Below are 72089 nucleotides of genomic sequence, written 5' to 3' on the forward strand. Positions count from 1 at the left end.
AGCTTCTCCCTCAGCCGAGAGGTGGGTCACCCACTCACTAAAGGACATCATGTGGCTCAGGTGCAACCTGCCTTTGCTAAACAAATGCTGGCTGGGCCTGATCCCTCAGCTGTCTTCTCTGGGCCCTGTGATCCCCCTCACAATGATCTGCTCCAGAACCTTGCCGGGCCCTGAGGTCAGGCTGACAGGCCTGCAGTTCCCTGCATCCTCCCTGCAGCCCTTCTTGGGCATGGGTGTCACACTGCCACCTCCAGTCATCTGGGACCTCCATGACTGGCCAGGCCTGACAATAAAAGGCAGAGAGCTGCTTATCAAGCTCTTCTGACAGTTCCCTGAGCACCCCTGGTAGAACTCCTGACCAGCCCCATAGACTTGTTAGTGTCTTGGTGGCTGTGCAAGTGAGTTACTACTTCTTCCTGGATTGCAGGAGCTCTAGTCTGCTCCCTGTCTCTGCCTGCTAGCTCAGGGGGCTGCGTGTCCTCTGCATAACTGGTCTGACTATTGAAGACTGGTGCAAAGAAGGCATTCAGTTCCTCAGCCTTTTCCTCATTGTTTGAGATCATAATCAACCCTGAATCCGGTAAAGAATGGAGACTGTCCTTGCCATTCCTTTGTTATTAATCTTCTTAAACAAACAATATTTAGTGACTTTTACAGAAGTGGCCAGATGAAGTTCTGAGGGATCTTTTGTCTTCCTGAGTCTCTTTCTACATGAGGTGGGAGCCAAGGGGTGGGACACATGGTGGGCTGGATGGGAAAAGAAGTTTGTCAGGGCACAGGGCTTCTTTGGGTATGTTTAGGGGAGGAACACATGATGGGACAAGGGAGAGATGTGGGCCATTGGGAGAGGAACAAGCGTAGGCAAAGTCAAGGGTCAAAGGTCAAAAAAAAGGGCCTTTGTGACCCACAGTTGTATCATGCCCAGAGGCCATTGTGACACGATCTCGTGCGGTGACACGGAGGGCTCTTGTAGGGCCAAACCCCTCGTGTTGTCACTCTCAGGAGAGCAGCTCTCAGAGGAGGCAGCAGCTCTGTCACGAGGCAGCAGCTCCTCAGGAGGAAGCAGCTCTCCCGGGTGATCTTGGCCAGTGTCCGTCAGAGCACTGCCAAGATGTCCAAAAGACATGAGGCAAATGCCAACAGGCAGGCTTGTGAGGGGCAGCCGCTGCTGTCCAAGCGGCGACAGGTGAGGGACAGGAATAGAGGGAAAGGCTGCAGTGGCAGCAGAGGAGGGCTGGGGGCAGACACTGCCAGCCAACCCCGGCTCCAGGCCTTGCTCTGGGGAGGAGCCGGTGCCAGGACGGCCTGGGTGAGGGAATACCCAGAGACAGCGAGTGCAGGTGGGAGCCCAACCCAGCCTGGCTGCTGTGGCCAGCACCTGCCTTGGGGCCAGAGCTGGGCTCACCAACATGAGGGGGGACAGTGTGCCCATACAGCTGCCTCCATCTCTCGCCTATCCCTGCTTCCCTCAGGTGCCCCAGAGGCGGCCGCTGCAGGCAGCATCGGAGGTCACATTGGTGACTATCACGCCCCTCCATGGGGACAGACCAGTTCCCACACTGGTCACCTCATTAAAACCCACTGGACTCAGACCTCAGGAGGACAGCCTGGAGGGTGGGCACACACTGCCCTGCAGCGGCACAGTCACACGGCCACGAAGATTGTCTGTGTCAGACTTGCCGCCTCTCCACGGCCCTCCATTGACAGTGACACCTCCGTGGCAGCTCAGCCCTGAAATGCCAAGAGCAGCCTCGGCAAGGGTCAAGTTGCCCCCTCTGCCAGCAGCCCCAGAAGCCTCTGGGAGAAGACCCAGAGCATGGTCTGGGGGCCCTGTGGCCAGCCGCTACCGAGAGCTTGTGCCACCTTCTCCATGGGGCACTATGGCTGCTGACAGGGCCAGGGAAACACCTCCCCCAGACAGCTCAGCTGAAAGGCTCTGGCGAGGGTCAGCGGCAAGGCAGGGCCATCGTCTGCCACCCCTGCGACGTGCGGTTGGTGTGCCACTCCGCACAGGGACCCAGCCTGCCTGGGAGCACTGGAGGCACGACATGATGGAGGAGCTCACTGAGGTGCAGGACGTGCATGGTGGCAATTCACCCGGAGACCTGTTTAGAGGCTTTGTCCCCTGCCTCCGTGAAGACACTTCCATCAAGTCCACCTGCACCGAGGAGCAGTCAAGTCTCTGCCAAGAGGCAGATGCAGATACCCAGGTGCTTCCTGGTGCTGCCAGCTTGACCGCAGGCTCCACAGGAGAAACAGGAAATTCCTCTGACCTCCTGTCTCCTGGCCTGATTGCAGAGCTGCGCTCTGGCTCTGAAAACTCATGGCTGGGGGACACTTCTCTAAAGGAGCCAGAGGAGAAGTGGGAGGAGGAAGACTTCCCAAACACTGAGTCTGCAGGAGATGGGGTCAGCGACCCATGGAGCATGTCGCTTGCCCCATTGAAAAAGTCTGAGGCAGCAGTTTCTTCTTTGGCTGGCAATCCCTGGGACGATGGGCCCAGTGAGCTTTTCCCCACCTCAGAGCCTGAGGAAACCTCAGGCTTCTCCACTTTGTCATCATCTGGAGGCACCTGTGAGGAGAGGGAAACCTGTTGGCCAGCAGAGCAAAGTGCCCAGGGCAAACTGCTGTGCACGGAGACTGCAGATGCTTCGAAGGTCCTTCTGCACATCAAGGAAGAGGAGCTGGAGGAGTTGGAGGAAGACATTCTCTCCTCCCTTCATGAAGAAAGTACCTTGGTGCCATACAGCCTTTGCACCTTGACAAAAGGCTGCTCAGGAGAGACCGAAAACTGCTCACAGCTTGTGCCTCCTGACCTGTTTGAAGAGCTGCAGTCTCTCTTTAACAACAAGGACATACCATTCTGGGACACTCGTGTAGACGAGTTACTGGAAAAGTGGGACGAAGAGGAGCTCCTCAACAGAGATGCTGCAGGAGAGGGGGACAGCGAGCCAGAGTGTGCATTGTCTCCCCTTCTGCAAGAGAAAGAAACAGAGCCAGCAGCTTCTTCCCTGGACAGTGATCCTTGTGGTGAGGGGCACAATGAGCCTCTCCCCATGGCATTGCCCAAAGACCCAAAGATGTCATCTTGCACCTTGCCTGCCAAGCCCACGGAGGAGCCTGATGCAGCATGCATTGAAGCTGGCTGTTCCCAGGCCACCCTTGCCCAGGAAAATCCCAGCGGGCCTGCAGTGCCGGCAGGGGCCTGCCCAGTGCCTGCCCAGCCCCTAGCATGCTGTGTTCCTTCCCCCACCAACAACATGACCACCGTCCTGCAGCCCCCGGCCCCACGACGATGGCGCTCCATCATCAAGACGGCCCGGCAGGCACTGAGGCGGCTTTTCTCCTTCAGCTGCCTCAGGGGACAGCCAGAGGAGTGAGACCAGGGCCAGAAGGAAGCGAATCCCCAGAGATGGCCACTCACCCTCAGGCCATGCAGCTCCCAGAGGCAATGGTACAGGGAGGCTTGTAGTGGGTGCACTGATGGATGGACAGATTGATGGTCAGCTGCCTGGATGGATAGAGCCGAAGGCAGCCAATTGCCACAGGTAGGTCCTGCTGCTGATCCCTGCCCACCACTCCCCAAGCCAACCACAAGGCAGCCTGGTCAAGGACAGCTGGCTAAGGAAGGGCGGCAGCGCTGCCTTGTTGAATCCCAGAGAAGCTGGCTTTAGGCCCTGGCTGCAGTGTGGGGGCACATTCCCACCCTGTGCCCAGGCCACATTAGGAGCTGAGAAATGTTCCTTGGACCTCAGCATTTCAGGGCAAGGAAGGCACGCCTGTCCTCCATTCATATAGCACAGAGGAGAACGCCTCTCTGGATCCCCACAACATGGACTGGAGAAAAGGGCTAAACCTGGAAGACTGATTCGGGGCCCCCACCTCCACCTCCATAGGACCCCCTGGGACCTGTCACCACTGAGAAGCCCAGGGTGAGGAACAACCAACGGGACGCTGCATGAGCCAAGCGTGGTGTCTGTCTTTTTCTTGATGTCTCCATTTCTGCCCCCTTCTTTCCTCTCTATTCCTTTCTTTCTCTCTACTTCACATTTATTGTTAAATAAAATCTCTGTAGTTGACTTTGGTACATGGCCTTGTTGGCACCTTAATTCACACAGAGGCATCTCTCACTAATGACCTCTTAACTGAGGGACACATTTCTGCACCCAGCACTGGAGGTTTGGCCCCCCCAGTGCCCAGCACAGAGGGACAATCACTGCCCTGGTCCTGCTGGCCACACTATTGCTGACAGAGATGGCCAGGATGCCACTGGCCTTCTTCGCATGTGGGCATATGCTGGCTCCTGTTTGTTTTTCCACCACTCTGCCCCCAGCCTTTAGCACCACAGGGGTTTTTCATAATCCTTTTTCTTATTGAACCTCATTCCACTGACCTTACACCATGAATCCAGCCTTTCCATACCCCTCTGCAGAGCCCTCCTACTCTCCAGCACATTGACATTCCCTCTCAACTTGGTGCAAACTGTGAACTTGCTGCACGTGCCCTCAGTCACCTCATCTGGATAAAGAAAGATATTATTCAGGATTGGACCTAATACTGAGCCCTGAGCCCCAGTAGTGATAGTTTGCTATTTGGATTTAACTCCATTCACCACCTCTCTTTGTCCCAGCCATCAAGTAATTTGATGAATTGACATCAATTTGAATCAAGACAGATTCTCCCAGAGAATGCTGTGGGAAATGATGTCAAAGGCTTTACTAAAGTGCAGTTTAGTTTACTAAACATCAGTTAGATACATCCACAACCTTTGCCTCATCCAGTTAAGCAGGTCACCTTGTAAAAGGAAGAGATTTAGTTTTGTCAGGCAGGACCTGCCTTTCATGTACCCATTCTGGCTGATACCCTGGTTGTACTGTATGTGCTGCAAGATCACACTCAGGGTGATCTGCTCCATGACCTTCCCTAACACTGAGGTCTGGCTGACAGGTCTGGAGCTCTCCAGAGCTGCCTTCCAGCCAAGGCACAGTGTGACACACAAACCTGTGGGAACCAAGGATTAAGTACTTGGGACTATGTCTATGCCAGCAAATTATATGGAGTCAGGAACTGTCCTTTGTCACTGAAACTGAGTTGCATACCTTGTTAGATTGTTGGCATTTTTCCCAACCAGCACTGCCCCAAATTGTTCCTTATCACAGCTCAATAATTAGCACAGGCAAGCAACCATTCCAAATAAGCAGTTTCCATGCAGCTACACTTTACTGGAGGGTAAGAGAGTGAGCTGGTTTGGAGGTGTTAGAGTAGTCCTTTCCATGCCAAGGTGTCCCAGTGATAGAGAACCATTCTAAACAAGCATAATTTGTTAGTATAAATTAAATTTATGCATCCTGATTCCTACATGTTTACCCTAAGCAAAAAATCATCTGAATGTTCTGTTCCAAGCTTTGCTACTGCTATCCCAAAACATCTCAGGAAGGCTAGATCTTAGACAAGAAGGAGTTAAGTGATGAGATGAACCCTGATTTTGAAAGCAGGACCTTTGTCTGCAAAAACAAAGTGCAAACTCATCACTGGTAAGAACATGCTGATGACTTACTGACTGTTCTTTCATCAATGAAGCTTTATTTTCTCCATTTTTAAATTACTATTTTTTGCATTGTTTCAAAAGGAAGGTGCTGGTCATGTTACAGTTCTGCCCTGGTACTAACAGCTGGCTACCTTCGGTTGATTGAGCTGTGCCACTTCAAAATGCCAGCAAAGTAGCAATGGATGGAGCCTCTGCAGCTGGGGTGATGTGATTCTGCCATGGAGCAGCTGTAAACTTCGTACCAGCAGTTGTGCCACCAGCCTGTGCTGGTGGTTTGTACTGGGCAGCCATGCCAAGGATTGTAATGTGGGAAAACCAGCAGCATAATGGAACCACAGATGTGTCATTCTTATCTGATTGTTGTTTGTTCTGCTCTGGTGCACTGGCTCAGAGCTCAAAATTAATCTCTCACTCTTGATGTGAGTTCATGATATTAGTTTGCTGTGTAGATGTGCAGCATGTATGGAAGAATGAGGAAAATGAACTGTTAACCTTATCCTGGTCTAGGTATCAATAGGGTCCTTTGAAAACCCTTATACTTTGAGGGTATTTTTGCTAGGTGATGCCTCCAAGTATGTTTCCAGTACAGAATTATTGTCTTCAATTTTTTCACAAACCCTGAAGCACTGAAAGACATCAAGTCTCTCTGATCCTTCCGAGTCTTCTTCAGAATAATGCATGTCCTCCTTTGCAGGGCTTATGTGTTGTCCCAGCAGTTTTATTTCCTAGTGAGGTTTTTTCTTAGATGTCTGATATCCATAGAAGTATTTGAAATCATTAAACTCGGAGACTGAATTACTTGTATGAGTGGAGCATTCAGAAACTGCAGATGTCCCTTCTGAATTAACTTAGGTGGGGACAAATTTTACTGTTTCCTTTCTCTACCTGCCCTTTCTCCACCTGCTCAGTAAGTCCACATTCACAGACTTGCTTGGAACATGTTCTGCTTAAATGTCACAGCCAATAATAAATCAAAATGAAAATATTATATAAATAGGCCAGAATAAAGCTAGCTTTGCATGCTGCCAGCCTACCTGAGGGAGGTCTAGTTGTCCTTAACAATAACATTAATTTTAACTTATAATAATTTAACAAGCTTACATGTTAAGAAGAGAGATATACAAGTATGCTAACTTCAAAAGAGGTTAGAAAAAGCTTGAGGTTAGAAAAAGCTTGATGATGACTTTTTCTGTCAGAACATACTGCAACTTGAAATGCTTTGCAGATCGGGTTTTTCAGGTTCTTTCTCAGGAATTCTCTTTTAGAAGAAAACCCAGGAGAAAATTTCTGACCTTTTGACTTTTTTTTAGAATCAAATATTTAAATTTTGCTATCAATGCATTATTTTGATGTGTATTCGCAGCAGAGTGGGAGCTGTGGTGTTAACCTTCATCATAGCATTGACCTATTGCATCTTCTGACCACAGAGTCTCAGTGAAGGACAGTCTGAGAAACAAACTTGGTGCTTCTCCAGGGAGTGAAGAAGTGTTTCACAGAGGTGAAAGGTAAGTTACAGGCCTCTGTGATGATTACCAAAGTTCAGTGAGCAGGATCTTTCATTTCATCAATGTAGAGATCTGGCAGCAGGTGGCTTATCCAGCCATAAAACCCACTGCAAGGTCAGCTGAGTACCTTGACAGTCCTTCACATTTCCTGCACTTGGTCAAAGACACAGCTCCATTACCTCTATTACCTCCCATTTTTGGTGGATCAATGTAGACATACCTTCGTCTCTGATGATGGACTAAGGGCCCTTGCTGTTCCCAGTGGAGCATTAAGGGGAACTCAAATAATACCCCAGGAAGGTTAGGCTGGAAGCCTGCTAGTTAGATGATTCATCTGACCTAACATTAGGTGTCTGCCACTTGCCTGGGCTTTTATTATAGTCAGTGGTGACCTGATCAGTATAGTCCATGGAGATTAGAGCATGATTCATCCTAACAAATATGCAGCTATCTCACTGAGAGTGAGATGAATCATGCTGCAAACTATAGTAGTTCTACTAATTCTTTGCTGGCTGCAAAGGCATCCCAGTGGCTTCCTTAGAAATAAAAGCCTAACTCTATAAATACTCTCATTTAGCTAAACAAATTCCACTTCATACATCTTAAGGGCTCTCAACATTTCTGAAATAACTTTGACACCTGCACTTGAACACCTGAATTAGAAATGTCCATGTTTGAGTAACCATATTTGAGAATCCTGCTAAAATCATGGTGTCCCTACTGATGCTAAATTACATTGATAGGAGGACAGTAAGTCGTAGCTCTTCCTGGTGCCCTGCACTGAGGTGTATTGTAATACTTTCCAAGGGATATGAGAGGTTTTTGTCTTAAGGAAGCATCAAAGGTATTATGGAAATTATTTAAATGATTCAGCTTGAATACACAAAGCAGATAAGCAAGTCTAGGTGATTCACTTACATCCCCTCTGGTGTGTTCTAAGCACCTGGGAGTGACAAACTTAGTTGGTTGAGATATTTTTCGTGGAGGAGAACAAAGGAGTTCAGGCAACTTCATCTTGTCTCCTGCTGCACTGTTCTGTGGAATTGACACCATCTTTCTGACAAACTCAGAGGGAGTTGACTTCAGTAAAGCCCAGATTTTCCCCCAGAAGGCTAAAGCTGAAAAACTTACACAGCTTTGATTTGTGATTACAAAATCCATAATATTAGCACTTGGAGTTTTCAGTTGGGGTCTAATTTTTGGGATCAAATTAAACTACATATAATTCATATTCTTCTAAAAACAAATGGAGAATAATCTGTCCAGATGTATAATAATACTTCCCACATATTCCCTTTTTTAAACTGCAGTAAGGAGCATCAATACAGTTTCCCACAGAGTTAATCATGCCTTGGGCATAATATTATTCAAGACTGTGGATGGAATAAATTTTTACTAAAGCTAAATACTTATTTAAAGCATAATAATACCAGTAGAAGTTATCAGGGCATTGTCAATAAAGGAATAACTAGAGTTTGAAAGCAAAATAAAATTCAAATAAATTAAAATTCTTTCTTGAATAAGAAAGACTCTGGAAAAACATGGAATCATAGAATCATTTGGGTTGAAAGGAACCTTCAAGATCATCTAGTTCCAAGCCTCTGCCATGAGCAGAGATACCTTCACTAGACTCAGAGCCCCATTCAATCTGGCCTTGACACCTCCAGGGCTGGAGAGTTTTTAATAATGCCTGAAATCATTAACAATGTCTCGGAGTAAGGAAAGCCATCTCCCTTGTTTATGTTCTGGATGTGGCCTCTAGATGTTACTGAAAGCAGAACAAGATGAAATTTTAAGAAGGTCCTTATGTCAGGGCTTGAAAGAGTACTGTGGAGACACAGTATTGCGTCATAGCTCCCCTTTCTGATACGTCTAAAAGAAACATCTGCAATGCCCCCTGGCACTGCAGATTTAATGCCAACACAGTACAATTTAATCATGTGCTGTAGCAGGTGTTTAGCAGACTACTCAGGACATTAGCAGAGAATAAGACCAGAGCTGTTGTCTGGGGGAATGAGCAAAGTGATGTGAGAAGCCGTTCCGTTGCTCCCAGCAATGGTATCAATTCCTTGGTACCCTTCACACTTGCACACAGTGCTACAAGAATACAATGAGCCATTCTGTGCTGGAAGGACACATCTGGGAGTCCCTGAAGAAACCTAAAAGGGTTTCTTTTGCCTTTGCAATGTCCTGTCCTCTCACAGTGACCTAGAAAAAGTGTTCTAGGACACATGAGTCTCCACTATCATTGTTGCTTTACCTTTCCTTATTTTCCTTTTTGGAAAGTAACCTATTATCTTGCACATAAAAATATTCCAGAAAGGTTTTATGAGAAATTAACCCTAATTATACTTTTCATTCTCTTTCAGGGAATAACCCAGAAGCTTGAAGGCCATTTCATTATATAGTTGTAAATGAGCCACTCTAGGCTGTAAAGAGGTCATGCATATATTATATCTATCTATCTACTATCTATCTATCTATCTATCTATTTATCTATCTATCTATCTATCTATCTATCTATCTATCTATCTTTCTATCTATGTACCTATACTTGAATTGCTTTTGTTTATTAAATATTCCTATTGTAATGAAAGGAAGTGCATTTTTTTTAATCCATAGTGTGGATTTTCTAGGGAAAGGAGAATGCTGCCAGAATATGGTACAGTAAATATATGCCAGAATACATCTTTCATAGAAATCAGTACTAGCAAAGAGTAATCCAAAAAGGAAGAAGTAATTCCATGTTTATAACTGAAAGAGACTGAGCATTTTTTAAACCTTTCCTTTTATTAATTATCATCTATGAAAATAAGGCTAGAGATTTTGTTTGCAGTATTTTACAGTCTATATTTCACCCAGATGGAACCATTTGTGGAGCTATTAACTGCACATGGAGACAGCCAAACCCTTTATTCCTGTTTAGACCTTCCCTAATGGATGCATTTTCTGCTACAGATGCCTGGAAGACTCAATGAGATAACTACAATTAGGTGTACTGAGTCTTATTCACAGTTCTTTGCTGGTGAATACCTAATTTTTACGCATAGGATGGGACATTTCTGTAACACATCAAAAATAAAGTTGCTCCACTGAGAGGAGCAAAGAAGTTGTTTTTCTGATTAGCATAAAGTCATCTTATTAGAAGTGGAAATACAGGTTCAGAACATTGGTCTAAATTTGTCAGAGCATGATTTTGCATTTGAGCTTAGTTTAATAAACCTATTTTGTGGGGAAAAATATTTTCTGAAATAGAAATAAATCTGGATACCACAGGAATGTTTCATATTAAACCATCTCTCAAGGTAATCATGCAAGAAATGGAGGACAGGTTTAAAATGTGAGCAAAACTGCTCTCAGAAGCAACATACATCCAACATAGAGGAATTTGAGAAGAATTTTCACATTGTGAAAAAATGTCTGTCCTAAAAAATGCTTACTGTCCTAAAAAATAAGGGACCGTTGTGCAACACTGGGATCTTTAATTTCAGGAAAGCTTTTTCCCCATTTCTTTAGACCCCATTCCCTTAGTCCCTATTCCTTTAAGACTCATTATGATTTTGTTGAACCTGGACCTTGCAAGATATGTTTTCTCCCTGAACAAATAGCAAAGCAACTTTTTTTTTTTTTTCCTGCTCATCCAGCAGTTTTGAAGAACTTCTCACAATGGAGAATACATGTTTTAAACTAAAGGATTGGTGATTTCTCTCAGTTCTTCCTATGAATTGTTATTAAGGTGCTGTGAAGTGCTCTGAAGGAGGAGCAGAAGCAGCTCCTGTCCAGCCCTTGTTTGACAGGTAACTGCAGTTGCTCTGTGATTTATAGACTTAGTAAGGATGATCTTAGCAGTCCCAGAATTAGGATAAGACAGATTGCTGCATCTGAAAATATAATGTATGATGTTGCATTAAAGCTGTTACCAACAGCATGTTAAACTTGGTATAATTTCTATAGACATGTGTAGCTGCTTACTGAAGGCAAGTAAGTCATTAACATGCAAAAACATTTATTTCGTGAATATTTGCTTCTGAACACAATGTGGAGCACAGAACCTTTGGATGAGCTCCAAGTTGTGAGTAGTAGAGTTGAGTGAATGTTTCAGATCAAGCAATGTGACTGATGAGCTTTTCTTTCTGCTTAAAAAGTGTCTTCAGACACATTAGTATGTCTTGAGACTGATTTGTCTCCAATCAGCTTGTGGATGGGGAGGAAAAAAAAACACAGAACAAAAAAAAATCCTTAAGTCTATAGCTTGATCTAGAGAAATGTCTTTGGGAATACACAGAGACTCCACTCCCAGAGACTAGTGCAAAAGAAGAATATTTTACTTGAAGAAAACAAAAACTAGATGTTTCATCTAAACAGGAAGCTGCTCTGGGGAGAACTGGTGGTGTTTATAAGGGTGTATGAAAGAAAATACTCTATTGGGTCTGTCTTTACTTGTTAAGAGATGTTGGGTCAAAATCTGTGTAGGAAGGTGATGTGAGCACTCCTGATGAAAAATTACATTTCTAGATTTCTTTTGGGGGTATTCTTTCCTCTGTCTGCAGTGATGGGGCAGTTACCACTTTGAAGAAGATCATTGAGACTGGTGAAACAGCAAGGTTCTGTGGAGATCCACACTGAGAGACCTCTACGTATTTGGATCCTTTGATCTTTGGTCATTGGCACTTGGTTTAGTGTGACCATGGTGGTGCTGGGCTAATGGTTGGACTCAATGGCCTTAGAGATCTTTTCCAACATAAACAATTCTATGGTTCTATCCATAAAATACCAGATCAGGGAGACAAAATGAAAGAGTTTGGCAAAGGATACTCTGAGATGGTTGAGTTTGGGTACAACTCATCTGGGAAACCAGAGATATTCAGATGAACCCCTCAAGAGTCAGATCATATTTCCTAATATGTTCTACTTAAATCTGGGAAGTTTCTCACCATTTCTCACTAGCTATGGTGAGGACAGAACTAGTCCCCATACAAATATAACCTCCCCTGCACTCAGTGCTTTCCTGTCACTGGATTGCTGGAAAAAGGCATAATAAATGACCTTGGTGATGGGTGGTAATGCAGTCAGTGGGATTTACCAGCAAGTTCCCTGAAGATTTGCTGTCTCTTTATGCTTTCCTGATCTACTTTTCCCTTTCTCCTCTCACTTCTTGTCAGTTCAGATTGCAAACTGGCTGAAGGAGGGCTTAGCTCTGTGCATGCAAGATTCCTCCTGAAATTAATATTCTGGATTCCCACAAGGCCTTCAAGTGTTTGCACCCCAGCAGTAATACAGGCATAAAGTCAGCTGAGCTATCTCCATACTACTGTCCATGGATTTCTGCCAGATTTGTGGCTCATTATTCAATGCCTCATGTACTGGCTCAAAAATAGAAGGAATGTTTTGGGTTATAGGAGTGATCTATAGTGGCTTGTGAAATCCCTTTTCCTTAAGAGCCCAAGGAAAAAACAACTCTGGAAACACAAAATGAATTTCTTTTTAATGGTAAAAGCACTGCTGTCCCCATGCTGAAGGAAGAACTAATCTCTTACTAAGCTGTTTTTTTCCCCTCATCAATTCGTGTTTAGTTAACAGTGTTTAAACTGCATCATTATAATCCTTTCCTCTAATAAATGCTTCAGCCTTTCAACTACAGCAAGGTGGTTTATGTGTGTGTACACTGCAGAGCCAATCTGCAGTGCCTCGTGGCAGTGTTTGCAGAGGATGTAGTAGGAGTTTAGTGCCATCTCTGGGGAGTTGGACTGCTTTTATTTACAGCCACGTGAGTGTAAGTCCTTGCATATAATTTCTGAAATGTCACCCTGATACAGTACATATCAAAGTGTGAAATTCTGTGCATGTTTGTGCCACCAGATTTTAGCATGAATTTGGAATTTGAAGAGCAGAAACTGGTCCCACTAAATAATATGAACCTTGTGGAATCATGCCAGCTGCTTCCTGCTAATGTGACCTTTTCTTCCATGTTTCTCTTTCCCTGTCTGGCTGATGGATAGGATGATTTTAAGAGACTTTAGTACATGATAGGGCTGCCATGTTTGGATCCACATCCAATTATTTCCAAAGGTCAGAGGCACTTGCACTGGGCATTCTTGTTTGCATTCCTTCTCTAAATTTCTAGGAATACTGGTGACAAAAATAAGGTAGAGCATAATTCTACTGAATAGCTGAACCCTTGGCTAGATATCATTGCTATCTTTCTTATTGTAACATATATTTTAAAAGAAACAATTTATTCCTTACCTGCCTGGTCCTACGTCTTTTTGTACCTTCATATTCCAGCACTGAGCTTCCCTGGAGACAGAACTGAATAAGAGAGATTGCTGGATGGATTCAGTCTGGCAGCTCCTGTGTTAATATTGGTATTAACTTCATAAGTTGTCACACAATAAATAAATGAATGTAAAACCAAAACGTGCCGGTTTTTGGGTGTTTTTTGACATGGCAGAAGAATGCAAAACAGATCTGAGACAGCTTAGGCCTTCTACTTTGTTCTATCTGTCCTGAGATAGAAAGAAACACATTTAAACTTTTCAAGATCAATATCCATGAAAAAACTTATGACTAAATAAATCAAAATGAGAAAATCATTGACTAAAGCCATATTCTGGCTATCTAGACATTAAAATGTTCTTTTACATTTTTTCAGCCACTATTTTTTTGATTCTCATATGCTTCAAATTTAAAAATTCTGTAGCTTCTCTGAATTATTTTTTCATTTATCTTTCTGTGGATCCAGATCTTTGCTTTTGGTTAGAAGGAACAAATTCCTGAGGTCTACAATCTTTTAGATTCTGTGCAAGCTGTAAAGTTCCCCTGAAACCACTTTCATTAATTTTGCAGAAGTTGCAGCCTTAAGGCTTTAAAAAGTGCTAAGCAATCAGCAGTCACTCATTTGGGAGCCTAATTATGGAGTTAGGAGACAAATATGTCTTGGTCTATCACTTGCCTTGCATAATATGTGTTCTGGGACTTAACCCCACACCTGCTCATACAGATGTGTAAATACTTGAGACTGCTGGGTACCAACACAAAGATCTCCTTCCCAGTATGCCACTGAGTGACATGGGAAAGCATCTGCTCCTTCACTCCATCAAGAGGAGTCTCCTTGTGGCTGATATTGGTATTTCATGATTTCAGATGTCATCTGATGTATTTGAAATGTCTCTGAGTAGCAAAATAATGACCTCTATGATATGACTTGATAGACGTTCTCACATACGTTGTGCAGGAAAAGTGCAGACATTGTCTTTTCAGATATGGAATAAACAGAATTAAGCAAATATGTGCTATTTTCTGAACTGTTTCTTTTTTGGGAACATTTCTAACCTCTACGCAAAACCATCTCATCTCAATTTTATCAATAATTCAATATTTTTTTCCTCCCATGTTTTATTGACAATAGCAATAGATATTGGCTTTTGAAGGTAAAGCAGAATTACTTGGAATGGACTGGCATGGTTTGTCTGCCAGAGGGTTTGGAAGAGGAGCTGAGCTCACCTAGGTGGACCAGGCAAGCCATGACCGTGGACTCATTTGATCCTCCTTCCATTTGTCATCCCTAAACTGAATCCCTGCCCCCTCAATTCATCTTTTCCCTGTTTTCATAGCCTGACATGATGCTTGCTGCATAGTTTGAGATTTTGAGGCTTTTGAAGGAATGTAAATCAACCTTTTTCTTTTATGTATGAGATGACACTGGTGGGTAGGCACTGGCCAAGCTCCCATCCAGCTGCTGTCTCCCTCCCCCTTCTCAAGAGATCAGGTGGAATTAATAGGATGGAAAATCTCTCAGTTTGAGACAAAGACAGGGAAATCACTTTCCAATTGCCACCATGGGCAAAACAGATTTGACTTGGGAAAGGTAGCTCAATCTATTATCAGTTATAATATATTCAAGTAATCAGAAACAAAGACAAAAACTAAACACCTACCTCCCACCTCCATTCTCCCTTCTTTCCCAGTCCCTTTCCCCTGAGAGTGCAGAGATAGGGCTGTGGTTTGTCCCTCACAGCCCCAGAGTGGGCTAGCCTGTGTCCCTGGTTACAGTCCTTCAAAGACAGCTGTTCCCAGTGGGGGTCTCCCCACTGTCTCCATATTCTGTGGCTCCAAGGGTTTGCTGCCTCCAGCCTCCTCCTTTCACACTGGAGTGTAACTGCTCCTCTCCAGAACAGTCATCAAGGTACATGAAGGAGCTTCCATACTTCCATATTCCTTTAACATACTGAGTTCCTCTTTGCATTCATGCCCCGCAACTCATTCCAGTGTGAAAAACCCCACAGATGCCTCCTGCCAGTCTCTCTTCCTACTTCCTCTCTTCATATACATTCCCAACCCTTTCCTTTCCATGGGACTTAAGAGTCAGGTGTGAATTCTGAATTTCCCAAAAATGGTGCAATGCTTTCTGAATGACTCAAGCAGAGGCTTTGTCTGAAGTTGCTGGAAACATGTACATTGGAATTCTTGCGAAGATTTGTAAAGGACAAAGACCAAGGGTTTGAGTTTAGGTAAACTCCTTTACAGTTGTGGAGCAAGTGGAATTGGTCCCCTGTCTGTATGGTCAGAAACTGGGAATAAAGGCACTGCAATGAAATTTCCAGATGGGGTTAAAAGGGTAGGAATCATGGATGCCAGAGTGGACAGGTCAATAATACAAGGAACTTGATAGAACAGAGACATGGAAAGAGAAACAATTAAATTATATGGAGGAAAATGTGAAATCTGATTTGGTTGCATTGAGGGAAAACTCATCCCAAATATCCACTTGATAACAGAAAGGAAAAGCCGGAGAAAAATCTAAGCTGAACCTAAAAAAAATCTACAAATAGCTCCACAAGCAAGGAGATTTTCCTGGTACTCCCAGCCTTGTTAATCTGGGAATTTGAGAGGGGATATGCTTGTCTGGGAGGTGATGAGGAAGGATGGGGTAACAGAGAATGCCTCTGCCTCCAGCATCTTCAAGCGTTGTGTGCACACACTCATCTTCCACTCAATGCTATTTCATTTAGATTGCTGTCCCACCTCCCCACGACTCAGGAGTTGTGTTTCCTTTGGAGAGACTCTCCCAGGCGACTCCCTGATAAATTTTCCATATTGTAAGGGTCAAGCAATAATTATGAAGACATATCAGGAGAAGCACTGACTTGGAGAAGCAGCAAGGAAAAGATGTGATTCTTCTGGCAATGAAGTTGTGAAGAACAGCTCAAAGAGGAAGATGAAAAAATAGATAACAAAACAGGAAATGTAAGCTTTGAAAAAGAAGTCAGAATTGCTGTTTTTAGAAGAAAACAGTCTATAGAACAGATTCTTCTCTGAACACAACTGATATTTGCAATTAGACTTGGTTGGAAGACAAGGCAGCTTAGCTTTTTAAAACCAAAAATTTTGCAAAGAATCGATCTGAAGTGTTATTCAGGGTCAGATCCATCATTCCCCTTCCCTGCTGCTTTATATCTGGGACTTCTAGGCCTTCAGGCACCAAGGAAGACAACTTCACCTCAGCCAGAATCACATCACATAGTTGGTTTTTCTCCTGATATCTGATATGAATTAACATCCTCAGTAGAAATTGCCAGTTTAAATCATCAATTACTAATGATTAAATTAGCCTAGGCCTAGTTAGCTATCTAAACATCCAATCCCTTTTGGAATTATGTTTATGATCTGTCTGATTAAGGAAGCATAGGAAAATGCCCTGCATCATTTTGTGATGATGAGAAAAACTAATCGTTTGTGAAAAACTAAAAGCTTTTCACTTTGTAGATATGAAACAAAAGTCCATGTCAGGGACAGGTTGCTTTTATTTCTGTTTGAGAGAGCATGATGAAATAAAGCCTAAACAAATCAAAACATCAACAGGGCTAGAATATTTGGGGGGGGGTGGGAAATGAAAGTCTATTTTTTTTACTGACAAGCAATGTGAATAAAAAATGTTCATACTGTTTGAACTCTTTAAAACCAGTTCTATTTATAACTGGGGAGAGGCAAAGAAGATGCATTTAAATGTGGATGCAGGAAGTGTACTAATTTCTGCAGTTTGTGAAAGCTCTGCCTGATTTCTCAAAAATGAAACATTAGGCAAGCAGGTAGGGCTAATTCTTTCCTAGCATAATCATTTTAGCAACACTGAAGTCACTGGACCTATGACAATTTATGCCAGTGGAGATTTGCTTTGTGATACTCCAACGCTCCTAACCTTTGGTGAGGAAGGAAGTTCATCCTTTAGCAAGTTCATTGCAAACAGCCCAGCTGCTGTGTTGGGCAGTCCTTCTGCAATATCCATTTGTTAGCACTCTTGGGTGTATGTAAGTCAATCATTAAAACCCCTCTCCTTGCTTGTTCCATCCAGCCTTCGTCCAGAAATGCAGTTTCTTTTATTCTTTGCTCTCAGGATATGCAGTCATTTTATTGTCAAAGACAATTAAAGATACATATTCATATGTTTGGCTGGATTAAGCATTTTTCTGGCACTAAATACAAGATTAGCTATAGGATTTGAGCCTGCTGTGGTTTATATTGTTTTTCCTTGAGGGTAATTTGACAGCTCCATACATGTAACAGGAAGTAGACGTAGACAAACGGTATTTGACTGCAGAAAAATGTGAAACTGAGCTTTCAACTGAATTGTTATTTTAAATTAGATTTCAGTGATGCCTTCCACAGAATACTTCAGGTACTTCACATTGTTTTGGATTTCAAACTTCAAAATGCAATCCATTCCCTACGAGATGATACTGTACCCACAGTATGTAAGACAGCATCAAAACTGTGTAAGACATCCCACCAAAGACACAGTAGCACAGTTTGTATGGCCTTATTTTGTGGTGTGACTTCATCCGATAATTCTGATCTCCTCTGTTAACAAGAGCTATGTCAGGTGCTATGGTCTTGTATTTCATTTTTAATCAATCATTCACTCCACAGAACAGCTTTTACTGACAAAAAATTAATTTCTTTATCAGATTAGTCACTAATCTGTCTGACAACATTTGGACCAGAATCATATTTTGAAGTAACTAAGCACAGCTAAAACTGCTTCCAACTTGTTTTCGACTTAACCTTTCCCCTAGTCTAGTCTGCCTTCTCCAGCTATATGATTTTTGAAACACCCACAGCTGCAACTGAAGTGAGTAGATGAAATTCTGGCTTCCAGCTGCCAAGCTCTTTCTGACCTCAGTCACAAAAGACCTACTGGCAGTCGTTCAGCACCTTTGAAAATCAGTGATTTAACAACTGGGCAAAGGTCAGACCAGAAATCAATGCCAAAAAAAGAACTAGACCTCTGTAGGGTCTAACTCCCAGTGTGGCCCTGGAAGCACAAGGTGCTTTCTTGCCATGTACCATGTCACAGATTTTTCTGTCATTTCTAAGCCTTTTTCTCCTAGTACATGCTGGACTGGGGAAGAAACCTGACAATATCCTGATTAAGTTGCAAACATGCATCGGCTCCTTTACCCTGAAGTACAAGGGAATTTAAACATTCTGAGAAGAAAAATGTCTCCAGGCATGAGGCAGAAAAAAAAAGAGTAAGTTTCCAGAAACTCCAGCTGCAAAAGAAAAGTGAAAAACACAAGCTCTTCAGAGTATGAAAGGTTCAAGAGGGTAGGAGAACCAATGCCTTGAGATTTAAAGAAGGGCTGTGTTGGCTTAATAGAAACTTACCCCAGCTCTTTTCCTACTTTGAAAGTGGGGAGCATTACCTACAAAAGGAAAGAAAGGAGAAGTCTGGCTGCTTTGAAGGCTGTTAAGTGTGCTTACCTACTGGGGAAAGAGGGAAAAGGGGGAGCCAGTTCATGAGAGTTGGCAGTGCATCCAAAAGTGAGCTGCTGGTGGCTCTGGGAGGTCAGCAGGATTTTCTTGATCTAGTTTAACAACTAATTTTGCTTATTCAAAGGTTATATCCTTGTTTTTTGGTTTTTTTTTTTTTGTTGTTGTTTTTCAGGGGGTTTTTTTGGGGTTTTTTGGGGTTTTTTTTACAAATATGAGGCTGCAGAGACTGTTCCTTTGGTTTTATGGGGAAAGTTGTTGATGTAACAGCATAGAGAACAGATCTTTGTTTAGTAGGATGAAAAAGATGGAAAGCTGTAGAGAAAGCACGCCTGATCCAGATCCTTTTCCTATCATCATAATCACTGATTTAGTTCAGAATAAAACTGGCATGAACAGCTTCACTCTCAATATTTTTCACTACATTCTGCCCACCAAGTGCTTGTGTTCTCTCTCTCCTCACTGAGCACCCAAACAAAGTGTGGTTCATACCTGCATTTGTGCACTCAATGTCCAAAGCCATCTGGAGCAATGTGGTGCCTTATAGGACATTTTCCTTCTGAGGAACTCGGATAATGAGATTCCCCTCTACCTTCCATGAATAAAGTATATAATAAGAGTATAGCAGGTTGCTATCCAAGGTGCTCTAACATAAGAACTACTGGAAGGATTGCAGGAAGCTTTAATTTACTCTGTCAGGCATCCTTCATCACTTCAAACTCTGCAGTAGTGAAATATGATAAAAAGTGAGCTCCTAAGAGCTAAGCTCCTATAAATTTTATCCTTTGAACACAAGCCCTTTCAGACAAACATTGTGTTCTGCAGCCCTCACTTGTGCTGTGGGGTTCCTCCTGTGGACATCTGAGGCACATGTTGAATCAGAAAAATGTGACTGTGGTTAGGACTTGAGGTACCAGCACTATACAGGGATGAACTCACCCATCAGAGAGCTATCAAGATGCCTTCACCATTTCCATGACCCTGAAGACTGGTGGTACCTTAGCAAAAATAGAAAATAATGAATTCTGTAAGGTCTACTTATACATTTGTAACTACTGAAACAGAAACCAGGTCTTGCTCTCTCCTGACAAGCTGGATATGTGCAAGTTACCTGTGCTTTGAGTCTATATTTAGTCATGATATAATTCACACATGGTGAGAAGGAATTTTTGGCATTTGCTCTGCGGGTTGGCAGATTGTCAAGTAACTCTAGAATTCATTGAGACTAGAAGAGGCTCTGGGCTGATCTATCACAAGTAAATGATTTTGTTTTCCTTAATCAGTCCACCAGAGCTGATACCTTGAGTATCCTTCATCTAATTTTCCTGCATGATGGACTCTGATATATAATGGTATTTTTCACTCATTTGCAATAGTGCTTTTCTTTCAATGGTATTAAAATGCTCCTCAAACACCAGATTTCTTTGTGAAAATATTCACGTATCAGTTTTAGTAATATAACTAAATATTTAGTTATAGCTGTCTATCTCCCAGGGGTTTTGTGAAGCTTGTTTAATTGAGGTTTTAACTGTCATTATTTGTGAGATGAGATTATCTATCATTCATGAGCGTTCAACTGAATACCAGTTTGTTTGGAAGGGAGAATGCTGGCAAATCCTGAAGGTTTTGTGATTTCCAGCACATATAATTATTCCTCCAAATATTCACTCTGTATAGTTTGTTATTTATTACTAGCTGTTCATTATCCACAGTTTGTCATTTTTTATTTTCCTGTCTAAAAAGCACAGTCACCCAGCCAGGTACCAGAAGTAACAGTATGTGACTTCTATGACCATTCACATATACAGGAACTTGCACAATCAAAGCAAACAGAGCATGAATAATGTGCAGACAAAATTTGTTTACATGAGTTATTCCATGAGTATTTATGAACTAGAAACACATTTGTAGAAATTAGGATCAGAGTGCAAGGAGAAAACCAGAGACAAAATTGCTGGAATTCAATTTCTACCCATAGTTTATGCTGGTGTTACAGATAGGTAAACTCTAAGTTCAGGTGAGTCACACAGAATTGTGCAGCAAATTGGTGGGACCAGAAGGGAAATGGCAGCCTGGGGTCAACCCTGCATGGCAGTGCTTTCCCTGCCTCCCATCAGGCTGCTGTGCTGTGACCCTTGCTAGGCTGAACTGCAGATCTGCTGCCATCTCCAGCCTGACATTAGATTCACCTACATTCCACGCTAGCAGTTTCCTCTGTGTTTCCCATCACAGCATGGGAGATGCTCCTTGTGCACCAAAGGCAGGATGACTGGGAGGAATCCATGCTATGGACTACAGGAGCCTCAAATCTGTCTCAGGATCAAGAAAGCCTTGTGGCTCAAACACTGTCTGTGTTTCCAGCTAGCAGAGGTCCAGGCTGTTGTGAAATACCCACTAATGTCTGTCATAATTTTCCAGAGCATCCAAATGGATGGATGTGAAAGTGGAGCTTTCCTTGTTGCCTTTGTTTTCAGCATGTTGTCAGGTTTAATCCCAGATGGCAACTAGGTACTATTAAGCAGCTTCCTCACTCCCCTCTACCTGCAGTGGGACTGGGAAGAAAATTGGAAAAAAAAAGAAGAAATAACCTCATGGGTTGAGATAAGAACAGTTTAATAATTGAAATAAAGGAAGGAGAAAAGGAGAAGGAGAAGGAGAAGGAGAAGGAGAAGGAGAAGGAGAAGGAGAAGGAGAAGGAGAAGGAGAAGGAGAAGGAGAAGGAGAAGGAAAAGGAGAAGGAGGAGGAGGAAGAGGAGAAAGATGAGAAGAAGGAGGAGGAGGAGGAGAAGAAGAAGAAGAAGAAGAAGAAGAAGAAGAAGAAGAAGAAGAACAAGAACAAGAACAAGAACAAGAACAAGAACGAGAGAGTGGAATAAAACCCAAGACAAAAAAGTGATGCACAATAAAAATTGTTTGCCACTCACTGACCACTGCGCAGCCTGTCCATCAGCAGCGATTGTCTTCTCACGGCCAGTTTATATACTGGGCATGACATACTGGGCATGACATTCTGTGCTGTGGAATGCTCTTTGTCCTGTTCAGGTCACCTCTTCTGGCTTTGCTCTCTCGGGGATTCTTGTGCACCTGCTCCCTGGCAGAGCATGAGACACTGCAAAGTCCTTGACTTAGAGAAAGAACTACTGGGCAACAACCAAAAGATCAGTTTTTAATCAATGTTATTCTAATATTAAATGTAAAACACAGCACTGTACCAGATACTAACAAAAATATTAACTCAAGCCCAGTGAAATAAGAAAGTTGACTTTACTTTTTTTGAAACATATATGAAAGTACAGATTTTAAACTTACAGATTTTCTATGCATTTTTACATAGCCAGAGGATCACAGGGGGATAAGACTGCTCTGTATTATTTCCTTGTAGAAAAGGCATCTTCTTACCCATAAAATCGAGTGGGGACTTAGATTAAAGGCAGACAAGAGCCTGAGAGCATAAGCAATGAATTAAAATCCCCTTTTGTCTTTCATCTGGCAATAAAATCCTTCCTTGTGTTTAAAAACGCAAATGTTGCATATTTAAAAGCAAAGATTGTATGTGTTACACGGACTAGCTGCATAAATCCTAGTGGCCTTGGAAAATTAATGTTTTGTTTTAAGCAAAGCTGAAGTTACGCATGTTATTTCACTCTATCAATAGCGAGTACATTAACATTATCTAGTGTCTGCAAGCACACTATTAATTTACCTTGTACTGTCCCAATAGAGGGAAAAGAATTGTTCGAGGCAATGAGGCGTATCCACTTCCACTCCTTGGGACTCCTTACCTCCAAATAATCAATATTAATGTGGTGAAGGGAGGGCAGAGAGGAAAAGGATTCTCTGACTGATTTATTAGCTAAAGCTGCATCACAGTGGAATGAGAGTCTGAGGGTTCTTTACTAAACTGAACAGACACTAAATGGTTTATTAAGGGTGGAGTCACTGTCACAGTGTCCATATGAAGTTAGGATTAATATGACATTTCCTAGCCAGGAGGCTGACAGATACAACTTTCCATTTCCAAAATGATGCATTCTTTATTGTAGAAGAAAATCCAATATGTTCTTGAAAATACTTGATCGCTCCAGTATCACCTTTTTTTTTCCCATTAAGGAAGATGTTTTCTTACAGAAAAGCAGGCTGTTTTTTCCGATGAGAACTTCTTTTTGCCTACAGGTCAGATGAACAGCACAACACACAGTTTTTAACAATATGTTGACAAATCCCTGGCAAAGTACAATTCGCAAGAAGTAGAAAAATGAAATACTGCAGGGGATGGGGGTGGGGGGGCAATTTGTAAGTAACGTGACCTGAATATTTCTTTTTAAATGATGGGAAAATTAATTGCCATAGAATGACCTTTTGACCTTCAGCAAGGAAAAAGTTACTTTTAAAATTGCATTATGGCAGCAAGTGCTGTAATCTATACATAGGCTGAAGTCTGAGAGGGATGGCAAACACACTGAGACAATACTGAAACATTTGGTTCTGTCTGTCCACAATAACACATGCTTACACTTGAAGATATAGATAACAGTCACAAAAAAAGCTCAGCTAGGGGGAAAAAAGGATGACTCAAACAGTGTCAGAAAAAACAGTTTATTTTCTCCATGTTGATAACAAGAGTAGAATACAGGTTCAGACCTGTACTTAACTCCCTGTAAGATATAAAATGTGTGTGCTTAACTTCCCTCCTTTACTAATTATTATATCAAATTGAGATTAAAGAATGCCTAAACTCATGCCTACGCACATACATTTATTATATGAAAGAGCACCACTGACTGCTCATCAAACCTGCAGTTGGGGCTTTATAAAGAAGGATGTCCCAAAGGCAGACTAGGCAAGATGTTCATATTGTAGTTAAGTGCTGTGGCCCAGGGGATACTTGGAGTTCCGAGGAAAAGTAACTGGGTGGACACTTTCAGGATGGAATTACAACACAAAGAAACTTGTAAAATGATGACAACAATTATGGAAATTGAGGTGACAAATCAGGCTATGCAATGGTGACAATGGGGAGGGATGAGGAGCTGTTGACCTTTTCTCTGTGCTCTGCTTTTCTTGGTGCTGGAGAGAATTCAACCTCTGAGACAGCTGACATTTTTTGGGATGGTTTGCCGCAGTGACCTACAGTGAAATATGTAGTGCAGAATCATAGAATTGTTTAGGTTGGAAGGAACCTTAAACATCAGCTTGTTCCAACATTCCTGCAGGGACACCTTCCACTAGACCAGGTTGCTCCCAGCCCCATCCAGCCTGACCTTGAACACTCCCAGGGATGGGGCATCCACAGCTTCTCTGGGCAAATTTTGCCAGCGTCTCACCACTCTCACAGTAAAGAATTTCTTCCTAATATCCAGTCTAAACCTGGTTTCTTTCAGTTAAACTAGAACTTTCTCCTTGTCCTAAATCACCTTGGTTTAAGTATCTGCAGTGTGGACTTTTACAGAACTTATCAACTTTCTTCAGATGTGTGTTTTAGGATCAGAGGACTGCACCCAAGGCTCAGTTCATTACACCGCCTGTGGCCAAACACAGTCTGTTAACGTTTATTCTTCACTTCTTTTCCCAACCTGAAGTGAGGACACTGTCCCCTGCAAAGTGTGTGCTGTGCTGTGTGTTGGTTAACACAACATGAACCTGCCTCTAAATGTATGGCAGGTTTATGCTGCCAAAATGTGAGGTTTTAAAAGAAGTGAATCAAGGGGCCATAACTAAGAGTAATGGGATGATATTAAGTGAGACAAGTGGTACAGTGAGTGTCAAGAAATGCTCCTGGGCAGTGCAGGCACTTGGACTGTGGAGGAGGCTCCTTGGGGATGGACACTACATAATGAGCACTTAACGATATCTAAAAGGCACAACACTGCACTCACTGGTGCCCAGACTAAATGATATTGCAGGGGTTTGCTGCCCTTTATTCTAGGTACTAGGCTCTAAATCATTGTTTAAAACCTATATAACCTAATTCTTCTCTGGGGTAACTTATCTGAAGTTCTCAAGGGTGAAAATGAGCCCTCACAAATAGGAGAGAGTACTGCAGCACCTGGAGGCAACACTAAGAAACAACTGAGATTTTTGTAACAGATAAATTCAGTTTAGTTTGAGACAGGAAATAATTCCATTTCTCCCTAGTTTCATGGAAATTACACCCTAGAAAACTCCCCTAAAGGATATCCAGTTGCAAATACTCTGTAAACAGAAAAAAATATCATGCACTGTGGTCTTATATCAAAATTTCCCTCCTGAGTCTAAGGATAAAGAACACAGGAAAGGCAAAAATCTCAATGAATATATCTAAACTAAACACCTATTAAAAACATGTGATTTTAGTATGTTTTTTGGAGAATAATATCTGCTTACAACAGCTGCTGGAAGCAGCTTTTTATTTCTTTATATATTACTATCACTTCTAATGGTTTCAGTCCTTAGAAAGATTGATTATATTTTCAAATCCTCCTTTCTTGATATGCCTTGCACTTATAAGGAGGAGAACTCATCCTTAATTGTCAGGGATTGTCTGAGACTGATGGGTGCACCCAGTCTGTTTTAGAACTCACATCTTCAGTACTTACCAAGTGAATGACCCTGAGATTTGCTCAGTTGGACAGAGCACAAGGCTCATAACACCAAGGTTTGTAGATTTAATTCTCATATGAGCCATTCACTTTAGAGCTGGGCTTGATGATCCTAGTGGGTTCCTTCCTCCTCAGAATATCCAGTGATCTGGAGTGGAGGAGAAGGGTCAGTGTTGCTTGGAAACAAACAGAAAAAAACATGAGATTTAGTTAAATAGAGGTGACTCACTATAGAGTTACAATGTTTGCTCCCAAGATACCAACACTCTGGGTTTTAATCCTGGTTTCTGGGGAGTTCTGAAGAAGACATCAGCCAATATATAATTTTGTTTTCATATTCCTGATTAGAAATACAAAACCAAGACAAGAATAGCAACCTACTCATTACCTTTCCATCCTGAGAGGAGGTTCTGAAATCCTTAGTGGAAATCACATGCGATTTCTAGGGACATTTTGTATCTTTGGAACACTCAGGGATTCCAGAGATGCTCCTAAAAGATGTGTGATACTTGATGAAGTGCACTGAGATGACATGTGAAGATAACTACAGACACTGGTTCCTCAGCTGTGCAAAAGTCGATAGCAACAGGATCAAGTTCTATCTGACTAGCAACTATTTCTTGTCAGTACCGTACTGTGAATCATAGTTGGCCAATATTGATAGTAATCTTCTTTTACTTTTGCATGAACAGTAATTTGAGATGTATTAGGATGTACTTAGCACAAACATGGAAGACAGGACATAAAAGAGATGATTTGGTTGCCCTGCTTGAAGGAAACATCCAAGCATTGCCTTCTGGTTAAGATGGTGTGCATGGTTTGGCCCTGAGAACCACCCTACACTCCTCTCCTGAACATGAACTGCAGTATCTCCCTACAGAGCTGGTGCTGTGTCTGCATCTCCAGCTCTACAATTTGACTTTGCTCTTCCACCTTCTGCTCCTGGGGATTTCAGCATTGCTTTTTCTCTAAAACAGCTGTTACTAAATAAATACCTTGACCTCAGTGAGGCAGAGAAAAGGAGAGATTTCTTCAGCAGGAGAACAAGAAAGGAAGATCTCATAATCTTCCCACATCCTTCCTGGATTTGCAAGGCCAGAAGAGAAGTTGAAGCAAGTAACCCCCTGCCCTTAGTGCAGCAGCCACTGTCTCATTAGCCCAAGCATGTGCCGTCCCTCTTCTTTAAGTACAGATCTGCACTCTCATCCTCCTAGCTGTTTCTTACCTCCTACTCACATTTATTATTGATATCACCTATCAATAATGCTTTCTGCTGCTTCAAGAGTTTGGCCTGTCTGCCAGATCCCAACTTTCAAGTGCTCTTTGCTTCACCTCATTATATTTTTAATGACCTATGCATTTTCTCTTTCTTTTCCATCCTGTGCCTGTCCCCTTCCTTGCAAAGTGAGAGAGAGAAAGGTGTTGGCTGAGTAAGAGCAGAGGGAACAATGCTCGTGCTTTAAACATTTGCTCCCACACTGCCCCTCAGCTTACCAACCAGTTTAGCAGCCTCTGCAAAGGTAGAAAATGCACTTGTTTAAAACCCTATTCAAGCATGGATGCTTGTTCAGAACCACCACACAAGAGAGAGTAAAACCTACTTATTTCCTGCAATTTTGCTGTAAATAGCTGTACTTGAACTTTGAAAAGACAGTTCTCTTCATCAGGTTTCCCAACTGTGTGAATTGCAATCTTCAGCCAATTTTATCTTCTTTTTGTTTTCAAAATCAGTTCACTTTATAATGGCTAAGGTAACATCCTGTTACTCAGAAAACACAGCAACATTAGAGCAGTTATACCTGAGAACAGGATTAGAAATTCAGCCAGACTCAGTGCCAAACAGAGACAGGATTAGTAAATTAGTCTAATATTTAATTTGACAGCCTCGTATAACTGAGGAACCTGATCCCAAAGGACTTGCCAATGATATCAGAATAACACCAGCATACATATTTTGAGTCCATAGAAGAAGTTTCTTTGCCCTTTAACTTTTAACATCTCTGTCCTGACTCCAGTCTAATACAGACAGCATTCTGTATCTTGTTGCCATTTCCGCTGTCTGCTGGCTCTGTGAGTCTGTTCAGCTCAAAAGACACATGTGTTATGTTTCCAGAAACCAAATCAACCAATTATGTCATTTCCCATTATTATAGTTATTTAATTGAAAAAGAATAACAACAGAAGAAACACAACAGGCATGCAAGATCCAGCTTTCTTGTTGAGTGGAGTGAGCCTGCCATACTGCTTCTGCCTGCCTCAGCCTGCTCGGGGTTGTGGTATGATGGTCAAACCTTCCAAGCTTTGACAGAGCTGGGGCCCATGGAAGGTAAAAGTTTTGCAGTCACATGTAGTCACTGGTCCTCCAACTCTACAAACCACATCGTGACTTCATCCACGAATGGGATTTTCAGGGTATTTACAGAAGGGTCAAAATGCGATTTTAAGTGGATGCAAGAATTAATTACACGGGGCAGAAGTCAGAAGGAGCAGGAGGGTGTTGTGAAGACACTATAAGTATCTGAACAGAGGAGACAGATTCAAGTGCTCTTACACTGCCTGAAAGTCATGCACACATAATACAATTAAGCAGACATGCCCCAGCTCAGAAACAGTGCACTTTGCTGACAGGATGTCAGCAGCATGTGCATCTTTCCACTGCACATCAAGGAGCAGTTGCAGTCACAATCAGAGATGCGCAGGGTGCTCGGGAACAGCTGAGCTCTCTGTGAGATCCATCTTGTTGGCAGAGCCTTCAGCACAGTCTGTACCTGGGTCTGGAAAGGAAACTGGTGGATGCTGCAGTGCACACCATTCCATGGTTGGGGTTCTGCTAAAGGATGGCTCTTCATGCTGCCTACACCCTGGCCTACCACCAGAAGCATTTCTAGGATTCAGGAAGGTCAAGGTGTCTGTTTTTGCTGCAACAGAGCTGCCCCCTTGTTAACCCCCAATAAAGGGGCAGATAATTTACAGTCTGCTCCTGGTATCACAATTCCATGGCTTCAGGACACAGAATTATCCTGATCTCTTACTTGAACGGGTAAGGCACAGCATGAGCGTGACTAGAATTGGTGCCTCTGGGTGTATTATAGAATTTATAGATATGGGAACACAACATACAAGGATTTTTTCCTTATCAGATTGATGTCCTCTATGCTCATACCTTTGGAAGAGCTGTGATAATTGAGATAATCCTCATCCCTTAAAGCAGCTTTTTAAGCTGTGATTATTTTGGCAGCACAGCTCAAGCTTTATCACTCACAGAATGCAGAGGAAGAAAAGGAATAAAAACACATCTTTTTTGTTCAGCTTTAACCCAAATAAGCCCAGATCACTGAAAAGAAGAAGAAATGGGTCTCTGTGCTTATGTCTCCTCTGATTACTGTCCAGGCATTCACACTTGCTAGAAAATAGCTCTCTAATTATTTTATCACTCTTACAGACTCTGAATATTCTTACCAAAAAAAAAAAAAAAAAGGATTTCTGAAATGCACAATCTCTTTCCCTGCATAAGCAATGGTCTGTAATTGTGAACATCGACGTCCAGAGCAAGAACAGAACATGGGAACTTCAAAACCATATCCAGGACTTTGGTAAATTATCAGAACAAGAAATTTTTCCCTGGCCTTCTTTTAGATATATCATAATAACTGAGCTTCATCTTCCTGTACTGAGTCACCTTGCTACCAAAAATGTATGTGGTAACTAAGACTTGCTACTTTCTTTGAATTTCCTATTTGCTATTTTAAAATCTTTTCTGTCTGTATTTACTGCTTTTGAGATGTATTCTCTGCCTGACAATGTGTGGGAATTCTGAGGGTGTGACTCAAGGCTGCAAATTTACTGAGGCATACTTATGTCAGATCTTCCTGACTCCAGCCTCAAACTTCTCCCGTCATCATTAAAAAAAATGTTTATGTCACCTTCAATTCTGCCTACTCTGTGAGTACCATTGAAGCACACAGTGGATTTCCCAAGTATCAATGTGGGACAGAAATCCTTACTTTAAGGGCTAAAGTGACGAATTTAGGTACTGTAATAACTAGCTATATTAGAGGACTCACAGCCCTAATGTCAATGCCAGTACACATTGAATTCAAGATCTAAAATCAGGATTCACAAAAATCAATGATCCAGGTGAGGGTGTGTTATAATTTATACCTTTTTTCTTGTAGCTCCTGAACTGTGGAGTAAAGAACCCCTTGAGAAATTGTAAGTAAGACTCCAAGTTGTCATGCAGCTTGGTATTCCACTTTATATGAAATTCTTAGTGGATAGAAACCCTGCCCATGGAAGTGGGACTGGTGGTCCTTTAAGATTCTTTCCAGTCCAAACACTTATGCAATAATTATCTCTGCTGTGGTGAAGAATGTGAAATCTTCTTGCTTGAGCACATATATCAGAGCTGGATCACAGAGGTTGCTTCTTCAGGTACTTTCCAGGGCTTCTTGATAAAAAAGTGTTATATGTAGAAGCAATTTCCAGGCACATGAGGGACAAGATAATTTGGAACAGAGTCTGGATAAATCATGCGTAATAAATCAGGGTAAATTGTCCCTGATCAAACTGATTTTCTCCCAGGTTGAAAGAACAGTGTCTGTGAGCATGGGTGGGGTGGGATTTAAATAATTTACATCAGCTTTAAGAAAACCTACAACACAGTTTCTTTAGTATCCTTGCAGTCATAATGAGAATATATTCACTGGATGGGTGCACTGTTTGGTGAATATTAAATTTACCAGATTGTTAAGCTCAAATTTGTAGCTGTGATTCTGGATTCCATTATCAACAAAGAATGGCTTAAGAAATTAGTTTTCTTTAGCCTCAAAAAGAGGAGGCTAGGAGGACATCTATTTGTTGTGTTCAGCTACCTGAAGGTTAGCTGTAAGAAAAACAGTTAGTCTTTTCTCAAAGATGCAGAGGAGGGAAAAAGAGGAAATAGTCACAGTTGCCACAAGAGAGATTTCAGTTAAATGCAGGGAATGATTATTCACACAGAGCCATTCTTCACAGGTTAACCACAGAGACTGTGATCTCTCCATCCCTGAAGACTGCCACAGCTCACTGGAAAAGGACCTGATCTAACAAAAAGCTGCAGCTAACTTTAAAGCTAGTCTTGCTATAACAGAGGTGGTGTCTAGATGACCTCCAGAAATCCCTCCATTCACCTGTGATTGGAAATATTTTATGAGGCAAGAATGTAACCCAAAGAGTCCTCCTGCCTCGATATGAAAGGTCCCAAAGCTTCTGCTCAGCTGAAAAAGGGAGGCAGAAAGCTGAGACCTGTGGGACCTGCTGAGGTGCATCCCAGAGTCCTGAGGGAACTGGCTGATGTTGTTGCTCTAGAGAATTGTCTAATGTTATTGCCAAGCCATTTTTCATGATGTTTGAAAAGTCATGACACTCAGGTGAAGACCCTGGTGGCTGAAAAAAGGGAAGTATTGCAACTGTTTTTCAAAGGTGTGGAAAGCAGGTCCCTGGGAATAGCATCCTGTCAGACTCCCCTCTGTGCTTGGGAAGATCAGGGAACAGACTCTCCTAGAAACCAAACTAAGGTATACAGAGAACAGGGGGGTGATTTGGGACAGCCAGCATGGCTACACCAAGGGAAGGTCCTCCCTGACCAACTCAGTGGCCTTCTATGATGGAGTGACCACATCAGTGGACAAGGGAAGGGCTACAGATGTCATTTACCTGGACTTCTGTAAAGGCTTGCACATAGTCCCCCACAACATCCTTTCTTCTAAGTCAGAGAGAGATGGGTTTGATGGGTAGACTGTGGTGAATGAGGAATTAGTTGGGTGGTTGCATCCAGAGGGTGGTGGTCAGTGTCAAAGTGTCTGGATGGACACAAATGATGTCACTCAAGGGTCTGTATTGTGACCGGGGCTAATTAATTTCTTCCTCAATATCATGGACAGCAGAGTCAAGTGCACCTTCAGAAAATTTGCAAATGACACCAAGGTGAGTGGTGAGGTTGTCACACCTGAAGGACAGGATGGCACCCAGAGGGACCTGGACAAGCTTGAGAAGTGGGTCCATGGGAATCTCATGTGATTTAACAAGGCTGGGTGCAAGATCCTGGTATAAATACAAGCTGAGGGATAAATAGATTGAAAAAAGACCTGAGAGGAAGGACTTGGAGCTGCTGGTAGATAAAATGCTGGACATGATTTGGCAAAGCACACTCACAGCCCAGAATGCCAAGGAATCTTGGGCTGCATCCAAAGGAGTGTGGGCAGCAGGTGAGGGATAGGATTCTGCCCCTCACTTCACTCTGGTGGGACCCCACCTGCAGTGTCCATCCAGCTCTGCAGTCCCCAGTGCAGACAAGATGTGAGACCTGTTGGGGTGAGTCCAGAGCAGGGACACAATGATCAGAGGGCTGGAACACCTCTGCTGTGAAGACAGACTGAGAGAGCTGGGGTTGTTCAGAGGAGAGAAGGATCCAGGGAGACCTCACTGCAGTCTTTCAATACTTCAATTAGGCTTCTAAGAAAGATTGGGACAGACTTATTAGAAGAGAATGGTGTGACAGGACAAGGGGTATTGTTCTTAAACTAGGAGATGGTAGATTCAGACTAGATATAAGGAATAAATAATTTACAATGAGAGTGGTAGAACACTGGACCAAGCTGCCCAGAAATGTGGTACTTGTCCCATCCATGGAAACAGTCAAAGTCAGGTTGTACTGAGCAACCTGGTCTAGTTGAAGATGTCCCTGCTTATTGCAGGGGATTTAATTTGATGACCTTTAAAGGTCCCCTTCTACCCAAATTCTTCAATGATTTTTGAGAGGCCGCTAATGAAATGGTCACACAGGTGACAGCAGGTCACACAATGTGGTTCCCCTGAAATTGACACTGCAGGGAGTTACTACTTTTCTCAGAGAAACATGAAAGAAGGCACACTAGGGCCAGAAATAATTCTTCTTTGAAGTGGATCCTCATCTCTGCTTTCTCCTCATCTCTGCCCTTATCTTAAAAAACTAGTCAGCTGAGTGAGAAAGACTATTGCTATATAAACCTGAGGAGCAGGAAAAGGAGTGTGTTGTACCCTGGTCATTCTCACTGACTGTTCTCACTTGCTGTTAGTGGCTTCCCTCCCATTAATTTTACATGTGCTGTTTTGAGACTATGACCTGCAGCTCTGCCCAAATGCCAGAAAGTGTAACTTGGAAGAAACTGTATTTTATGAGGATTTTAGTTTCAGGAATAAACTAAGTATTCCTGATATTTCTTCAGGATTGTAAGCTGAGAAAAAATATCATTTCTGAATCCCTGAAAGGCATAACATTAATTAGGTGCCAGCTCACTCAGCTCTTGCAAGATACTTTGTGTGAGACTTCAGAATCTTTTTTAGGCCAGGACCACCTTGTCTATTGTCTTCCTCACACAGTACTAATATGTTCCTTTATCCAGAGAGCTTTATTTCTCCATATTGAGCTGCAGTGAAGATAAACGCTGTGTAGCTGGCTGGTGAGATACAAGGTGAGGTTCTGTACTGAGTCACTCTGGCTTGAGATAGCCAGCAAGCAAATAAGTGAAATCAGAATCACTGTCATATTGTGACACTTAATCTGTGTGTACACTTACAAGAAAAGTCTAAATCAGTATAACCAGTATTTTCACCTCTCCTATTGTCCTTTTGTTTTATATGAGATTTTTCTTCCCTTGTTTCTGTCTAGTGGTCAGGTTTATTGTTTTTGGGTTTTTTTTCCCCCATCACTGCATCTTATCATTTCACTATTCAGCTTAGCACATGAATTATTAATACTGGTTTTATGCTAAATATCTCTGCTTTGCACATAGTTTGACCTTACTTACTGAAGATGTATCTGTGCAAACCCTTCAGAACACATTACCCTCACTGTGTCTATGAAGAAATGTTTCTTCCTTGTGTTTGACTTACTTAACCAAGATTCAAAACACTTTGAACAGCCATGTGACCATTTTTATTAGCCTTTTTTTCATTACAGAGTAAGAAATAAAAAAAAAATACAAACCACTAACCGTTCTGAAACCTAATTGCTTTTTTGGTTGCTAGCAATTGTCCCTGTATTTTCATACTGGCATCTATCTTTGAACACACAGGGAAAGTGAAAAAATTAAAACTTGCCTTCCAGTACACTTAAAAAATGACTTGATCATCAAGAAATATACTATGCAGCTTTCAAATGTGGTTTAGGAAGGAGCTGTAGCTTGTTTTTACCTCAGGATAATTGGAAAAGGTCTCAGTTTATCATATTGTTTCTCTATTCAGCAAACTGTTTTCTTATACCTCTCCCAACATAGTAAAATTTTAATACTGTACTGAGCTCAGCAGGAACCATTTTAAACACCTGCTGTCTCACTCATAATGTCCACCATCTTTCCCTTAGGGATTGCAGTTTCATATCCATGTGGAACTTGAAAGGTAATTCCGAAGTCTTTATTGAAAAGATGTATGTTTACCAATGGTCTGGTTCACTTCCAGCGAAAATAACAGGAGACGTCAGACATTTTGAAAGGCAAATGTTTGCTAACAATAATCCATTACAGAATAAATAGTTATCAAGCAGCATAAAATATTCATCAAGTTAACAATTAGCATTGTGGTTATTCTGATGACCATTGAATTGTCATCTTACTTTCTCAGCCCTGATATACTCTTGCTTCCATAGAATACTGTGGCAAGGATTTTCATAGCCCAATCAGAAATTCGTGTCCTTTTTTGAGTACCATTATTTCCTCCAGTTTCAGTTCTCCTATTGGTTTTCCAAATATTTTTGGGTTTCCTTTTTCTCCTTGCCAAAAGAAGAAAGTCTGGTCTTTTATAACTTTCGCCACTTGACAAATTCCTTCCTATTTCACTCATTTCCATGCATACCTGGATCCCCTCCGGCTGTTTATGTGAAGCAGGGGGCAGCACTGCAATAGGATGAGTTCGCAGCCTGTAGATTTTCAACTTTCAACATTTTTTGATTTCAGAATGTGCTCATTGCTCACTTCCAACAGCCTGCATTCACTGTGGTTTCAGAGGAGGAGGAACAGGCAGAGTAATAGTCAGACAACCTCTCAGTCCTTTCTGTCTGAGTGTACATTTGGAGATCCTTCTCCTTGAAATCTGCTCTGACATGGATAGGGAAACCCTGTCAATCTGAGTTGTCATCAGATTTTTTTTTTTTCCCTTGAGGAACCTCAGCATGTAAATTCATATTGTTTTATTCAATCTGGATGAAACAGAGCCTCAGCCATTTGTAACCCAGAGAATATTGACCTCTTCATGCTTTTCTGTAAGTTGCATGAACATGTAAGGAAACAACTCATCCTATCTTCTATATGGCTTGCCTTTTGCCAGTAATATAATTTAGTTTATTTGTAGATAAAAATGTACTTACATTCTCATGCTCACAACATGATAGGAAAAAAACCTCTTAACTGGGAAACTGCAGCAACAAGAATATTTATATGTACTAGATTACCCAAATTGTAAATATTTGGCAATTATCACTGGGACTAATTGTGAAATTCACTCTCATTTCTAACTAGTCTGAATGTCACTTATGAGAAACTATTTTGAAGACATTAACTTTCCCTTTATTATTATTATCATCAATTTGAAAAAATTTGCTCATAAGCATTTAATTGTGCCTTTACCAATGTGTAGGCTTTCATTGGTAATCAGTTTGTTTAGATTCTGCTATCTGTCTCTGACACTTAGCTTTGCTTTCACGAGTGCTGCATTTTGCTGTCTTATCAGAATACATTCATTGCAAAAATGTAATAGACTGTTTCTTAATAGACACCTTCAGTGTTTAAATTATTTCTGAATGCCTTAAAAGTCAGCAAATTAAATCACCCATTTCTGCCTTTTCACCAGCAAACTCAGAAAGAAAGAGATAATACAAGGCAAATAATTATCATCATAACTTTTACAGTAGAAGCTTAAAAATAAAGTCAATTAATCTAAATGTCAACTTATTGTCAGGTTATGTTCTTTTTTTTTCTTTTCATTTTTTTCCCCTTCAAATGTCAGCCTTGAATAAAAATTGTTGTACAATATTAAAATATGTACCCAAATCTTTACTACAAGATAAACTTCTAGAAAGGAGCGAGTTGACTCTGCTTTACAAAATAAACAGGTATTTGAGTATCTCCTTCCTCTGATATTGGCATTTGATGAGTAGAGGTGAGCACTGTAAGTCTGTCCAGGCTGGAAACAATTTGGGCATAAATATTTGCATGGCTGGATTGTCAATATGTGTTGGAGATAAGCCAAACTTCCTGAACTTCTTTTTCATTTTTATTTATGCAAAAAGAAGGAGAAAGTACCAGGATACAAAACATGCTGAAACTCAACACTGATCTTCTAGTCACCTTAATATCTATTAGTTTTCATAAGTAAAAATATGTCCTTTCCAGCATTTTGGATGAAATGGGCAAATCCATGCCATCCACAATTCATTGACACTGGCAGAGCAGCCTCCACTGACATCAGGGCTGGATTTTGGATGTAAGAGCTCATGTCACTCATATCCAGAGTAGTAGCAGTAGTACTATTACTGCTGATACATCCCATTTATATCAAATAACACTGATATGTGCCAGTTTGCCATAGATGTAGAGTTTCTTGATTATATGTGATTAGTGCAGGAGACAGAGAAGATCTAGTCTATAATGTTCCTTTTGCTCTGTTTAGGTTCATTAGGAGGGTTTTTTTTGTCTCACTTCTTTCCAAGTTACTAAACTGCTGTTGTTCCTATAAATTCATGTCACAATTGATAAACTTTGGTATTGCCATTCCTACATTTTATGCAGTTTTCACAGTTAATTAATACACTTCTGTGTTACTAAGCCTATTCAAATTCAATTCCAAATTCTGCTGTGAACTTTAATGAGTTTATCAGGCAGGATCCTGCAGGGAAAGTTGGCAGGGCACCACATGGAGTCTTGTGTTTGTTTAACTCTGGCAAGTCACTTCTCAGTCTCTCACCCAACATCTGCCCATCTTGCATAGTCAGCGAGCAAATCCTTCACCTGCCATGGCCTGTGCCAGCAGTGCACTGCTGGAGCTGGCAGTTATTGGAAAGCTGAATCAGGGCTTAGAACTGTGCTAAGAATTTGCCATAAAACCAGGCAGTTTAGCAATGATAAAGGAGTAGGCTGGGGAAGGACTCAGTGCTGGATATTCTCCTTCTTAACAGAGCACCCCACCTCCCTCCTGTGGATTGGTCAGTGGTCAATATCACAGGATATTTAAATAAGCTTCCTTTTCAGGAAATTCACATGAATTTCCAGGAAATTTCAGGAAATTTCCTGAAATTTCCTGACATCACTGCCTTAACCTTGGATGGAACAACCTCTCAGAACACCATATGGTATCCAGTCAGTCTCTGTGAGCCATCATTGTTTCACCATTTTTGCACCACTGAAGTGCTCAATGTTGATGTGGGTTTTGTCTTTAAATAATAGTTTCAGTGTATGTGTCTGTATTCCAGACAGAAAGGGAAACTGAGAAAGAGGCAGGAAATTTTACTCTGTGAACATAAATGCACTGAACACTTCAGGAATACGTTATTTAACCTGTGATTTGATAGCAATCACTGTCAGTTACCCAAATCCAATATAAACTCATTTTCTGTTCTTTTCTTCCTTTTTTTCTTGTCTTCACTTTTTAGCACCCCTGGCACAAAAGACTGGAAGTGAAATATTAACAGAAATCTTGTGCCAGAAAACTCAACTCCAGAGTGTGTTGGGTAATCCAATTTTAATTTCCCAAGTTTCTAGTGTGTCATATGAAACTTGGTCAATCAGCAACACTCAAACCAGTAGTCTGCTCTGCATTAACAAATAAAATTTAAACTGCTTATTAATTCTAAAAGAGGAAATAATTTGCCTGAATTAACTGACAAGTGGCAAGTTTGTCAGTATGCAGTGGATAAAGAGGACAATGAGTTGTAAATCCCCGGTGAAACATGCTTTTCACACAAGCTCTAGTGAAGTTGTTGATGTGGTCAAAAGCTCCAGTTTTTGATCTCATTACACTTTCTAGTTAAATCTTAGTTATGACTATCTTTATTGTGGTTTTATCATTCAAACATGATACTAGTTGTATCAGGATATACTTAGACAACACAATAACAAACTGGCTCCTGGCAGTAATGGTATAGGACTGAAGTCTAAACTTTTGTTAAAAGTTCTGTTCTACTCAGCTTCGATGGTTTAAAATAGACCTGGAGACAACTTTGGATCTACAATATTAATGATGTTCTGTATTTCATAAAGGCTATGGAATATGAAAAGTGCATATATAAATGGATGTCAGAATTAGAAATACTGATTCCTAATTAAGACAATTTAAACACAACACCCAGATTTGGTGATATTGCATCAGTGAGATATTTGGCACTAAAGACTGGACAGTCAAGCTAGGATGGATGTCTGCTATCTCATTTTTGAAAACCCCTATTTTTTTCTTTCCCATCTTCTTAAATGAAACACTTGAATCTTTTCTTTTGCTTGGCTTTAGGCCAAGTCTGTTCTTCAAAGTAGAGTTGTCTACTATAATGTGTACTAGAAGTGACAGGGACCTCCAGGTTTAATGAGAACCATGATATGGGAAAGAATTGCAGTGGAATATTTGACTTACTGCAGTATTGCACATGTATGACCCAGAAGACAATCTGCATGTCCTGGAGCAATAGTGTAAATGGGTTTGGCTGGGATGAAGTTCCACAGGTGAATTCCTTTGTCACAGCCTGTGTGGGGATTTGCCTTTGGGATTAAAACAGCGTGGATAAACAGCAGTGTTTTGGCTGTTGCTGGGCACCTCTTGGACAGAATCAAGGTTTTCTCACTCTCTTCCCCCACCCTGCCAAGTAAGAAGGTTGGGATTGAGCAACAGGTTGGGAGGAAACATATCCAGGACAGGTGCCCCAAACTGACCAAAGAGTTATTCCATGCCACCTGACATCATATTCAACAATAAAACTCATGGTAAGGAGAAGGAAGCAGAAATTTCAGTTATGGCATTTGTCTCTCCAAGCACCTGTTATGCAAGCTGGGGCTCTTCTTACCAGGAGACAGCTGGACATCTGCCCACCAGCAAGAAATAGTGAACTAATTCACGTTTGCCATACTTGCACATACAGCTTTTGTTTTTCCTATTAAATTATTTTGGTTTTCTTATTATGTTATCATTATCTTGATATCACAAGTCCTTTTGCCATCCTTCAACTTCCTTCAGCTCCCATACCTTCCAAGATGGGGGTGAGGGAAAGTCAGGGTCAGTATTTGGCTGATGCCTGGGGTCAGCCCATCACAACTGGCCTTACAAAACAGGAAAGTTATGGCTGTTATCTGAGGCACAACACAGTGGGCAAGAGCAGAGGACCTTGCACATTCTCTTTTACATAATATACCTTATATAATTTTTCCAAAATAATTTTTTTTTCCAATTACAGTGGCGGGGGGGGGGGGGGGTGATACTGTTGGGACTCAATTTGAGACAACTACATCAGGGGTCTGCTTCTTAATGTTCACTGGGTTCCCACTGCAACTGATGGTGATCTGTGGGCCCTGCTTAATGACCCAAACACCTGAGAGGCAGTGGGGTACCTCGCCTGGGCTCTGGCTGCTGGTCCAGAACAGCCCTGGGTATGTCATGGGTCCAGTGGGGTATCTGCCAGCCCCACATGCCCCTGCTATCTTAAACACTTCCATACCTACCTGAGAGTGTCTGAATATCACCACTACCCAATGCAAGCAGAGGGGGAGATCCCATTAGCTCCTACAGTCAATGGAGCAGCTGAATTGCTCTCTGGGCTCTGTTGGCTGAGCTGGCCAGATGAACCAGGCAAGGGGATACCTAGAGATGAATGATGGCACCTGGGACACTCAGAGGTACCCAGGAATAGCCAAGAACCTATGACACAGAAGTTCTAAGAGTACATGACTCATGGCAGTGGCACCCAGAGGAAAAGCAGGGTGCACTAAATGTCTTGTCCCACTGGAGATGACATTCAAGCAACTGAAGTGCATCTCTTAAATCTCAACCAACCACAGTGAAGTCTTAGACACCAAAAGCAGAGGTAAACATCTATTTGTAAATACTTACAATTAGGAGTATTAAAATGAATCCCACCTGGTAAAGGCAGGATAACTGTGCCCAGGATGGGTGGGTGGCCGGTGCCATTTCATGGAGCTCTGCTCCACTTCCAGCTGCTGATCCAGGCAAGCTCCACCATCTCACAGGTTCTGTGCAGCAGCTGCCAGCCCTGGGAAGCTGTCTCAGCTATCTGTGGGCGTTGCAAATAACACTTGACACCTCTGAATAGGCAACTGACTCAAGCCTCAAGATTCATTGAAGCAATCTATCAAACAAAAAAGGAAATTCCAACACTGATGTGTTATGAAATTCTATGCTTAGAATCTGCATAATTGCAAATAATAGAGCTAAAATGTCTTTTGACTATATTTGCTGTGATGAACTAAAATAGTCATCATATAATCATCAATAGCTGAAGGAAAACACCTGTTGTGCAAAAACTGAGAACTGCAAGCGATGCTAAAGAAATCAACAAAAATTCCACCAGAAAGAAGAAAACCAAATGAAACCTACTTTGTACTTCATAAAAAAACCAGGAAGCAAACTGATCCCATGAAGCAGATAAACTATGCATGTGATGGAGGGATATTAAATTGATTATATGAGAAAACAGATTGACAGCTCCCTGGCTGAGTCTCTGAACTCTTAAGTTTTGGTTTCAATGGGTTGCCTAATTTTCATTAGTACATGTATTTTTGGCAGTATTAGTTAGACTCCACTGAAAATCTTTTTTAACTAATACTACGAGAATTACACTACTGGAAAATTTGCTACATCTTCACATTTGCATTTACATGACATTTAGGTGTTGTAATTTTTATGTGTGATGTTCACTGTGCAAGCATAGCTATTATACCTTTCCTAAACACACAATCACCGTTTTTTTTTCTTCTCCCTGGAACATCTGCAATAGTTTCTGAAGTTGATGACCTTTTGATGCTTATCATATCCTCACAGCTCACACATAGAAATGGTTGCTTGAACTCTCCAAATGAAAGTGCAAACTGAACCAGACTCATAGAAATCAGCAGCCATTGTTCCAGTCTAAGACACCTCTGCAAAGAAGAGAATGGATTTGTTTTACTTTGCTTTTGAGAAGAGTAGGAACCCCACATATTCAGCTTCTATGTCTTGGTGGGCACAGTAATGAAGAGGTGAACAGTGCTAAAAACTGCTGTTGTAGAAGTCGGAGAGTATGTGACTACATCATAGGTTCTGTGATAACAATTCACACATTTCCTGGAAAAACTTGATTCTTTCTTTATCTGATTGCACATGACAACTGGAAAGCATAAATGTAATAGACTCTGGAAATCTATAAGATCACAAAATACTAATTAAAAGCAGAGATGTGAATCTTCAGAGAATTTGTAAATTTCACCAGTATAGAGAAATAGAATTTTAGAATTCTTTGGTTTGAAAATACATCTAAAGACCATAAAGTCCAACTCTCAATCCAGCACTGCCAAGTCCACCATGAAACCATATCCCTACATACCACATATTTTAAATATCTGCAGAGATGGTGACTCAACCAAAAGTCTGGGCAACCTGTTCCAGTGCTTGACAACCCTTTAGGTGAAGAAATTTTCCCTAATATCCGATCTAAACCTCCCTGGTGTAACTTGAGGCCATTTGCTCTTGTCCTTCACTTTTTGCCTGGGAGAGGAAACTGCCCCCACCAGGATACAACCTCCAGGTAGCTGTAGTGAGCAATAAGGTCATCCCTGACCCTCCTTTTCTCCAGGTTACACATCTCTTTCAGCTGCTCCTCATTAGATTTGTGCTCCAGACCCTTCACCCAGCTCTGTTGCCCTTCCCTGGGTATGCCAGTGCCCAGCACAGAGGGACAATCACCACCCTGGTACTGCTGGCCACACTGGTGCTGACACAGAAGGCCAGGAGACCACTGGCCTTCTTGCCCACCTGGGCACCCTCTGGTTCCTGATTTCCACTGGGCGCTTTCCAGCCACTCTGCCCCCAGCCTGGAGCACTGCAGGGGCTTGTTGGGACATGAGGGCAGGAGGAATGTATCCATGGAGTTACACTCATTTGCATCAGTTGATGATCTCCCTGATGAAGCCTAGTAACCTTTCACCAGTGGTAGACAAAAATGGTGCTAAATGTAACTACAAAATACAGATTGGTTACCTTATATTTAAAGATAATTTGAAAAGACTGTTGCAATTGCAACTGCCATCATTGCCTCATGTTCTCCTTTCCAAACCCATCTGCTCTTCGCTACCTTATAACCCTTAAACCCCTATAACTCAACTGGAAATCTTGCCTTGCAGGGCTCCTATTTCTACCTACATGGATATTTTCAGGCATGTTTCAAAGCAAAGTAAGATGATGTAGTGATCCATCATTGTAAATCCTAGCTAATATTAGCACCACTATTAGAGAATGTTCCTAATTAAGAGGGAAAACTAATCATTTGAATAAGTCACAGAAGACAAAAAGAGGAAGAGATAGAGAGAAAAATCTAGTTGCACTTAGAAACTACTTGTACTTTCTAAAGAAAACAAGAAAGCAGTAACAATTTGAGGCCAGTTGAGACTAAAAGTGAGGACTCTCCTTTCTATCTTGCAACTGATACCAGGCTTTAAAAATAACTGTGATGATACAGTACTAAAACCTCTGTCTGCAAAAAAAAAACCTCAAAGAAACATAAGGAGCTTGTACTAATATGCAGCAGATTCTCAGAAAGCTGATTTTTTTTTTTCAGAAATACTGAGAAAGCTCCCTGTTTAAAAAGTAATTCTGGGATGAAGGTGTGTTTGTACAAAGGAGTTTGGCATGAGAAAGATGCATCTAACTGAGCTGAAGTTTTGCATAAAGCAGGAGAAGCAAGGTGTTCCTCCCAAGAGCTCACTGAAATGGAGGCTGATGGCAAACAACAATCATATTTGTTATTTCCTCTCTTAACATTGGAAACTCAGTAAATAACAGAAGCCATGCTGTATTGGACCCCATTTGCCACTATTTTGCTTGAAAAGACAGCAGAAGATAGTTATTTATTTCAAATATTTTCTATGTTTCTTTTGAGGCAGAAACTTCATTATCATGACTATGAATGTGTTTACTTATTCAGATACCATTTATAATGAATCAAAGATAACTTTTCCCCTTTGTGACCACATGAACACTGAAACAGTCAATGCTACAATGATTGAGGTCCCATAACCTGTTTTATGTCTGACTTAGTGATTGACACTCTCCAGCTGTCTGGAAAATTATTTTTTCACTTGAGAAAAGATAATGAATAGATTTAAAATAATAATAATCAGGTTTTCCTATGGCAGATTTTGACCTTTTGATGACAACTTGAAAACACTTTGACCCTGAAATGTCACACTGGTGTACTCCTGGTTCATCCAGGAATCTCAGTTTATAAAGAGAAAAGGGGTATGAGAATTCATAGAGTCAAAGAATTCAGAATTCATGAGTCAAAGACACAGCCAAGCAGCCAGCCATGTGTCAGCTGAAGTTGGAAACATAAAATAATTTGAGTCTGAGCTTCCCCAGGAGACATTTTCACATTTTCATGAACATTCCATTGAATGATAATTTTTTTTCCTTTGAAACTGTGAAACTGCCTCAGGAGATCTTTTTTTTTTTTTTTTTTTTTTTTTTTTTTTTTTGTGAATTGGGTGAATTGTTGCAGAGAGGCTATAGATATAAACACTCATCCACTGTAGAGCTCTTTGATTTTTCTCAGTGGAACTGGTCATTTAGACATGAAGTATATTTCCTTCCACTAGCCCTCTAAACCATCAATTAATTTTTCTTTTAAAAGCAAAGTTTTGTTTTGTGTTTTCTTTTGCTGCATCATATTTTATTGATCTAAAACACCCCTATTTTTTCTTACCTTTTCCAATTTTGATAGATTCCAAATACAAAAGGGATACCAGATCAGTTCTAAAAATAGTTTTTTGTATTAAAGTGTATTTTCATGGACTGTTTTTGGCTGGAAATTACCTGATGTTTTTCCTCCCAAGAGGCCTCTTCACCTGCATTGAGAAAAAAAAAAAAAAAACAAAAAGCTGGTGTTTCTGTGCAGTAAAGCTTCTTTCTCTGAAGTCACAGCTTTCTGTCTCAGAGCCTGAGGGTCCTGTGTTATGGCTGGACTTTGGGCCAAAGAGTTACTTCTGACATGGGGCATCAGGGCAGATTTGGTGGTGATTTTTGGAAAGCAAGAGGATAATGAATATTAGGCATTTTTAGTGCTGTGGAGTAATGAAATGAAACTAGAGAGTTAGAGGGAGAAAATCACTTTGTAGGCAGAACCTAGCTCTGGAAAATAAGGGCAAAACAATCTCTAGCCATTAAAATAGTTTCTTATGAGGCTTAAGTCTTCAGGAATTGGTGCTAAGTTGTATTCTTGGTTAGTAGTCAGCATTCATGTTTGATTAGAGCAGTGATTCAGGAGAATAAAAATTAAATTAATGCACCAGATCTCACATTTTAAATGCATCCAGATGCAGAGCTTTGGGAGGAGAAAGCTGGATTTCTTACATGGTGCCAAACAGGGAAACAGCAGCTGAATTCCTGTATGGATGTACCAACCCACTGGATATCACACCTCAGCACCCAGCTGGTGTGCAGGTTTGGCACATGGAACCATTTCTCTACCATCAAGATACAAAATGCAAAAAGAAATTTGCTTTTAAAGGAATCAGCTTTCCTTACGTGGAGATGTGACTCTTCCCCTGAGAGTGAAGGTGGTTGCTTTAGGGTGGGCACATCACGTGTGTGTGGCTGCAGTCAAGTGAAATGAATTTTACTTCTTGAGATTATGTAGCTTAGAACCCATAAAACACCACAGCAGAACATCTCAGACATTTTTTGTAGAGGCACACAGAAAAATGCTATTTCTTAATTTTCTTCCTTCTGTATGGTTTTGTGGCAGACTATCTTTCTAATCTATCAGTATTTATGAAATGCTGTTCTGTGTCCCAAGTAACTTAATTTCCTACAGAATGTATAAATTGGAGATTGCTCTTTCTGTATAAATAACACATGCAGGCATTATTATGTTATCAGAAAGAGCTCAAAGAAATTTACAGGACAGAGTTTTGAAAGCAAGGTAGAGAACATTAGTATATAGCTCACAAACACTTGAGGATTGAAAAGAATCTCTGCCTTAATTGCTTGAAAATAAATTTCCAATTAATTAAGGAAAAAAGAAGAAGAGCTAAATAAGGATTCTCAATTAATAATCCTGAAAACTGAAATTAAATCTCAGTCATTAAACTCATGTAATGTCTCTGCACCTAATTATGATTTGCCCAGAATTCCTCTTAAATTTATATTTCACATTATCTGAACTTAATGGCCCTTTTATAATTGGAGAAGATGTAAACTTAGCCTCAGCCCTGTGCATTGGAGCAGTCCTCAGTGAGGAAACTACAAATGCATGAGCAGTGTGAGTAATAAAGCAACACTGAGCTGAACAGAGTGAGGAGAATGTCAGCAGCTGGAAGACCACTAAAGGTGTAGTTGTGTTTATGGTCATGTAGTATGTACAGGACATCCTCTGTGGCTTCCTTTTCAAATACTGTCATTCATGATGGCTACAATGCCCTAAGGAAAAAGAAAAAAAAAAGAAAATAAAAAGGAAGGGGAAAGAGAAAAGGAAAGTTAAAAGAGAAAGAGGAGAAAGAGAAAGAGAAAGAGAAAGAGAAAGAGAAAGAGAAAGAGAAAGAGAAAGAGAGGAATGAAAAAGAATGAAAAAGGAATGAAAAAGAAAGGAAAAGGAAAAGAGAAGAAGAAAAAGAGAAAAAGAAAAAGAAAAAGAAAAAGAAAAAGAAAAAGAAAAAGAAAAAGAAAAAGAAAAAGAAAAAGAAAAAGAAAAAGAAAAAAAGAAAAGGAAAAAGAAAAGAAAAAAAAGAAAAAGAAAAAGAGAAAAAAGAAAAAGAACAAGATAAAGAAAAAAAGAAAAAGAAAAAGAAAAAGAAAAAGAAAAAGAAAAAGAAAAAGAAAAAGAAAAAGAAAAAGAAAAAGAAAAAGAAAAAGAAAAAGAAAAAGAAGAAAAAGAAAGAAAAGGAAAAACGAAAAATAATTTTTCTAAGACTTTTTTTTTCTGAACTAATTTTATTATTAAAAGAATAGCAGTCTTACTAATTTTCTCTAACTTTTCCAGACAATTTAATGAAGTAAGTGTATTACCCATGAAAATAGACCTAGAAGGGACTTGTATGTACGTATGCAGCATGCTGGGGACTGAAGTTCTGACCTGTATAAAGCTCATGTGCACAACTGTCAAGGCTTTATCACCTGACCAGCAGAGCTTTTGTATATTCCTGGTGTTTAAGGGGGACCAAATCAGGAGCTAAAGCCAGGACACAGCAATGATTTCATCTCTCATCTGCAAAATTAACTTGGAACTCTGTTCCTTCCTCAGCTCCTCAACATATACCTGGTAGGCATTTCATGCATGTCAGGCCCAGTAATATTAAATTTCATTCTCAAACTCATCCTTAAAAATTTATGTTGAACATCCTTCTGGATATATCCATTTACCAATAGAGATTTCTTTGCAAACTTGGGAAACTTGTCATTGGGCTGTATTAGCCTATTAAAAATTTAGAATTCCCCTGTGGATTAGGTAAATTCAGGGCCATGTTAATGCCTTGTGTGTCAGTTTAGGGTTCAATGAAAAGGGACATCAAGGGACAGAGAGAAAACCCTTCCATATCTAAAGGCAGCAAAACAAAGTGCACATGTGAAATCACAAAGGATTTTGTTTACTGTTGAGAGGTTCTAGCAGGATTTGTGGTGCCAACAAGACAGCTGGCTGTAGGATAAATGATACTAGAGAGACAGCTGTTTTGTGTGAGAAGAAGGAAAAATGGCAGCAAGATAACCACAATGAAAAAATACACAGCACAGGAAAGCAGAGCCTCAGCTAAGATTTTAAAGGAACAAAGTAAAGCAAAATTATATTTTCTTTTTGGTTCTGTTGTGGTTTATTGCCCTTGTGGTGGGACATGAATATCCTTAAAAGAGGTGAAAAGTAAGAGATAAAAAATATTGTTAGGATCTCCACAAGAGACAGTGAAAATACAATATATACCTATAGGAACAAGCACAGTAAGAGCTTGGTGAAGATGAAAGGGCAGGAATCGATGTCTACAGGGAACTTTTTTGTCCCATCACTGCTGGTGGAGGTTTCAGGCTTCAAATCACAGTGCTATTTGCCTTCAGGTCACCTGCTTGGAATATGAATGGGTCATCGAATCTGTTCCAGAGAGTTCCCAGCCTACATTTCATAAACCTTCTTTTCCAGCTCTGGGAGTATTAAATATGCCCTGGTATGTCTGACATCAAGCTAGAACAAAAAAACCAACCAACAAACAAACAAACAAACAACCCCCCCAAAACAACAACAACAACAACAACAACAACAACAACAACAACAACAACAACAACAACAACCACAACAAAAAAAACCAAACCAAAAACTAGAAAAAACAAAGGAAAGCACTCCACTACTCCCTTTTCTTCCTGATGCAAATGTCCATCATGTAAAATTTTGTTAATGATGGTAAATTCATATGAAATGATCAATGAGAACAGTTTGTCCTTTCCATATTTCTGAGTCTAAAGTTATTGCTACTTGTCCATTTCAGCTGGCTGCTGTTTAGAGCTAAAGCAAGAACTGGTACTAGTGGGGAACTGCAAGTAAGCTGAATATAAATGGAAAAGCAGCTTCTATCTCAACAGCATGGGAAGATGTCAAACCATTTTAATACATTATTCTGGACTCTGAATATGTTTCTCAAGTGCGAAGCAGTATTTTATGCTTGACAATAACAGAGGTTGCAAAAGGATTTGGGAGGCCTCTAATTAAATCTTTAATCAGCTGACAGAAGAATTTCATTAGCCAGTATTATTAACAGGGTTGATACAACTCCATGCCTTTGCCTGCATCCAGACAAAGTTATGTCTGTGTTACTACTTCTGCTTTTACTACTTGGAAAGGCTTAAAGCTGGCCTTTCCATGAGTTCCCTGTGGGTATTCTCACAAGTAGTGGACTTAACACAGTACTTGACACTGTACTACAGCCAATAAATCCAGCACAAGTTACTTCAGTGTTCAGTCGATTGTAATATTTTTGATTGAAGATGGGAAATTATATCCCTCAGGCTGAGGCATGGGTCTGGAATGACATTAGTGGCTCATCATTTTCTTACACCAATCAGGAAGGATGTAGGTGAGACTCACAGATTTGGGATGAAGATCTTTGTAAGATGTCAAGAGCTTCCCAGTAAATCAGTGGGTGGAGCTTGATGAAGCATGGGGATGGATGGATGGATGGATGGATGGCTGAAAAGCTTTTGTAGATGTGTGTGATCTTTTCTGCAGAACAGGACCCTTCCACAGAGCTCAATTCAATAAACAGAACATGCAGTTGGGGTTAATTATAGACTTGAAAGGTTTAGTTACAGCTTAAGCCTTTCCTTGCAGACAGAGTCTACCCATGGCTTTTTAATGCACTGTGGCCAGGGAAGAGAATAGGATGAGAGGATATATCAAAAGCAAATGATAATGTACAGTGTTAAATACTCACCAGAATCTTCATTCCAGAACTAAACCCCAGGCTCCTGGTTAAAGCCTTTGTCCTGATTAGAGCAAATTTTGGAATTTGTTTACGTTTTTGCATTTTCTAACCAAGGCATCTTTTATGGTTTAGGAGCAGAAGAGTTTTATCAGATGCCTGGCCTGATTCTACAACTTTCTCTAGATCTTCAAGGCAGTATAGAGGGACTGCACTCCTCGTGAAGGTGGTGCAGTTAAACTCTCAACATAAGACAGGATGAATTAGGGTCACAGTGAATTTGGTGGATCTCACAGCAAGGCTTTCTTTTGACTCTCAGCTGCCTGGCAGAAAGGCTTGCTGATGAAAGCAGAGGTCAGAACTTCACAGATGGATATCAGTGCAGATCAATTCTTCTTCTTTGAAACACTTATCTTGAAACACAAACAGAGTTTTTGAGTGTCATAAGATCAGCTTAACTACAGTCCATATAACCACAGGTGCAGTGTGCTGTGTTTCTCACCCTTTTTTCTCATTTCTTTAAATTCATGCAGTGTAGCAGAATATTTATCCTAAAGCAGTTGTAAGTTGTTTACTTCTAGATGTGGATTTCTGCAGTTTCTGGCTGTGTTTTAATTTGGAAACCATTTCTAATTGCATGCTTGCAGAGAAAATTCTTGATGAGTAATTTCTTTCTGTTTACCCAATATAATGCAGTATATTTATATATTGTGAAGCATAAGATAGCTGTCTGTGGTTTTCTCTAACTCCACTCAAGGAAAAAAAAACTCTCAGCAAAATGGGTATAATTTCCTGCCTTTTAAAATTTGTGTTGTTTGTATCTTTTTTTGTTGTTGTTGTTTTGTTTTGGTTTGGGTTGTTTTTTTTTTTTTTTTTTTTTTTTTTGTTGGTTGGTTGGTTGGTTGTTTTTTTCTGGTTTTTGGGTTTTGGTTTTGGTTTTGTTAGCTGGTGGAGCCCTGAGACCTGCTTTTGTAAGTGGGAAGTCTGGAGCATTGATCTTGGGGTACCTGGACAGGGAGAGGGGAAAATAGTAGATTTGAAAGATTGGATTGAACATGGGAAATATGCCATACAAAAAACTCAATTTCTGTTGCATAGTGCAAATTTCTGAACTGGGTTCACCCACTGTTTGCACAACTGAAGTTATGCATTGACACAAATTAGTGTTTTATACCCAGAGATTGACTTGCTGTGGTGAAGGAAGCCTGCTAAAATCCGTAAAAACACTAGAACCTGTAACAGGGTGCAGAGCTTTGTCTTTTTAACACTTTTGTGCTTTCCAGACTGACTACATATCAGCATCTTCTGTAAAAATAAAATCTATGTTCTCCTTAATTTGCCTCCTCCCTCCCAACAAAGGATGCCATATTTTCAGCTAGAGCCAGAGGAAAACTACACTCCCTTTCCCTTTCTAAAGCTTCTCATATAAACATAGAATTCGTTGGACTGGAAGGGACCTTAAAGATCATCTGGTTCAAAACCCCCTGCCTTGGGAAAGGACACCTTCCCCTAGACCAGGTTGCTCAGGATCCCATCCAACTTGGCCTTGAGCATTTACAGGAATGGAGCGGCCCAAACTTCTCTGAGCAGTGTGTGCCAGGGCCTCACAGTGAAGAATTCCTTCCTAATATCTAATCTAAAATTATTCTCTTTCAGTTTGAAGCCATTCTCCTTTGTTCTGTCACTACATTCTCTTGTAAATAGTCTCTCTCCAATCTCAAGGGACTGATTGCCGTTCTGGAAGTCTGACTGCAGCAAAGAGTTGAATCCCTAAATCTGTATCAGTATGTATGTTAGACATAGGGGAAGAGGAGGCTTCATTTTTTAATTTTTTTTTTTTTTCAGTGGCAGCATGTTTGTGACTCATGAATTTTGTTTGGTAGAATTGCTTTAATAATTTAACCTTGCCAAAAGTGGCTGCGCCTCTCAGTAGTTTTTCATTATGAAAGATCCTCTGTGTCACCCCTAGATAGTCTCAAGACAATAAAAATAAACTGATTATTACATATTTTTTGTCAAATGGAAGAAAAAATACCCAATGTGCTATAATAATAATGGCAATAATAAAAGATACTGACAATACTTAGAAATCAGCTGAGTAAGCCCATTGACTGCACTATTTTTGGGAGTGTATCTTCATGTCCCTTCTTGAAGACACTGTTGGAGTGTAATGTATTCTGCCTTCCAGATGACACACTACTTTTAACTTTCATGTACAATATAAGCTATTAACATCTCATGGCTTTTCAATTGGAAGTTGTTCTTTGATAAACTGACAGTGATATGAGCACTCCTGCAAGATATTATTTTTGGAACAATGGAGAGAGAATTGGAAATTCTACGATTAGTGACAAATTTTCAGTGGCAATCATTGTATATTGCCATCACTGAAATCAATAGCAGAATTCTAGAAATAATGTTCTACTCTGTGTGTGAAAAGAATGTGACCTATCATTAACACCTCCAGGCAAATAAGTGATGATTTAGGGCACTTAACAAAAGCTCATTTGTCTCTTAGGCTTTTGAAAATGAGGACAGGATCTGTAATAGCAACAGTGGGGAAATTTTTGAGCACATGAGAGATTTGAGATTGAAATTTCCTGTTGGAGTATTTTTTTACGGTAATGTTGCACTTAAGTTGTACTTTGAAGTTACATCAAGGGCATCCAGAGTGTGCAGATAACCAGTCTCTGTCAAGTCCTAATACTAAAAAATGAATCACAGAAATATGCTGCTACTTAGAACAGATGTTTTTATATTACCAGTATAAACTTATAGAATTAGAGCCACTCAAATTAATAAATGTCAATAAAAATGCCTTTGAGATCATGAACCTCAGCATAAAAATGAAATATACAGATAAACACTCTCTAGTTGTATTCTAGCCATTACTCACACTGTTAGAGTGTGGGCCAGTTAACATCCTTCCCTTCTGCTAAAAATGAATCCAGTGTCCAAAAAGGAGGAATGACAGATCCAAACATTTAGCCTATCCATTCCTTCCAAGTGGTCGATAAAGTTAATTTAGGAGATTTTGGTGACATAGACATCCAATACTTTACACCTTCTAACAAAAGGCAAAGTTCCATGTCAATATTCTGACCAGATAAATCTCTCCATGTTCCTTCCACCAGTCTCTAAAGAGGGAATGTCCTTGTCAACCAGGTGTCTCCATCTGTTTGGGATGTGTTCCAACAGCACTCTATTTCATGAATGCTTTTAAATTCTGCTGTGTGGATGTTCAGCACTACAGATATCCTGTCAATACTTCTGAATGAGTTTCTCTGTTTCAACTCCTCCATTTCATACCCATAAATTGTATCTCATATTATCCTATTTTTCTCTTACAAGAGGCTGGATAGAAGGTGTATCGAGCCATTGGGTAATTTCCAAGGTACATTAATCATCTTACCAGAGTGTAAGAACAAGCTCACAAGTGCCAATATTCAAAGCTAAGTGTTGTGCTTGGAGGTGTCCCAGTGCTCTTGAGGAAGGAAGGTCAAATAACATACAACAATGTAAATGACAATGCTTTCACTAAACAATTATTCTCCATAATGTTCCATAAAAGGAACACAGAAATAGACAGCCTGGGTCCAAAGATGATTTTTTGAATCAGAATGTGAGAAGCAGACAAACCAATCTCTTCAGCAAATTCAAGTGAAGTCCCTTTAGTGTTACCCTTCAAACACTAGCTTTTATAATAAATGGATTTGAAATCAGACTCAAGTCAGAGCTAAGGCTCTCTTCAGAGTCAAGAAAAGAAAGCTTCATCAGTTTGCACCAAATTCACAGTATGAAGCTTCTGGTGATCTCAGTGGTGGGGCATTTAAAATTCTTATATACTAAACCTGGAGCCACATTTTCCCTCTGTGATCTGGCTGCTCCAGCTTAACACCAGCAGCCTGTGCTCTGCCAGCACAGCTGCAGAGGAGTCCTTTCACTCTTGAGGTGCAAACCCCAATGTTAATCAGGACAGCATGGGATGCAAAACATCAGCTGCCCCCAGATCCTGCTCAGCAGTGGGAGAATTCCCTTCCTAAGGAAGCTTCTTTGGGCTGGGATGCAGGTAGGAGCCCAAACCCATCTCTCCTGATTCCTTCCCTGGGTTGAAAAATGCTTCAGATATCTCTGAAGTTCTCTTCTGGCCAGAATTTTCTCTCATCTAGGGCCCAGTGCAAGTTCTGCACAAAGAAACAGACGTTCTTTTTTTTCGCCTTCAGGCATATTTCAGTTTTTTTTCTTTTATTTTAAGGGCTCATCCATCAAAACACAGACAATCGTAGACGTGACTATCTTGGCAAGTCTGTGTGATCATTACAAAAGGGGAGTGGGAGATGATGATGACAGCTGTGTTTTTTGGAGAGAGAGACAGGAATTTTAGGTCTCATTTGATTCTTCACTTTTACTGGCTTTTGCAAATGGCAGGAAGATTGCAACATCTTCATTCCCAGAACAATATCAAATCTGTAAAGCCTCAAATTTCACAGAATTACTTTTAAATTCAGATATCATTCCCAGTCACTATACAAAGGATATTAATGCTGGGATTAAACTACAGAATGACATCAACCAAATTAATTTTCTCCCCTTGTATCCCCATGTTCACCATGTCCTGTATCTTGTCTGAAGTATGAATGAAAATTAATTTCCTATGGAGGGGGAATGGCTGCGAGAAATATTGAAGCAATTAATTACTGTAGATTTTGTTCTTCTTGACCAAGACATTTATATTTTCTTAACACTTAACTGATGCTGAGTTTTTAAGTAATGGAATAAGGAGAAGCTGAAGTGATATTATGTAGAATTGGATTACACTCCCCTTCTTCCTCCACATCGTCTGGGATGCTTGCTCACATTTTAAAAGGGAGTTTCACAAGGTTAAAACTTATGGAGTATAATATGTAGGTCCTTGAGAAATAGGTACTTTTTTTACTCAAATATCAATAAAAGATGGAGCATGCTGAAAACACCAAATGCATTTTAAAAATGCAATAAATAATGGTTGAAAATTATGATGGCTTTTAAATTATAGCCAAAAATATTAGATCTTCAAAGGGTCATCATGAACTTTCCTTTGTTACCAATTATGTACTGAAATGAGAATGTAAGGTTTCAATATATCCTTCCCAACACTGTCTGCACATTAAAGTAAACTCACCTTATGCAATTTTCTTTCACAGCTGATTTTTCCTTTTATCGCCATCAGAAGTGCAGTGTGCATACTCATGCTTGGATTTGTACATATCTGGATTTTTCATGCTGTAAAGAACAGCAACACTTCTGTTCATATTCAAGCATTACAAACCACTGTCATCAAGCAGCCCTCCACAGCCAGTGATGTTACAGCCCTTGGTTTAATACCTGACTGACCCTTCATGTTTGTGAAGCAGAAATCCATGGTCAAACTCATCCAAACATGGAGATCAGCAGCAACTCTCAGTGCCTCACTTCACAGGACACCATGGAATTTTCATAAAAGGACCATATCCTCTGCAGGGAGGATAAGCAAACCCACTGTCAGCTCTTTTCTCCCAGCAAGAAAGACTCCCAATTTAGAGCAGCTAATTAATGGTTAACTGCAGTCTGTAGAGCTGTGTATTTTGAGGATAATAAACCCTAAGCCTGGATAAATCTCTGTGGGAAGCATAAAAAGACCAGCTCTCATCTGTATCTTGCCACACAGGTATGAAACCCAGATCCGGGACTATTCACAACTTGTGGTCCTTTGTTGACCAGTTCTGAATCCACAGAACTGCTCCAGCACTGGTAGGGTCAGTCTGGCTGTGGTAACTGCTCAAGGCAGTGAAAAATCAAGTTTCAATCATACCTTTTGAGACACTTTCTAAGTTTCTAATCCCTGATTTTGCTAGCAGAAATTTCCTGGTGTTTCTGTTGACATGTACAGGCTGTAGCAAGATTGCAGAGTATTACAGAGCTTCCTTTGCAATTACATCAGTATTACTAACCATGGTCCACAGGCAGAAAGCTCAATATCAGCTGAGCAAAGCTACATTTTCAAAAAGGGTCCCAGGTCCAGGTTTTGAACACCCTGAGCAATATCCTGAAGTTCCCAAATCATGTTTAGAGCTAACATCACTCAGAAATGATCGACTGATTGATTGATGTGAAAAACTGGCACACATGTGACATGGCACAAAAATCAAAAGTTAGTTGCAAAATATCTACTCAGTAAAACCAGCTTTAAATTCAGATAAAAAAAGTGCTTGGAAGAGTTAAAATGCAAGGTTAATATGAGTGCTCATTGCCATGCTTAATGCACAGAGGGCTATTTCCAGTGGTGGTCTTTCCCTTCCCCAAAAGAATTATTGAAGGCGACATTCCAATCTGACAGATGTTTAATTACATGTGAAACTCTGCTGAAGTCAAAGGCAGATTGAGTGTTTCTGCAGATAAACAGAAATATACTGATTTAATTCTAACAGCAGCAGCAACATATTTCAATATCGGAAGCGTGCAAAGAGAATACCTAATAAAAAGTTAAGGATTTAGAAGAAACTTCACTGATAGGTTTATACACTATGATTTTTCCTTATGTCAATCATTTATAGAAATTGACGCTGGTCTTATAGATATCTGACATTTTATCTACATTTAGTGCAGGTCTTGCATTCAGTTTCTGTCTATGTAGTTTCAAGCCCAAGGTTCCCCTCTGAATTCTGGTGGTAAAATTCAAAGTAATTCCAATCTAACTTTCAAGGTGTCAGTTAAACTTAAAATGAAGTAATAATTTTTGTTTTGATAAGTTCAAAAATAAATGTTGTGACCAGCCTCACGCACTGTCTTCTCAGGTCTCTATTTCCACTGCTGCTAAAATGTCTCCTGTCTTGGTCTTGTCATACTTAGGTCTTGATCTCATTGCCTGGAGGTGAGATCTACTGCTGTGGTTTCCAAACCTCCACATGAGGCTGACAGGTATCACACAGGACCTTTGGCAGACCTGGGTGCTTTTGGAACAGGAGCAGGAAGTCTTTTCTAATGATGCCTGACTACCGGTTCAGATAATCAATTTTCACTCTTTGTGAAATGGGGCAGAATAAATAAACTCACCCACACATGTAAGATTCACGTCTGAGTTCTTAATTTTGGTTAAACCATGAGGGGTTTCTGCCTAGGCACTGCTGGTGAGACATTGGTGAAATCAAATCACCATAACCATCACTCAGAATTGATGCTTTGATCCAATAAAAATGAGAAAATTTTGCTGTTGAAGGCTCCTTTTCTCTGGACCATACTGTGATTTAACAGGTATGATATACAGAAGCTGAACCATTTATACCAGAGCAGAGAAATGATGTTACTGCTGCAAATATCTCATTAAACCATGCACGTACTCTGATGAAAAATAGCTTTTGCAAAATCACATACACAGGCCACTCTGTCAGGATCATGGATAATCCTTGGAACACTCAATAATCACTGGCAGGACTTTGCTTTATAATTTACAAATATCCCCATGGGAATTTTAGCTCTACTATGCAATGGCTCTACTTCAGGAAGGGTCACAAGGCATTTGTGACATTGCTCACAATCCTTCTCACCTCTTTGAATTAAAAAATGAACAAGCTGACAAAATAAACCAGATTCAAAGCCATAACTGTCACATGGGAACTTTCCTAAAATCTCCCCTCCCCTGGCCCACACCAGAGCTTGCCTAATGTCATTTTTGATATTTAAATGAAGTAGCAACAGCAAAAAAATATAAATATTGATAATTTTCTGTTTTCCAAGGAAACACCTGGAAGCAGATGTTATGTTCAGTCCCAAAAAGGTGTTTTCAACATTTCAGTGAAAACAAAGGAGAATCAGCAGATCTCCAGGCAATGCTACCCACAGGGGCCAGTTGTTTGTTTGATGTTGGTGTTATAAACATGCATTCACCTTTTTTTTTTTTTTTTTTTTTTTTTTTTTAATAGGCAATTACTTTTTAGTTTCAAGGGGAGCTTTGGTTTCATTTCCTTATTTGGTACATATGGAAGAGCTGCCTAAAGCACTAGGCAGGAACTTTTGACATTTCTATAAAAACCCAAGTGCAATCAATAGCTAGATATTGAGGTCAGAAAAGTAGCTACTGAAAAAGTTCAGTTAGTTACTGTAGTTTGCACAAAGAAACCACTTTTCATTTAAACCCACAGACTTACGATAGAAGCTAGTGAAGGGCTATAGGGATGACATGATGTCAAAATAAAAATAAATTGTCAGTATAAATCCACGGAGACACTGTCACAATATCAGCTTGAAACGAAATGACACCAATGCAAATTTTATAAGAAACAACTTTACGATGTCAAGACACTGGCAAATTGATGTCAGTTCAGGTCTGCAGGGAGACTGTTAGGATTAAAAAAGAAAAACCTAAACAAACTGAAAAGCATTCCCAGAGTAATGGCTATAATAGGCATTTCTAATTTTGTCAGTTGAAGTTATCTGTAGCAACACAAACATGCAGATACCATGCTTAAAATGTCAGCAAAAAAACCCCCAAAACCACACACAAAAAACCAAAAGAAAATATTGATAAAAACATAATACATGCTTGTTGCATTGTTTGTACAGTTAGGCACAGACATTTCCAGTTTAGACTGCTTCTATATTTAAATCCATAATCTCTGATGCTATTTCAGTTGTCTAATAAGAAGTCTGGAAGCTTCTCCATGCAATACAAACCTCCTGTAGCTTTTTACCCATGCAGTCTGCAACAGAATTTATGGTGAGTTGAACAGATCAAATAGACAGCAGGAGCAGAGCTTGGCTCTTCCAGTCTCTCATTATCAGGCTTTGCTGGATCTCCTTGTCATCGTTTCACATGTCCTGCAATTCAGTATATCCTGGTAAATCTGAGCCTAAACCCACTAGTGGCCAAGAAGGCCCAGAAACACAAACAGATTTATTTTGAAAGTCTTACAGGATTTTCTAGGAGTGTTTTGAAGCACTGTTTTTGAGCAGTGGGATGTTGAGGGTAGTTGTGAGAACACTTAATGCCTGGCATCTCTTGAAGTAATTTACATTCAGGCAAAAGTGGGTGGAAATTCTGCCATGTGAAAGCGACATTTGCGAATGTGTAAATGACTGCACAGCGCCTTTGGAGCAGTCACAACCAGGGCCCTGCTCAGCACTGTGGTTCTGCCATGTGCAGCATTAACCTTTACCATGTTCTGCTTTCCCTGCACACAATAACAGCAGATCCTTGTCAGGGGGTGGTTGAACAAGATGGTGCATATGCTTCCAGGCTCCCAGTCCCAGATCTAAAATACATGGCATGTAGCACGGAACTATCTATACTCATTCCCTATTCTAAATTGATTTGAAATACTTTAGGGTGTACATCTGCCTCTGAAGACTTTTTGGCATAAATCCTGCATTTTAGGCCCTGGCTACTTTAAAATAGAAACTATTATGCCACTAGGACCAAAGTGGATCAGGTTCCAACTGCCTGAAGTTCTGATCGACCACAGGTGCTCTATTTATCATCAGCATGAGCTCTGTTGAAATCAAGTACATTCTGCAGCCCCATTTTGGTGTGTGTTCAGTCATACAAACCTAAATAATAACAAAATCCACAGGCAATAATAATAATGACACCTTTGAAATCATTAATTCCTGAGTTTGTGTTTAGAAGCTGTCTGAAAATATCACAGGGCCAGATTTCAACACCTTCCATGCTGGAGCCTATCTGCAGTGAAACCATTGACGTCAGTGGAACGATTCCAGATTTATAGCTGCCAAGTTATGCACATCTCTGTGTGTGTCACTGTATGTTAGTTATTTAATGCATTGATTTGCATACCATAAGCAATTTGCATAGAACCAAAATTTGCATAAGACAGCATGGAACCACACCAACATGCCTGAAGAGGTGAGGTGAGTAAAGCACCTGGAAACTGGGCGGAAGGTGTCAGTGGCTGTGTGCAGTGAGATGAGGGTCTGTAGCTGATTCGGGGGCTCCTGCCATGGCTGCATCAATTAAACTGTGAGATAATGAGCCTTTCACCTGCCATCCTTGTGCACAGAAGTTGTGCCTAAAGGTGCCACTGCATTTCCTACCCAGGGCACAGCTGCTGGGAGTGGGGACTGAAGGCAGGAGGAGAGGAGTCAGGAAGTAGGAGGGAAGCTGGCCATGTTTTCTGGTGAAAACATCACTCCAAAACATCACTTGGTAGCTAACACTTGCACTGCCAAGTTAAATTTGCAGCCAGATGAGAGCAGGCTCATGTGAAATACACATGTGAAAGATATAATGAAAAATACATGGACTTGCTAAGCTCACAGATGTACTCTAGGGTAAATGGAATGAGAATTTAGCTAAAATTGACATGAATCATTGACATAAAGGAAACTGTCATCAGGAAACTCTGGGGTTGTCAACAAAATTCTAGCTACTCCCTGCTCAAAGCACAAATCTTAGGTACTGATCCTTTGACCACTTTCTAAAAATTGCTAATCTAGTCTGGAGGAACGGTAAGAATTTTACTTTGAAGGGTTACCCAGAAACTCAGTTTCCATCATTAATATCCTTAGTCTTCCAGGATGAAAGTAATGTTTTCCTCCTCAGAAATCTCTCTGAGTTTAATTGCCAACTGGCATTTTACATGCATACACATCCACTCAACACCATCTGGGGTCCTTGAAGGGCAAACTGGGGAAAAGCGCAACCCTGCCAGGTTCTCTGGCTCCCTGGGTGCTCAATGCCTGCTAATGCCTACATTTTTAGCAAGAAATTCCTGCTTCTGTGCAAATCTAAACTGGTGGCTCTTAGCAGCTTGGATTCTACAGAACTTATCAGACCTATCCTTTGCTCTAAATGCCCTCAGTGGCTTTAAGGATGCTGATGGAGATGCAGCCCTGCAGCCACATTCATTTCAAGCCCCAGTTAAGGTAGCTGGTCGTTGTGAGAAACAGAAGAGCAGCCCTGGAATCATGCTTCAACCTTGAGAGATTCAATCCCAACTGCTTTCTTATACACTTTTGGTGTTGCTTTCTTTGCTGGCACCCAGAGAGATTTTTTTTTTTTTCCAGATGCTCTAATGTCAGGACTTAATCGGAATGCAGAGATGCTGCCTGTTTCAAGGGCTGACTAACCAGGCCATTTCTGTTAGGAGACCTGGGGTGTCTGCAGTACAACCTCTCAGAAAAATAAAACCTCACCCAAGGAAGTTAGCTTAGTGGTACTGGGGGATCCCAGCTTGCTTTTCCCTAAATACACAAAGTTTGTGTAATGAAAAGATGGTGTGTCCTTAGAGTCTGTCTTCCTTGGGGACCAAGATGTGGTCTTCATTCATTTTAACTAGAAATTAGTTCACTTGCAGCAAAAGCTAGGAAGGCAACAGTTTAATTTGCAGTTTTAACAAAAGTTAAGTGTTCATTCATGAAGCAGCCCAAGTGGCAGAGGTGCAGTCTCTCCATCTCTGCTGCAGGTCCCCTGCTCAGGTCAGACCTGTCTGCCATTGATTTAATGGGTTGAACTAAATTCAGTGGGCTCCAGATTTTAACTAGACTTTCTAGTCTTTGCTAGAAACATTTATTACCTTCATATATATTTTTGGCCTACTTTTAGACAATCTGCAGTTGTTTGGGGGGACAAAAAAGACACTTTTTCTAGCTGAAGGCAGAGTCTTTCAGAGCAACCCCCTTCCAGCAATGGTTAAAGGGGAAAATCCAGTTTTTGCAAACTGCTCCTGGAGCAATATGTTACCCATTATTATTATTCTTCATTATGAACAAACTGAGGTTATTTAGGCTTATAAAAAAAAGTGGAGCTCAGCTGTGGCTTTCAGTATCTGTCATGAGTGAATTGCTATGATGATGGACAGATTTCAAATGGTCATTTCTGTTTCTCCCACTGAGATCTAGATCAGTTAGTCAGCCTGTTAGTGATAATCATTCCTAAGCAAACAAACAAAGCCCACACACAATTTTTGCATCAGAACCCATATTTAACTTTAAAGTGGTAGTTGGCTGCAGTTTCTGCTCTTTCTCTTTTATTCTGCTTCTCTGTGTTTGTCTCCATCTATCGTGTGTTGTTGCATTTATTAAAGTTATTTTCTTATGAAAATGTTTCTAATCACAAAATAACTCCCAGTGTAGCAAGTTAAATTAAAGCCACTCACAATACTTCAGGTAGTATAGTGGTATTGGTTCTCATAAACCCTCTCTTTTTGGTTTGGTCACAGTTCTGCTCCAGGGCACCTGGAATACCATTTTAATAGTTCTAAAGATAAATAGAGCTCTGTCAATAAACTGAAAATTGCTGACCTTGTCTTGTTCATCAATTTAGGCATCGAAAAAATTCTGCCTCCTGGGACTGGCAGTGCTTTTCCATCTGAACTGAAAAATGCTAAGCCTGCCATATTTAATGACAGGCCCGGGAGGGTTAATGAAAGAGCAGAAGTGGCATTTCACCTTGACTTGCAGCTGCCCTATAACATTGCCTAAGGGTCCAGCTAAGTGTTAGCTCCATCTGAGCAGTACAAGGCAGGAGCACAGACCTACAGAGAATTCTAACAGGATATCCTCAATTGCCCTGCTTCTTGCCCTGCTTGCCTTTGTGTGTGTGTGTGAGAGTTTGTGTGAAACCTGTAACCAGTGAAGCCTCAGGGATTTCTGTCTTCTGTGGTAACAAAAGCTGTGGAAATGCTGAAAAACTGAGCAAGAGAGAAATGTTGCAATGAATGACTAAATCATTTTCTAGCTTATGCCTGGACTCCACCAGCATTTCAGAATTTGCTTGTGTTATTGATAGCTTCATTTTTATTAGCTAAACATTGATGATTAGTCCAGACTGGTAATTAGAAGCGATCCTTTTACACAGAGGCTTGGATTAAGAGCTTTTGTGATTTTGTGGACTCTAGATTGTGTGAATGTCAATTTGATCCTTTTAACATGTTTATGCTAAGTATCAATAGGCTCCTGGGAATCCTGGAAGTGCAGTGCTGAACCTCTCAGATGCTGAGCAACAGCTGGGGTGCCGCTGCCGTTTGAAAGACTTTCTTCTCTTCTCACTAATGGAGGATCAAAAGTCATCCCTTCAATTAAAAACTAAAGAAAGAATCTCATTCTTCGGCATTTTATGTCTAATTAAGGATTTTAGTGGGAAATGTACAGCAGTGCTCACTGATTAATTTATCAAACACGAAAATCCCCCTCTCCTCTACCAGTCCAATTAGCCAGGCATTTTATATGGCTGAGAGATTGAAACACTGTTACTACATGGAAACCAGAGGCTCTTTGCATTTGAAATTGTGTGGTAAAGAGACTGGAAAATTTCTTGTCTAATACCATGCATACTTAGGGCCTGATCCTGTGAATTATTGAAAATCCCTGCTAAAAAATGCATGGTCTTCTGAAGGTCCATTCCAGTATGATATTCAATATCCTGAACACACAGGAGCATCAGGGAAAAGCAGAGGATGCTGAATGCTTTGGAAAATAGAGCATTTACTGTATAAAATGCCCAAAGGGAAGCATAGCTGCTGCTCAGACCATCTCAAGCACTGTGGAGCATAATTCACATGTTAGCTGCTGCCTTCTTACCTTGTGCTGAGATCTCTGTGCATTTCAGAACCAGGGATTGATCTCTTCTTCCACAAGCCACCTGTCAGAAACAATGTGGAAATATATTATCAATCATTTGTCACTCCCCTCTAACACAAGGATCATGAATCACACTGTTTGTCAGCTCATGTCCCTTGCCTATATATCAGAAGGGAGTTATTATCCTCTCACTTTTCCTCTGCTGAGAGCAGGCGTGTGAGCCACAGCGTCCAGACCATTCTCCCTGTGGCATGAGTGTCTCCCAGGAATACACTAGGAAGCATATTTCCTTTCATGTGTTCTTTATTTGCTTATCCTCCCTCTCAGGGTAGTGTTTGGTGAATGGCTTTGTGTTGTGGTATTTTTTTTGTGGTTTTGTCTTTTTTTCCCCATTTTATTCTGATATTTGATGATTTTGTTGTTGCTGCTACTGTCTTGTTTAATTTATATTGAAAAATTATGTTGAATTTTTGTTATGGAAGGTAAGATTAAGGGAACATGCTTGGTTTTTTCAAATGGATTTGAACTTTGAGGTATGAGAATGCTCGATAGACCTAGCCTTGAGTAAGGAATCAGTGCTAAACTGCACAGCTCTGATCAGAGCAGCTGGGAGGTGCTGTGGCTGCACTTGGGTGGATGGATGAGGTCATATCCAAACTTCTTGGAGTGCAGGTTAACATCAAGAGTGTGTCATTGAAGCAAATCTCCTCGTTCTTTCCACTTAGTGCCCTTTGGTTTGCATTGGGCAGAGCTCTGAGGCCATGACTTGGGATCTTTCCAAGTGACATTAATTGGAAGAAGTGTGTCCTGGTTCTGAGGGCACTCCCAGGACATGCTGGTCCTGACCTGCCCCACCTGGTGCCTCTCACGTCCCTTCCTGCAGGTGCCAAACCCCATTTTGGTCCAGTCTGAAGAGAACAGTCTGTTCCTCAGGGCTCTTCCCAGCCCTCTCAGGCTCTGTCTGACATGATTTCCACTCACTAGCCCTCATCCTGAACCTTGTGGTAGTTAACCCTGGCTAAGGGCTAAGGGTTCTGCCCTTCTCCCTTGGAACAAGGGAGGAAACAGGATGAGAAATCTTGTGCTTCAAGGCACAGGCAAAGATGGGAGGGGGGCTGTGCTCAGTCCCTCTCAGCCCCTCTGGGCTGCTCCTCCCTGTGCCCCCAGCTTGGCTGAAGGGCTCAGTTGTGCCTTACCTTAGTCCCACCCTGCTTTTCTCCTGGCACACCCCTGTGCCAAGGAACTTCTGTCCCAGCATGGCACCGCCTTTGTCTGCCAGGCCTGTTCCTGTGTGCCCACGTGGCAGTAACACTTGTGTCACCCAGAGAAAGGGTCTCGTGGCAGCTCTTCAGCCTGGCAGGCAGCTGAGTTACAGAAAGTGTGATAAAGGTCTGTAGGAGGATAAAGGCAGGAGAAGATGAATTATGTCCACTGTGCCTTGCAGGGAGCGCTGTAGGAAACATCAAAAAACTCGCAGATTAAAGAAAAAGCAAAGCAATCTGCATGTTCCTGTAGTATGGGAGCTCCTCACTGATGTGTTGATCATAAAAGCGAACAATTTCAGTAAACCATTGGACAAATTAACAGGAATGGAAAAAAAAAAACAACCAAGGATTATGAAATGCAAGTAAGCTGGCTCAGGCAGTCTGAGACTTACAAAGGACTAGAGATTGTGAAGTTCTTGGGCATTGTGGTATTCTGTCCCTGCATGTCCCTGTGTTTCTTGGACACTGTTGGACAGAGACATTTGGACCAGACACACCTTTAGTCTGACCCATTATAGCCATTCGTACACTTTTATTTCATTCTCATTCTTAAAACCATGAAAGGGGAATATCAAACTCTGATCTCTCTGTGTGCAAAGCTTGTGTGCTGCCCTTGGCAGAGAAACTTCCATGGCCTCATCTCTCACTGGTGGAACATCAGTTCTTCTCATTGCACAGTCTGAGCTTTGGATGGAGTGCAGGGTACCCAGAGAGACCTCATTTGCCCTTTTCCTAATACAGTCACCTGTATATCTCGGGGAAAAGTGAGCCAAAATTAGGTAGGAGGGGTTGGGTAATTTTCCAAATATACTGTGATTCAAGAAGAAATAATAAAAATATATTCTCAATTTTCTCCCTAGACGAAGATGTTACAAAGAGCTAGAGTGATTTGGATACTGTGAAGAGTTTGTTGACAGGAAATACAAGAATTAGATGGGAGAGGCTATCAAGGAATACAAAATTATGTTTCTAGAGGATGAGATAATTGAAGAGGAAGAGATTAAGGCTTTATGAGGAGACGAAAAACAGTTCACATTTATATTGGAAATTTTATGAACTTCACTACTTGCCCAGCCAGTTATGGTGGATGTCTACAGCCTGAATGAAAAGCTCCAGATAACCATGCTGGGGTAAAACTGGAAGCCATGTCAACACCATTATTCCCCCTCTTCACCTTGCATTCTACCAATTTGCACTAAGGACATGGTTTTGATGCCTGAATGAGCCTTTCTTTCATAGGTGATGACTCTGATTTTCCTCTGTTCTTTATCTTTTATACCCTTTATAAGTGGTTGGCACTGCATATCTGAATCACCAAGAAAAAGCAGAATTGTACAGTCAGGCAGAATTTGTCTAAACACATACAAACATAAGATAAGGTTAAGGAACACTTTGATGCCTTGGAGTGGCTACCTAAAACAAGGATAGACAAGATTAAGAGAATAAAGTGGACAATTATTAAAGGCCTTCAATACATACACCTTGGGCAGTCAAAAGCCTCCAAGAGGGGCTACACCCAAGGTGGATGGAGGCCATGAGTTTTTCAGACAGGTGTAAGTTTGGTCTTTTAGCATTTTAGTTAATCCTCCAATTACAGCTTCAGGTAATGAAGTCATGTACCCCCAGTTTGCTTCCCCCCAAGTCACTTTTGTTTATGCTTTTCAGGGCCTGAGACACAGGGTGTCCTTGGATCTCAGGCCTAGAGGGATTGTTTTGTCTGACCAAGAAGTGAAGACAGTTAACTTACATTTTATATGGAGTTTAGAGTTATGCATTACTAGATCACTATAGGATTTGAAAAATATAAGGCATCAGCTTCTACATACAGCTCTGCTACTAGGAAAGCAAATTTGTAACTAACGTGTAGATAATTTCAAGGTAGATTTTGGTCTTATTTAGCTGTATTTAATCTTTGTCCTCCGGAATTCTAAACTTTAAAGTTCTGGCGACATGGAAGGGAGAAGTGCAAGGATAACTCATCTTTCAGAAGCAGTTGGAAAGCTGGGAGTACCTGTAGCGTGCTCCCACAGAAACAGGAAAGAATTTTTGATAAAAAACTATTCTGCCTGGTCAGGTAGCGGATGAAAAAGAGGATCTGTTATCCTTAACCTGGAAAATCTCTCAGTTTTATATTCTGGTCTACAGTGGTTTTGTGCAGGTGAGCTGCTTTGGATGATGCCTTTGCAGAAAGATCTTTGCCCTGCTGTAACCACTGAAGGGTACTTTTTCCTGCCTCTGTACATATGCCAAACATACCTCATTTTCAATGGAAGTCAAACTGGAACATGGGAGAAAGTCTTAATGTTAATAGTTCTCACAGATTAATCTCTTTGTATGACAGGAAAATGATTTTGACAGGTAGAAATAAACATGCAGATAGAAATAAACATGCAGATATAAAAGGAGAAATTTTACACTCTTTGACAGCTAAAGAGCAATACTGGCTCATCTGAATTTTTTTATACAGTCCACACTCTTCAAAAGTGTCCACAGTTTTGGAGATTTCTGTTTGCAGTGAGAGTGCCTGAAGCTTCAACTGAATATTTTCAAGAAACTCAGAGTGTTACAAAGCACGTACGTGCTCCCTATTTTCAAAGGCTAAACAAGCATGACTGCAAACACTATCACTGCACTAGCAAAAAGGTGCTGAACCACACTATAAGAGACAGTAATTCATGATGGAGAATACTCTGTTATCCATGAGGGAGATTGGTCTTTGTGCAGTGTGAGGAAAAGATAAGCATATTGACATGGCTTCTTTTGAAGTGTCCATCCACTCTGCCACAGCCTCCTCCTTTCTGCTCGCTTCCTATTGATTATGTCTGCACTAAAGTTCAGCTGACCATTTATATTTCAAGTGAGAAGGAGGGAGAACTGGAGATTTAAAACCATTTAAACACCTCTGGCTAGAGTTAATGCTTGCATGTCACCAGCAGTTGTCAGGACTCAGGCAATGAAATTCCTGAGGGTGGTTCATAATGATTCAATTTGTCAGCATTTCAAGCATTTCAAGCAGAAACATGCAGGTCTGATATTCCAGTCCAGGGGGTATAAGAACAGCCAGAAGTGTGTGTCTCTGTGTTACTCACCAGTAAGCAGATGATAACACAGAGCTGGTGGTACAACTTTAACTGCATTGCAGGATAAATAGGGGGTGCAGGCACAGAGGCTACTGAAATACCTGTCTGTGAGAACTTTCTACATCTGCTGTGTTAGTCCCTCTGGCACACACAAAGGCACAGCAGTGTGTGCACATGAATGAGGGATACTCTGAAAATCCTGTGTAAAGACGTAGGTGGTCTTTCACAATCATATTTATGTACCTGACCCATGCTTGTTGTATGTGTATTTTAGGCTTTGATAGGTCTTCAGTAAAATCTGTAGTCAACTTCTGCAGGTTTTTGTAATGTTATTTTCTTATTCTTTAGCAATGCTTGGAGACCTGCACAGACAAGAGGGGAAATCAAACAGCCAGAAGAAGGTACAGAGTACAGCCTATTCATTATTCTGTTTTGCCATTTCTTCTGTTGCCTGCTTTGTCTTTCCAGACCACATACCTGGTATAATTTTTGTTGTACCTGTGCTAAATCTGGGGCAGAATTTATTTTTTTCCTTTTTTGTTCAGCACAGTAGGTGATAGATTGGCGACCTGATATGCCCCCACAGTGCAAACACATGGTGAAGTGTTGTTAAAAGTGCAAAGCAAACAGGATAACAGGAAGGATATCTTGCTTGTCTCCTTGTATAAGGTCAGATTTAAGGGGAAGTCTGGAAAGGAGAGCAGGCTGAAAAAAAAACAACAAAAAAATCCCAAAAGAAAAAAACACTAAATAATAATAAAAAAAGCCACAAACTTTTTTTCATAAGTGCTAATGTCTTTGTCTCAACCAATTACAAACTACTCTCTAGATTAGATGAGCCTTTTTATTAGACTATGTCTGCACACAGAGTCCAGCCTGTGATCTGAGAAACCTGGTGGTTTGATGGACTACTAAATAGCTGTCATGAAAGGTGACTGAGAGAAGTCAACACATGGTTTACAAGTACAAAGTCCCTCCTAAGGAACTGTGTTTTCTCCAGTGGGGAGTGTGGCTGTTTTCCTGACATGGAAAAAGTCGGAATAGTTACCAAGTAGGAAAACTGAAAGAGTAAGCTGGAAATTAACCATATAGACTGTGTCCAGCCCAAACTTACTCTCCTGTTTGCAGAGCTTGCATACTGACAATAAATAAGCATAGATTATACATATGTGAAAAGCAGTATTTTATCTCCATTGGATTTTAATATTTGTTAATCTATGAGAATCTTATATGTCACTCAATGTAATGTGCTTGTCCGTGGTACCTTTTTAGTAAAGATTCAATATGCTGCTTCTGATATAGCTTATTCAAATAACTGATTAATAAAGCTGCACAAAAAATGGGAGCTGATTTTCTTTTACTACGGTAGGATGACTCTCTTAGCGTAGAACCTTTATGCAGCTTCCATTTCCCATACACTACTCTGTTTTTAATGATTTATTTAAAATGCTCACATTAAAAATAAATTTAACGCAAAACACTCATAAAGCTTGAATCCTCCTATGACTGTGGGGCTTATTCTAGAGTAATTTCATAGGGCAGTTTCATTAAGGGGCAATTTTGTCAGCTGCTTCAGGCTGGTTTTTCAGGAGGTCTGGAATGAATTGTCCATGAGGAAGGACAAAGTGAATCAGTATTGTTACATCTTTATAGGACTGAAGGGAAGGTTAATTGCAATGTAAGAATCTGAAAGATAAAAGATGTGATTAGAAACACTGAGCTTGAAGTACTGGAAAGGAAAAAAAAAATACATCAGACAGAAGGAAAAAAAATCAGCAATATTCAAAGGATACAGAATTAATATAAAATAAATAAAATATCTGCCATTGTCTTCAAGCAAAACAGGGCATAATAAAAAGAGATAGAATTTAGGTTCTGAAATGGGTAAAGGTAGATATTTATTGTCTAAAACACTGAGCTTGAAGTACTGGAAAGGAAAAAAAAAATACATCAGACAGAAGGAAAAAAAATCAGCAATATTCAAAGGATACAGAATTAATATAAAATAAATAAAATATCTGCCATTGTCTTCAAGCAAAACAGGGCATAATAAAAAGAGATAGAATTTAGGTTCTGAAATGGGTAAAGGTAGATATTTATTGTCTAAAAGTGTCTATTTATTGTCCAGATATGCACTGGAGTAAATTGAAGATTTTATAAAAATAGGTTCAAGCCACAAAGAAAAGATTGAAGAATTTTAGTGCCTGATTCTAACAAATACTAAAACACTATGTCATATTTGATTGAATTCTTCAAAAGCAAATGCTTAAATAAGGCTTTTCCTCTCTGTTTATTTTTCTTTGGAATTCACTGTTAAAAAATCCAGAACTGGATGTTGCCAAGAACCTCTATCACAGAGGTCAATCATCTTAGGAAATAGATATTCCCATCTATTGAACCTAGTAAATTTTTACTTGCTGTCATTGATAGATATTTTAATATCTTCTCCTTGTGCTTCAACAATTAAGGTGGAAATGACATTTCCATTAAAAATATCATATAACTCAGTGGGGAAAAACTAAATGATCCAGCTGGGTTGAAGCTGTGCTTTGGACATATCTGCCTTGAAGAGAATGTTTCCATCAGATTCAGATTTTAAATTGAGATGTGTCTAAATAAAATTGTGGGAACATTTTTTTAGACACCAATGTATCTGTCAAATGTTATGTAGAGGAAAAGCATTCTGAGGCAGCCCTTAGCATGGGATTTGCTCTAGAAAGGCCATACTTCTCAGGCTTGGGTAAAAATTCTTCTCCTGAACTGGATGAACAATTCTACAGTGAAGTTATTTGGAATAAAGCATTTTAATTGAGGTGGTGACTGTTCTCAGTAGTTTTGGGCCTTAAATGGATGAAAAAAACTTAATATTAGAAAAGGAAATCCTGCACAGTTCTCCAGATGTTCCCAAATTCTCCTCTCCCTACTTCCCTTCAGACTCAAGCCAGGCCATGGCTTCCTCAGGAAGACTACAGCAATCTTCTCCTCTGGTAATGCTTGATACATTTCCCTCTTCTCCTGACCTCTCCTCTCCCAGTATCCCTCTGCTAGCAGCCTGAAGAGTGGGACATAGGAAGGGACTGTTTTTAAGGAGTAGCAAGACTCAGGTAGGTCTAGAGCAGAAAGCAGAGAAATTCTTCAGCCCTCCTGGACCCTCTGAGCTGAAGCATCGAGCACATATCTAGAGCAGAGGGAGCCTGAGCCCCAAATACCCAGGTTTCCTTTTGCAGTCGTCTCCTAATGGGATTATTTAGGAGCAGGAAAGCAAAATGCAATCAGAATCGATCCAGACACATTCACAGGAGAGAATAAATGTTACATTTACAGAATAAATGGTACTTGGGATAACAAGGCCAGGTTTGCAGTGACCCCATCACACCTTTCCTTAAGGAGGATGTAATTTGGCTTTTACTCTGTCCTAAGGATCAGCCTGGGCACAGCCATGAGCATTTGTGATTTGTGACATAAGGACTAAGACTAAACTGTGTGTCCCTCGGTATCAGGCTGGGACATTGACTCATCATCTTGCTGACTGTTCTCACAACAGCACAAGGTCTTCCATTATCCCAGACCTTCATCTTTTAGCAGACAACTTGTTATACACTATTTACTTGAAGAGCAAAGCAGTCAGAAAGTTTCTTTAATGAGTACAATAGATTCTGATGTCTGCTCAGCTCTCATTTATCTCAAATCCATGTTCCAAAGTCAGTGTTGAGTGCAAGTGAGGGGAGAAAATGAGGCATAAGGGTTAGCTAAGAGAGGCCAAACTGCAAAGATAAGAGGCCAATAACACATATGACAACTATAGATATAGGAAAACAAGATTAGAACTTATGTGAGAGGATCTAATGTAGTAAAATTAAAGCAATCCAGAGCAATGGTTAATGCTTTGACTCACATCCTGCCTTCATTTGGGTACAGGCTGGATGGAATACCAGGCAGGGCAGTGTGGCCATTCACCAAGCTCTCTGTACTGGACACTGGAACAGCTTTAGTGCAGCCTGGCCCTGGTCCTGGTGGCAGGTACAAATGCGTGGTGACTAGTGCCAAGACCCAAGGAAATGGAATAAAGCTGCATCACGGGAGATTTAGTTTAGATATTGGGCACAGGCTCTTTGCTTAGAGGGTGGTTGGTCACTGGAACCGTCTCCCTGAGGAAGTCATCACAGCTTCAAGCCTGACAGAGCTCAAGAAGTGTCTGGACAATGCTCTCAGGCACATGATGGGATTCTTGGGGTGTCCTGGGCTAGGAGTTGGATTCTACAGTTCTTATGGATCTATTTTAACTTAGGATATTCTATAACTCTGCATATCTAAAGTACTTTATAAATGCAAACCTTGTCTGGGCTTTGTATGTTTTCTGTCCTGTTAAATGTTTCAATTATCTATATAGAAATAACCTTTTCACATAATGACTTTTACTTTATCAGTACAATCATAGGAAAACTTTTTCTTTGTGACATAGAAACTGAGCTGTTGCTTTGTGGATGTCTCATAACAGTCTAAAATTTTCCTTCCCAGCTCAGCATAAAATTAGCTCTAATGGGTATCTACTTTAGAACACAGTTCTTCCTTTGGCTTTTTTTTTTTTTTTTCTTTTCACATATTTCTTTGTACTTTCTCCCTCCAATATTTCTCCCTGAATCATTACCCAATCACAGTGTATTGTCAAGCTTCTCAGATAAAAGTGCAGAAGTGGAGATTAAATGTCACTTGTTCTGTTTGCACACTTCTCCGTTTTCCTCGGAGGCCATCAGGATAGGACCTAAGTGGTTTCTGTCTGAAATCCAGGCATGCTCACTGAATGAGAACACTAGGAGAGACTGGCAGGAGGGTGTTTGAGGCAGGTCAAGGCATCTCTGCCACAGCAGAGACCCCTGGAACAAGGCCCTGTGCAGCACCATGGGGAAGGAGGGTTGTTCTACTTGGACTGTTACCATCTGTGCTGGGTTTGACCGGGATAAAGTTAATTTTATTCATTGTATTCAGTATTAGGCTGTGTTGTTGCTGAACACCTGCCTGTCCATGGGAAGCAGTGAAGGAATTTTTTGGTTTGTTTTTCTTCTATGCATGGTTTATGCTTTGCCTATTAAACTGTCTGTATCCCAGCCCACAGATTTGCTCATTTTTACATTTCTGATTCTTTTCCCTATCCCACCCAGTGGGGAGTGAGTGAGCTGTTTGTGGGGCTTAGTTCCCAGCTGGACTTAAACCACGCCATCAGATGCAGAAACTTCTCCTGCTTTTTTTTTTTTTTTTTTTCCTGTGGCATTTGAACAGTGAGAAAATCTCTTTGCTGTTGCTGAGTTAACATGATAATCAATCTAGGGAAAGGTAGATCCTCTCTTAAAATGTGACATGGGTCTGGATCTTCTCCTGCACCTCAGAGGTTATCAGGACCTTTAGGCACCTTTGGCTGGAATGAGGCCCAGGAACTCAGTATTTCAAACCAGCTGCTGTGAAATAGTAAAAGTGTTGGCAGCCTGGGGAAGAGAAACGTGTGCTTCTGCCTCCCTCGCCTGCACTAATGTTTGTTATTATATCTACACTCATCCCAGCTTTTAGCTCCAGCTAGAGCTCTCATTAATCACCACCTGGGAACACCATCTCCAGCAGGCGTACGGGAGCTTTGGTGAGGAGAAGCAGAGGGGAAGGAGGCTGTGTGTCGTGTGGAGGTGTGAGTGCTGATTTTGGGGTGCAGAGTGAGAGACTGAAGTGAGGCAGAAGTAGAACAAGGAGGGAACAGGAAAGGACACTGCAAGAGCTGTTTGGGGAGATAGAGAGAATGAGAAAACACAGAGGGGAAAGAAAAGACAACCCTATTTCAAACAAATTGGGCAAAGGGGAGAAGAGTGCACTACTAACAATATCCCATTTAGACTGCTCTTTGCCACAATTGCTGACAAATTCTAAGAGAAAAAAATGTAATTAGGTCAAGACCATTTGCCTATAGCAAAGATGAGGCCAGGAGGAACCCTCCCCCTAGTTTCTGGTATAGTTCTCTCCCTGTGAAGACTTTCATCTAGATCTCATTAAGAACAATTTTCTTTTTGGTCATAATTTGTGCTAAGAATGGCACAGAAAGTACCCCAGGGCAAGCAGCTCTCCCATTTCCTGCAAGGTTTTACTCTGATCTCTGGTAAT

At 40.8% G+C, this 72089-nt stretch overlaps 1 protein-coding gene and 1 long non-coding RNA gene across 4 annotated transcripts; one reads left to right on the forward strand and one right to left on the reverse strand.

The window, feature by feature from the left end:
- Positions 1-17783: 17783 nt before the first annotated feature.
- Positions 17784-21698, forward strand: LOC119696979 (putative uncharacterized protein DDB_G0271982). Its single transcript, XM_038126941.1, has 2 exons — positions 17784-17804; positions 21453-21698. Exons 1-2 carry the CDS (start codon positions 17784-17786, stop codon positions 21696-21698), a joined length of 267 nt encoding a protein of 88 aa, XP_037982869.1.
- A 369-nt stretch (positions 21699-22067) lies between these two features.
- LOC119698353 lies at positions 22068-56931 on the reverse strand. Of its 3 annotated transcripts, none has more exons than XR_005256136.1 (6): positions 56741-56931; positions 53214-53314; positions 43470-43501; positions 25398-25576; positions 23861-23949; positions 22068-22989 (listed from the first exon to the last, which is right to left on the reverse strand). It is a non-coding gene; the product is annotated as an uncharacterized LOC119698353 (long non-coding RNA). The 3 variants fall into 3 exon arrangements; XR_005256135.1 differs by lacking the exon at positions 22068-22989 and adding an exon at positions 48065-48116 and having other exon boundaries at positions 23145-23949; XR_005256134.1 differs by lacking the exon at positions 22068-22989 and having other exon boundaries at positions 23145-23949.
- Positions 56932-72089: the final 15158 nt, after the last annotated feature.

The sequence above is a fragment of the Motacilla alba genome, chromosome 2 (assembly GCF_015832195.1).
Source record: "Motacilla alba alba isolate MOTALB_02 chromosome 2, Motacilla_alba_V1.0_pri, whole genome shotgun sequence".
NCBI lineage: Eukaryota > Metazoa > Chordata > Aves > Passeriformes > Motacillidae > Motacilla > Motacilla alba.

Coding starts and splice junctions, on each gene's coding strand:
- LOC119696979 (XM_038126941.1), top strand. CDS start 17,784: ATGATACTGTACCCACAGTAT. Junction 17,805..21,452: donor TGATACTGTACCCACAGTAT/GTAAGACAGCAT, acceptor ATTGAAATAAAG/GAAGGAGAAAAGGAGAAGGA.